This window comes from Hordeum vulgare, chromosome 7H (assembly GCF_904849725.1).
Source record: "Hordeum vulgare subsp. vulgare chromosome 7H, MorexV3_pseudomolecules_assembly, whole genome shotgun sequence".
Lineage (NCBI taxonomy): Eukaryota > Viridiplantae > Streptophyta > Magnoliopsida > Poales > Poaceae > Hordeum > Hordeum vulgare.
Genome location: NC_058524.1, coordinates 430,556,327 through 430,628,415, shown reverse-complemented (window position 1 = coordinate 430,628,415; position 72,089 = coordinate 430,556,327). Strand labels below are relative to the sequence as shown.

Genomic DNA, 72,089 nt, shown 5'->3' with positions numbered 1-72,089 from the left:
ACACATTGAAAGATTTATGTAAAAGTGGAAACCCCACTTGTGCTTAAACGATGAGTATGACCTATGATCAAGCACTCTTGCTTGGCTTCTAAGTCAATATACTCAATATAGATGACTTCGTCATCGTCAAAGTGCTTGGTAGATACTAGAGTGTTTGTGCATGTTCACCATGTTTTATTTGACATCTTGTCGTGTGACCATGTTGGTATGCATATTTTTCTCACTCAAGGATATCCAATTGTTATTATTTGGCTTTCCATTTTATTTGGCCAATTGGATGTACAAGAATGCCTAAGTACCTCTCTCTAGCTATCTATGCTTTCTTGTCTCAAATTCTATTCATGCTACATCACAAAAAACTGAGCAAGCACTTCAGGGACACTGTGTGAGGAGCATTCGGAGATCCATATCGACAAGGGATGACTTCCAAAACCTCCCAAAAGCATATCAGTGTGACCAACCTCAAAAACTCGGTCCCATCAAAGCCTAGGGTTGATCAGATTTTTCATTCTCGGCACCACCGATAGGATCGTTCTGGCCTCAGTGGGTTTCACCGTCAACTGACAGTTATGGAACTCGGTGGCACCGAAAAATCCAACTCGGTGTCACCAACAGCCAGGGAGTATATATTCTATCGACCCGACATTTGAAAATACTTCTTCAAACCTCGCTTCCAGCACCTCCTCGTTGTTGTGCCCTAGTCCTCAGGACATCACCTTGTTTCTCCGTGCACCCTCGCCACTGGAGTCCTCGCTGTTGACGAGAATCAACGCCGCCGCCGTCGCCGTAGCGGATCCTTCACCGCACTAGGGTATGGATCCAACCCCTATTTTCGCTCCAAATTCCGAATCTCGCGCAAATAGGTCTGCCTATATTCAGTCTGCGATTGAGATCTTTCTATCCAGAATATACTTAGACTAGATTAGAGATCGAAGGAATATTTAGGGCTAACCATCTGCAAAACCGAATCTCGGTGTCACCGAGTCATAAAAATTGGTCCTACTGATTTTGGTTTTGGGCTAGTGTGAAGAGTTTCAATGAAACTGAGTTTCCTTTTTGGTGAAACCAAAAAGGTTGCCAAATTTCTGTTAAAGAGAATGTCAGTGTGGGTGGCTCCGAATTTTTGTCTCGATGGAACCAAATTACCTTTCTGCTGGGAGTTAGACTTAATTTTTTCTGAGTTCAAACTTGCAGAAACTTCTGATTTCTTGTGATTCTCATCCACTCCAGCTCTTCTAATTCTTTTTACGGGGTGAGCTTGTTTGCTTGGTGATTGTGAGTATGCCAAGCTCAGAAGAGAGTCAGAATGATTTTAGAGAGCCAAGTGCCAAGATGGATTCAGGCACTAGTCCCGAGAGGACAATTTCTGACCCAGGCACACCTAGTTCTCATGATATGCCAAAGGCAACTACCAGGTCAAGGAAGAAGCTCAATTCTGACAAGGAGGATGCTAATTTTATCCCAGATGAAAGCATTCCCCACAATAAGAAGGAGAGAGCAACTTTCAAAAAGACTATGAGAAAAGAGTATGCCATACCAGATTAAGTGAAAGTTCTAGAGGCTACTCAGAGAGGATTGAAGCTCACCCTTCGAGACCCTTATTTCAGTCAAGCTAAGAAGCCAGGTCAGAAAAGAGTTAGGAAGAAAGTAGTGCATGTTGTTGAAAGGCCAACTTCTATGTATGAAGATCCAGCAGAAGCTGCCGATGAAGAGGAGGAAGAAATTCCAGCTGAGAACCCTCCTGTTAAGAAGAAGAAGCTCATGTCGGATGCTATGCCCAAAAAGGTTGCACCCAAACCTTCAACACCTAAGAAGCCAGTAGCTCCCAAGAGGGCTGCTAAGGACATACCTATAGCGGAGAAGCACAAAGGCTCTGCATTTAGAGAGGCTATTGCAGAGGGGGAAAAAGATATATCTGTGTTAAGAGAGTTGCGAGCTCATTTGCCATTGCACAACGATGCCCATCATGTTGCTGAAGACATGAAGAATAGAAGGGACAAAGTATTGAGGCAGTGGAGGACTAAAGATCCATATGCTACCAGGAGAAGAACTGTTGTTGATCCTCGTTTTCACACTAAGGAGCAACAAGATTTTTATGAGATAGTATTGCTAGACAAGAACCCTGTAGTCAGTGTCATGCGATATGTGGATTGGGACTACATCAAGGACAATGAGGACTGCTTTCCTCATGTGAGAGAGAATTTTAGGCTGCTTGATATTGAAGATTTTGTTGGTAGAGAGATGATAGCTTGGAAAAATGAGATGATCATGCAATTCTATTCAACTGCTCATTTTATCTAGATGGAAGGTCACCGGTATGAGTCTACCATAGATGAGTGGGCCACTATCATTGGTGCCCCTGTGGCACAAGAGGGATATTTGGATGTGTACTCAGAACCCAAGATGAAACACAACACAATGGCAAACAAGTACAATTCGATACCCCATCAGTATCGTGAGACACACAATTTTGGCTCTGCCTATTTTCTGCAAGCAGGAATACCTACATCAAACACCATTATGAGATATACCATGATGCCCAAGTCAGGAGATGATAAGATGATCAGGGGTTATTCCATTAACACGTTGCACCACTTAGACACCCACACCCAGATTAGAGTGACAGACTTGAAAGTTGAGACTGTCAGGAGGAATGTTGCACATCAGAAGAGATCTTGTGGGTATGCACCATACATTCAGATGCTCATCAATGCCAATATTGACAAGCATGCATATCAACTTGATCGTAGGCACCTACCACTACAGCCAGACTTTGAGGATAATGAAGTTGTGATGGACCCGAGCCATCCCAGCTCAGCTTCAATGCGTGAGGCAGCAGAGGCAGCACAGGCAGAGGCAACTAGAGATGCACCAGCTCACAGCTTAGAACTATAGCAGAGCATATGTCTTTTCTTGTCAGCACCATCCAAGGGATGGAGAAGAGTATTTCAGAGATCTTGTTGAACCTAAGAGCCTTGAGAGGACCATGGAGACAAAATTCCATGACCTGGATGTCATAGTGACACAGTTGACTACCACTGTTGAGCAGCTCCAGCATGAAGTTGATTCACTGCAGATTCCCTGCTTGAGCAGTGATGATGAAGAGTCGCCTCTTCCTACGACTACTTAGTTCAAGACCCAGTCTAGGTCAGTAGCTGTGCCAGTGACGGAAGAAATACCAACTTCATCAACTCAAGCATTAGCGCCTTCATCTTCAGCTCCCGTTCCTGCACCTCGAGTGTCTACACCTCCAGCTCCAGGGACATCCACAGAAGCCTTCGTCAACGCTCTTCTCTCCACTCTGTCGACTGCTACCGGAAGAGATCGAGCCGAGAGCAACGCTTAGTTCTAGACCTTTGAACTTTTTGGTAACTTGTTGCCAAAGGGGTAGAAGGGTATAGATCAATTAGAGCTTCAAGAGAGAGAGCTTTGCTTTTTTTTATTTGCTCTCGTTCGTTTTACAAAACTTTTGGTCTTTTGGATGACTTGAACTTCCTTGTGTTTGATCATATGATTTGATTGTTGATGCTATTATGTTATAGCTTTGAGCTATCCACATGATGATCATTCACTTATTTGTTTGGTGTTATGTGCATTACTATTCATTCATATCATTTATGTGCACCACCAAGATGTATGTTACATGGTAGAGTCACCCTTGATCCTAATTGATTGTGCATTTGCATTCAAACGCAAATTCAAATAATGCACAAATTTAGGGGGAGCTCTTGATTTTCACATAATTCTCAAAGTGATGATGCTAATCATTGATTATACTTTGTCGAAGCTTTGATCTATATGTTGCCATCAATTACCAAAAAGGGGGAGATTGAAAGCACAATTGCTCCCTAAGGTGGTTTTGGTAATTAATAACAACATATGTATCATTGAACTAATTATCTTATCCAAGTATATTTTAGAAAAGTTCAAAGATGCATTGACTAAAGGATTGCGAGGAGAAAGCCCATGATGCAAGGAAAGGAATAGGATTGGCTCAAAGTTGCAAGCAAGAGGACTCTACATTTTACATTTGTGAGAAACCACTTTTGAGTCCATAGGAAAACCAATACTATTAAAAGGGGGTGAGGTATTATGATGAATTGGTTGCTCAAGTGCTTAGAGATAGCCATAAAAAATAATCAGTCATTCTCCCACAAATATCTGTGTCCCAAGCCAAACCAGCAAAATCAGTGCCACCAAGTTTTCCCACTCGTCCCTACTGATTTTCCCACAGATAGATCCTTTGCCAAACATGATCTCTCGGTACGAGCAAGTTTCACATCGGTGCCACCGAAAGATAGTGACCAACTTTCTGTTGTCTCGATTTGAAGAATTGGAATTTCCAAGATTGAAAACGGTACCACCGAGATTTGGAAACTGGCCTAGGTCATCATATCGGTACAACCGAGATTCATATATCGGTCTCACCGGGAATTCAAAAGTTTCCACATTTAGTGCAAACTCGGTACCATCGAGATTCTTTTCAGCATCGCCAAGTCGAGCAATAATGTTGTAACGGTTGGATTTTGGGGGATGCCTATATATACCCCTCCACCTCCTCTTCTCTCTAGGAAGCACTCGGAACACACACACACTTGTGAGATCCATTTTTTTAGAGAGAGACACATACTCATGTGTTGAGATCAAGAGATTTCAATCCAACCATTTGAAAATTGATCTCTAGCCTCCCCAAGTTGCTTTCCACAAAATCAATCTCTCGTACCCATGCCAAATCTGTGAGAGAGTGATTGATTGTTGAGGAGACTATCTTTTGAAGCACAAGAGCAAGGATTTAATCATTCTACCGCATCTATTACCTTTTGGAGGGTGGTGCCTCCTAGATTGTTTAGGTGTCGCTTGGGAGCCTCCTACTTCGTGTTGTGGAGTTGAACCAAGAAGTTTGTAAGGGCAAGTAGATCGCCTACTTCATGAAAAATCTATCGTGAGTAAGGCTAGTCACGTGTGGACTTAAACCATGGTGGAATAGACAAGACCGCTTCTTCGTGGGCCACTTGCGCGTGGAGTCCTCCACGGACTCTGACAGTCGTAACCCTCCATGGGTTGAAGTCTCCACTAACATGGACGTACGATAGCACCACCTATCAGAAGCACGCCAAAAATCATCCCGTCAACCTTTGAGTTTGATCTTCCTTCCCTACCCTCTACATTACATTTGCATGTCTTTACTTTTCGCTGCTATACTCCTAGATATGGATGTGTAGGGTGAACTTGACTTGTCAAAATTGCTAAATTTGGCCCACAACTAAAAATGGGAAAAGGCTAAGTTTTTATTTGGTCAAGTAGTCTAATCACTCCCGTGTAGACATACTTCGAATCCTACAGACTCAAAAATGATTTCTCACAAATATAAAATGTAGATACCTCTTGCTTGAAGCTTGGACAATCCTGTTCCTTTCCTTCATTGGGTCTTCTCCACACAATCCTTAGCTAATGCATATTACGGACTATACCTGAAATATACTAGCTAAAAGTGTTAGTCCAAGAGACATGTATGTTGTCATGAATTATCAAAACCAGCAAGGGAGCATATGTGCTTTCAATCTCCCACTTTTTGGTAATTGATGACAACATATAATCAAAGCTTGAAATAAAGATAAGTAGTAGAATATGATAGCTTTGAGAGATACATGACTAATACAAGCTCCTCCTAAATGTGTGCAATCCCTATTAAGAGATGTTTGCTTTGGACTGCATGAGCACACACATAGTAGAAGGGACAAGAAAATTCATGCGAATCATGGCTATATGCATCGAACATTATGTGAATGAAAGGTTTCTATGTTCAAGACTCACTCTTGCAAACAATATGTGCAAGAGACAAGAGATCATCTTGAACAAGGATATGATGCATATACTTACCTTGAGGTTCTTGAGCATCTTAGTGGTAGGAGTACACTTGGGAAAACAAATGTGAGATAACACAAGAGTATACTATTGTAAATATGCAAAGAGCTTCAAAAGTACCAAGATATTGAAGACATATTGAAAATAGGATTTGATGATAGATATGTCGCGAAGAATATTTAGAACTTTCTCCCCTAAGAATGAATATGTAAGATTTCCTCTCCCCTTGAATCATAGCATGTAGATATTGGGATAGGTAGGGTGAGACATAGATATGCATTAAGAGCCGATGGACGCATGAATTGTGTGGAGAAGATAGGACTGTGTGGAGAAGCCCCAATGAAGATAGGACTCCGGCCGGGTCGGGTGCGCCGAGCCGGCTCGATGATGTCGGTGCAGATGTCTGGATCGGGTCCTGACGCACTGATCTTATCGATGAAAACATGGATATTGCCAAAGGGGACCCAGTACCCTGATACGTCCATTTTGCATCATGCTTTAATGTTGTTATTTATCGCTTTTTGGGCTGTTATTTCACTTCACGGTACAAACCTTATGCATTTTCTCTCTTATTTTGCAAGGTTTACATGAAGAGGGAGAACATTGGCAACTGGAATTCTGGCCTGAAAAAGGAGCAAGTTTGAGATACCTATGTTGCGCAACTCCAAAAGCCGTGAAAATCAATGGGGAATTATTTTGGATTTAATGAACAATATTGGGCGGAAGAAGTGCCAGAGGGGCGCCACCAGGAGGCCACAAGCCTGCCAGGCCCGACCTACCCCCCTGGCTGGGCCTGGGGGGCTTGTGGGCCCCCTGTTGCCTCTCCGGCGCTCATCTTTTGCTATTTGAAGGGTTTCGTTCCAAAAAAATTCAGAAGGAAGCTTTCAGGAGGAGCCGCCGCTGCCACGAGGCGGAACTTGAGCAGAACCAATCTAGAGCTCCAGCAGGACGATCCTGCCGGGGAAACTTCCCTCCCAGAGGGGGAAATTGTCGCCATCTTCATCACCAACACTCCTCTCATCAAAGGGTCTCATCACCATCAACATCTTCGTCAACACCATCTCATCTCCAAACCGTAGTTCATCACTTGTAACCAATCTCCGTCTCACGACTCCGATTGGTACTTGTAAGGTTGCTAGTAGTGTTAATTACTCCTTGTAGTTGATGCTAGTTGGATTATTTGGTGGAAGAGTTTATGTTCAGATCCTTGATGCTACTCATTACCTCTCTGGTCATGAATATGATTATGCTTTGTGAGTAGTTACTTTTGTTCCTGGGGACATGGGATAAGTCATGGTAATAGTAGTCATGTGAATTTGGTATTCGTTCGATATTTTGATGTGTTGTATGTTGTTTTTCCTCTAGTGGTGTTATGTGAACGTCGACTACATAACACTTCACCATTATTTGGGCCTAGAGGAAGGCATTGGGAAGTAGTAAGTAGATGATGGGTTGTTAGAGTGACAGAAGCTTAAACCCTAGTTTATGCGTTGCTTCACAAGGGGCTGATTTGGATACACTAGTTTAATGCTATGGTTAGACTTTGTCTTTATTCTTCTTTCATATTTACGGATGCTTGCGAGAGGGGTTAATCATAAGTGGGATGCTTGTCCAAGTAAGGGCAGTACCCAAGTGCCGGTCCACCCACATATCAAATTATCAAAGTAACGAACGCGAATCATATGAACATGATGAAAACTAGCATGACAGAAATTCCCGTGTGTCCTCGGGAGCGTTTTTCCTCCTATAAGACTTTGTCCAGGCTTGTCCCTTGCTACAAAAGGGATTGGGCCACTTTGCTGCACCGTTGCTACTTTTGTTACTTGTTGCTTGCTACGAATCACCCTCACCATACAACCACTTGTTACCGATATGTTCAACGCTTGCAGATATTACCTTGCTGAAAACCACTTGTCAGATCCATCTGCTCCTCGTTGGGTTCGACACTCTTACTTATCGAAAGGACTACAATAGATCCCCTATACTTGTGGGTCATTATACCCATACTCAATTGAGACAGCCTCGGGACCCCAGGCTGAATCGTTGATGTAGAGCTTGCCGCGACGACTCTTGATCATCCGAACGATTGTGTATCCCTCGATCCCTGGGAGAGCTCCTCCAAGAATCCAACACTACCGTGCACTTGCCTCATAGTTGGCGCCAACTATCATGGTTTTGTTATGACAGATGTTCTAGCGACAGGACTAAGTCTAGGAGCCATCGCAACTAGGTGGTTGCTTGGATGGGGTTGGTTGGGAAAAAAACACAAGGGTTTACCCATATTTGGCCCCTCGGATGGAGGTAAAAGCCTATGACACGTCTCAAACGTATCTATAATTTTTGAAGGTTTCACGCTGTTATCTTGTCATCTTTGGATGTTTTATGTACCTTTTATATCTCTTTTGGGACTAACTTATTAATTCAGTGCCAAGTGTCAGTTCCTGTCTTTTCTGTGTTTTTGGCTCTTTTCAGATATGATTTTGGAACGGAGTCCAAACGGAATAAAATCCCCGAAATGATTTTTTCCCGAACGAAAGAAGATCAGGGGGCCTGTGGGCCAAGCTAGGAGGGCTACAGGGAGCCCACAAGCCCCCACTCCGCCATCAGGGGAGGCGGCGGTGGGCAGGCTTGTGGCCTCCCTGGCGCCCCCTGACCTAGATCTTGCGCCTATATATTCCCTAAAAATCAGAAAAAAAACAAGGGAGCCTCGAAAATACTTTTCCGCCGCCGCAAGCTTCCGTTTCCGCGAGATCTCATCTGGAGACCCTTCCCGGTGCCCTGCCGGAGGGGACTTTGGAGTTGGAGGGCTTCTTCATCATCATCATCACCCCTCCAATGACTCGTGAGTAGTTCACTTCAGACCTATGGGTCCGTAGTTAGTAGCTAGATGGCTTCTTCTCTCTCTTGGATCTTCAATACAAAGTTCTCCATGATCTTCATGGAGATCTATCCGATGTAATCTTCTTTGGCGGTGTGTTTGTCGAGATCCGATGAATTGTGGATTTGTGATCAGATTATCTATGATATATATTTGAGTCTTTGCTGATTTCTTATATGCATGATTTGATATCCTTGTAAGTCTCTCCGAGTCTTGGGTTTTGTTTGGCCAACTAGATCTCTGATTCTTGCAATGGGAAAGTGCTTTGCTTTGGGTTCTTACCGTGTGTTGACCTTTCCCAGTGATAGTAGGGGCAGCAAGGCACACATCGTGTGGTTGCCATCAAGGGTAACAAGGTGGGCTCTGTCGTAGATATGAGATTGTCCATCTACATCATGTCATCTTGCTTAAGGCGTTACTCTGTTCTTTTGTACTCAATACACTAGATGCATGCTGGATAGTGGTCGACGTGTGGAGTAATAGTAGTAGATGCAGAAAGTATCGGTCTACTTGTTTTGGATGTGATGCCTATATATATAATCATTGCCATAGATATCGTCACGACTTTGCGCGATTCTATCAATTGATCGACAGTAATTTGTTCACCCATCGTCTACTTGCTTTCATGAGAGAAGCCACTAGTAAGCACTATGGCCCCCGGGTCTTTTCACATCTATCGTTTCCACTTTCGCTTTTACTTTGCTTTGTTACTTTGTTGCTTTCAGTTCTCACTTGGCAAACAATCTATAAGGGATTGACAACCCCTTCATAGGGTTGGGAGCAAGCCTTTTGTGTTTGTGCAGGCTCTTGTGATACTCCTTCACTGGATCGATACCTTGGTTCTCAAACTGAAGGAAATACTTACCACCGCTGTGCTACATCACCCTTTCCGCTTCGAGGGAACACCAACGCAAGGCTCCAAGGCCACGGGGGAAATCCTTTGCATATTTGCCTAGGAAGTCCCTTAAGGCGTAGCCGTAGCAGAAGGATTCCTGGTGCCGTCGACACATCTATTTCTGGCGCCGTTGGAAGGTCTTTTGTTGCAGTAGCAGCCTACATCCTGCTTTGTGTGTTATTGATGATGATCTTGATTACACGGATGTGGAATTGCTAACCTAGCTCCCGAGGATTTCTTACTTGATCTTTCTATCTCAAGGACTCTTCTTTATACAAAGGTTGAGGCCGTGAGACTACAATAGGGATGGCGTCATAATACAACGTGTGACCTAGTCTACTTCCTACTCATCTTGTTTCTTGGGTAAGGGAAACTCCTTATGACTTCCTTCATGAGCCGGCCTGCCAAGTGCGGGCCCATGAGCCGGCCTTCGATGAGCCGCCTCGTGGACCTTGTGCTTTTGGTTTTCCGTAGCCCAAGCAATGGCCCCAATTATGGGTTGTCATCAATAAGCCAGTTCATACTTTGGGCGGGTCATTCCATTGGGTATATCCCAAACATTATCCAACTTGGGGTTTGAGACCGGGGAGTTATACGTCCCCAACGTATCTATAATTTTTTGCTTGTTTCATGCTGTTATATTATCATTCTTGGATGTTTTACAATCATTTTACAACAACTTTATGTTGTTTTTTGGGACTAACCTATTAATGGTTGCAAAATTTCACAAGTCTTCACACTTTGATTTGTAAGAATTAATCACAAATTGTCGAAAAAACGCAAAAAGAACCCTTGTTGGAGGAGGACTCTCACTCTCGTGAAATCTGTCCAGAAATAGTTTTTAGAGATCGTAAGTTTGAACCCCGAAGACAGCATCAAATGGAAAAAGCTAAAAATCGCAAAGTGTGGGGAATTTCATGCAATGATTGCGGACTACAAACTCGTCCAAAAACGAGTCTGTATGCGATCTGGAGACCCATTTTACTGAAGGAAAATAACTGATTACGGGATCACGAGAATTGTTGACGTGATTGAGTCCAAATCTTAACATATCTGATATATTCGGCCAAGCCACGACTTTGGAGATTAATGAGGGATGTGAGGAGCCCCTAGGAAGGTTCTAGAGGTGCCTGGGAGCCATTTGATTAAGGGTTCATCCATCGGAGGGCCATAGAGCACCACAGAGGCACATATAAGGAGCGAAAAACCCTAATTTTGGTAGAGCCACCGAGAGCCACGAATTTGCCTCTCCCTTGGCAGCCGCCAGAAAGGGGAGAGGCTCCTCCATTGCAGCACCAAGACCAAGGAAGAAGGAGGGGCATGTGGCCGCCACCGCCTGTCGCCGGTGTCGTGGCCGCCATCGCCTCCATCTCTTCGGGGTTGCACCTCTCCATCAACAAATCTCTCTTTCTCACCATGATAATGTGTGAGTAATCCTCCTCGGGGCTGAGGATATGTACTAGTAGCTATGTGTTCAATCTTTCTCTCTCTCTCTCTCGTGTTCTTGAGATGGCACGATCTTAATGTATCGCGAGCTTTATTAATATAGATGAATCATATGGAGTTTTCCCCTCTCTGTCTTCTTGTGATGAATTGAGTTTTCCCTTTGAAATTTTCTTATCGAATTGAGTCTTTAAGGATTTGAGAACACTTGATGTATGTATTGCGATGGGATATCCGTGGTTACAATGGGATGTTCTATTGATCCACTTGATGTATGTTTTGGTGATCAACTTGCGGGTTCCGTGACGTTGGAAATCTATGCATAGGGGTTGGCACATGTTTTCATCTTGACTTTCTGGTAGTAACTTTGGGGCACTCTTTGAAGTTCTTTGTGTTGGATTGAAAATGTTGAATCTGAAATTATGTGATGCATATCGTATAATCATGCCCATGGGTACTTGTGGTGACATTGGAGTATCTAGGTGACATTAGGGTTTTGATTGATGTGTATCTTAAGGTGTTATTTTAGTACGAACTCTAGGATTGTTCGTGACACTTGTAGGGATAGCTCATAAGATTGATCAGAAAAGATAACTTTGAGGTGGTTTTGTACCCTACAATAATTTCTTCGTTTGTTCTCCGCTATTTGTGAATTTCGAGTGAATTATTTGTCGCACGTGAGGGATTTATATATGATTCAACTATGTTAGTATTGGTGAGAGAACTTGCACTAGTGAAAGTATGGACCCTAGGCCTTATTTCCAAGCATTTATACAACTTTTTCGCGTTGTTTACTATTTGTTACCTTGCTGTTTTTATATTTTCAGATTACAAAAACCTACATCTACCATCCATGTTACACTTGTATCACCATCTCTTCGCCGAACTAGTGCACCTATACAATTTACCATTGTATTGGGTGTGTTGGGGACACAAGAGACTCTTTGTTATTTGATTGCAGGGTTTCTTGAGAGAGACCATCGTCATTATATGCCTCCCACGGATTGATAAACCTTTGGTCATCCACTTGAGAGAATTTTTTTACTGTCCTATGCTACTGCAACAAAAGACCTTCCAACGACGCCAGAAATAGATGTGTCGACGGCACCAGGAATCCTTCTGCTACGGCTACGCCTTAAGGGAATTCCTAGGCAAATATGCAAAGGATTTCCCCCGTGGCCTTGGAGCCTTGCGTTGGTGTTCCCTCGAAGCGGAAAGAGTGATGTAGCACAGCGGTGGTAAGTATTACCCTTAGTTTGAGAACCAAGGTATCGATCCAGTGAAGGAGTATCACAAGATCCTGCACAAACACAAAAAGCTTGCTCCCAACGCTATGAAGTGGTTGTCAATCCCTTATAGATTGTTTGCCAAGTGAGAACTGAAAGCAACAAAGTAACAAAGCAAAGTAAAAGCAAAAGTGGAAACAATAGATGTGAATAGACCCGAGGGCCGTAGTGTTTACTAGTGGCTTCTCTCATGAAAGCAAGTAGACGGTGGGTGAACAAATTACTGTCGAGCAATTGATAGAACCGCGCAAAGTCGTGACGATATCTATGGCAATGATTATATCTATAGGCATCACGTCCAAAACAAGTAGACCGATACTTTCTGCATCTACTACTATTACTCCACACGTCGACCGCTATCCAGCATGCATCTAGTGTATTAAGTACAAAAGAACAAAGTAACGCCTTAAGCAAGATGACATGATGTAGATGGACAATCTCGTATCTACGACATAGCCCACCTTGATACCCTTGATGGCAACCACACGATGTGTGCCTTGCTGCCCCTACTGTCACTGGGAAAGGTCACCACATGGTAAGAACCCAAAACCAAGCACTTCTCCCATTGCAAGAATGATAGATCTAGTTGGCCAAACAAAACCCAAGACTCGGAGAGACTTACAAGGATATCAAATCATGCATATAAGAAATCAGCAAAGACTCAAATATATATCATAGATAATCTGATCAAAAATCCAGAATTCATCGGATCTCGACAAACACACCGCCAAAGAAGATTACATCGGATAGATCTCCATGAAGATCATGGAGAACTTTGTATTGAAGATCCAAGAGAGAGAAGAAGCCATCTAGCTACTAACTACGAACCCGTAGGTCTGAAGTGAACTACTCACGAGTCATTGGAGGGGCGATGATGATGAAGAAGAAGCCCTCCAACTCCAAAGTCCCCTCCGGTAGGGCGCCGGGAAGGGTCTCCAGATGAGATCTCGCAGAAACGGAAGCTTGCGGCGGCGGAAAAGTATTTTCGAGGCTCCCTTGATTTTTTTTCTGATTTTTAGGGAATATATAGGCTCAAGATCTAGGTCAGGGGGCGCCAGGGAGGCCACAAGCCTGCCCACCGCCGCCTCCCCCTGGTGGCAGAGTGGGGGCTTGTGGGCTCCCTATAGCCCTCCTGGCTTGGCCCACATGCCCCCTGATCTTCTTTCGTTCGGAAAAAATCATTTCGGGGATTTTATTCCGTTTGGACTCCGTTCCAAAATAAGATCTGAAAAGAGCCAAAAACACAGAAAAAACAGGAACTGGCACTAGGCACTGAATTAATAAGTTAGTCCCAAAAAAGATATAAAAGGTACATAAAACATCCAAAGATGACAAGATAACAGCGTGAAACCATCAAAAATTATAGATACGTTTGAGACGTATAAAGCATCCCCAAGCTTAACTCCCGCTCGTCCTCGAGTAGGGAAGTGATAAAGAATGAATTTTTGATGCTTTCATGCTACCTAGCATAGATGTCCTTTGTAACTCCTCTTATGTGACGTGAATGTTCAGATCCATTAGATTCAAAACAATAGTTTGCTATTGACATGGAAACAATAATAATTCAAGCAAATTAGCAAGGTAATCATGAACTTTCAAAATAACAAGGCCAAAAGAAAGTTATCCCTACAAAAGCATATAGTCTGTCTATGCTCTATCATCATTGCACAACGGATTTAAATCATGCACAACCCCGGTATTGGCCAAGTAATTGTTTCACACCTTTACTTTCTCAAACCTTTTCAACTCTCACGCAATACATGAGCGTGAGCCATGGTTATAACACTATAGATGGTGTGGAGTGTGGTGGAGGTTGTAAGACAAAACAAGGAGAAGATAGTCACATTAACTAGGCATATCAATGAGCTGTGGAGATGCTCATCAATAGATATCAATGTGATTGAGTAGGGATTGCCATACAAATGATGCACTAGAGCTAAGAGTATGTGAAAGCTCTGAAGGAAAACTAGTGGGTGTGCATCCAACTTGCTTGCTCATGAAGACCTAAGGAAATTTTGAGGAAGCCTATCATTGGAATATACAAGCCAAGTTATATAATGCAAATTTCCCACTAGCTATATGGTGGTGATAAAACGAGAGACTCTCAATCATGAAGATCATGGTGCTTAATATGCACAAGTGTGGAAAAGTGGTAGCATTGTCCCTTCTCTCTTTTTCTCACATTTTTTTGGTGGGCTCTTTGGCCTCTTTTTTTGGTGGGCATCTTTGGCCTCTTTTATTTCCTCACATGGTACAATGCTCCATTAATGATGGTCATCACGCTTTCAACTCAAAACTTAGTGCAACGATGACTCTATATGGAATGCCTTCGGTAGTGTACCGTGACAATGATCTAGCATTGCATAGACATTAATGGAAACATCATGCTAGCTATCTTATGATCATGCAATGGCAATGTAGACGTGATGGCACATGTCATGGTAGTAGTTGCATGGCAATATATCTCGGAATGACTTTGAAAAAGCCATAGTAGGTAGGTGTGGTGGCTGTTTTGAGGGAGGCTAATGGTGGGTTTTATGCACCGGCGAAAGTTGCACGGCACTAAGAAGATAGTAATGGTGGAAGGTGAAAGTGCATCTAAACCATGGACTCAACATTAGTCATGAAGAACTCATATACTTGTTGCAAAAGTTTTATTAGTAATCGAAACAAAGCATTCAACGCATACTCCTAGGGGAAGGGTTTGTAGGTATAAACCATCGCGCGATCCCGACCACCACGCAAAGGATGACAATCAATAGACTAATCATGCTCAGACTTCATCACATAGCGGTTCACCATACGTGCATGCTACGGGAATCACTAACTTCAACACAAGTATTTCTAGATCCACAACACCTTACTAGCATAACTTCAATATTACCATAACCACAACTCAAAACTAATTGAGAGGAATCAAACTTCTCTAACTATTCAATGCACATGAAGGTGGAAGTTTTCGTATCCCTTTGGATAACTACCCCTTTTGAGACTACTTTAAAAGCATAGATCAACTACCATGCCACGCACCACTGTGCTCTAAAAGCTATAAGTGAAGCACATAGAGCAAAAGTATCTAGCTCAAAAGATATAAGTGAAGCACATGTGAGCTGAATTGTCTACCAAAGGATATAAGTGAAGCTCGACAAAATCACAGTGAGTGCATGTCTCTCTCTCTAGGTGTGCAGCAAGGATGACTGTGACAAAAAAAGACTCCTACGATACAACACGCTCCAAGCAAAAACACATAACATATGGTGAATAGAAATATAGCCCCAAGTAACGTTACCGATGGATTGAAGACGAGAGAGGGGATGCCTTCCCGGGGCATCCCCAAGCTTAGGATTTTATGACATCCTTGAATCTCTTTGGGTGCCTTGGGCATCCCCAAGCTTGAGCTCTTGCCACTCTTTATCTCTTTGTCCATAAGAACTTCACCCAAAACTTGAAAACTTCACAACACGAAACTTAAACAGAAACTCGTGATAACATTAGTACAAGAAAGCAAACCACCACTTCCTTAGGTACTGTAGAAAACTTAAATTCTACTTGTGCTGATGTTGGGTTACTGTATTTTCAATCTTCCATGGCTAATACCCCCCGATAATATCCATAGTTTCATCAAAATAAGCAACCAACACAACAAAAACAGAATCTGTCTACAGAAGACCAGTCTGTAGCAATCTGTATATTTCGTATACTTATGGTACTCCAAAAATTCTGAACAATTATGACAGTCTGAAGAATTTGCTTTGCAATCAGCATAAAAAATAATCAACTCAAAAGCTCTTACATAAAAGAAATTAAAATTCTTTTCGTGAGCAGAAAGTTTCCGTCTTTTCCAGCATGACCAAACGATCATCCCCAAGACTAATCATAACGGTTTTACTTGGCACAAACGCAAAAAGAAACACAAAAAACACAATCATAAAAGAATTATGAAAGTGTGGAAAACACAAAACAGAAAGAAAAAGGATAGATTTGTTGGGTTGCCTCCCAACAAGCACTATTGTTTAACGCCCTTAGCTAGGCATCAATGATGCTCACACAAAAGACAAGAGTCGAAGCACAATGAGAGCATCATAAAGCATGTGAAAATCACATCTAAGTCTAACATACTTCCTATGAATAGGAATTTTATAGGAAAACAAATTGGCAAGACAACCAATAGTTACCAAATGCAAGGAAGAAGAAAGAGACAATATCAATCTCAACATAACGAGAGGTAATTTGGTAATATGAGAGTTTCTACCACAATATTTTCCTCTCTCATAGCAATTACATGTGGGATCATAATCAAATTCAACAATGTAACTATCACATAGGATATTCTTTTCATGATCCACATGCATGCAAAGTTGACGCTCTTCAAAAATAGTGGGATTATCATCAACTAAAGTCATGACTTCTCCAATCCCACTTTCAGAATTGTTACAAATATCATATTCATCATGAGGTTTGAACAAATTTTCAAGATCATAGGAAAGATCATCACCCCAATCTTGATTATTGCAACAAGTAGTGGACAAAGCAAAACTAGCATCCCCAAGCTTAGGGTTTTTCATATTCTTAGCATGATTGTCACTAATAGAATTTATAGTGAAACCATTGCAATCATGCTTTTCATCCAAGGAGCCCTCGTGAATCACTTCATGAATTTCTTCATCCCGATTTTCAGATTCACGCATCTGAAGCAAAACTCCATAAAGAAGTCAAGTGCCCTCAACTCACTAGCAATTCATTCCACATAAGTGGGTCTCTTAAAGAGATTAGCTAGTGGATGAGGATCCATATCACTAGATTTTCAGCAAGCGAAGATGCAAGCATATTGAAGGCACATGGCACACAAGCAAGCAAGAAAACCGGCGAAGGGAAACGGCAAAAGGCAAAATAAAACGACAAAGGAGAAAGGCAAATGAAAATGGAAAATTGGTGATGTGGGGGAGAGGAAAACGAGAGGCAACTGGCAAAAAAAGTTAAATGCAAGAGATGAGTTTGTGAGACCTACTTGGATAGATCTCTCCTTCCCCGACAATGGCGCCAGAAATACTTCTACTACTGCAACAAAAGACCTTCCAACGGCGCCAGAAATAGATGTCTCGACGGCACCAGGAATCCTTCTGCTACGGCTACGCCTTAAGGGACTTCCTAGGAAAATATGCAAAGGATTTCCCATGTGGCCTTGGAGCCTTGCGTTGGTATTCCCTCGAAGCAGAAAGGGTGATGTAACACAGCGGTGGTAAGTATTTCCCTCAATTTGAGAATCCAGGTATCGATCCAGTGAAGGAGTATCACAAGAGTCTGCACAAACACAAAATGCTTGCTCCCAACGCTATGAAGGGGTTGTCAATCCCTTATAGATTGTTTGCCAAGTGAGAACTAAAAGCATAACAAAGCAAAGTAAAAGCGAAAGTGGAAACGATAGATGCGAATAGACCCGGGGGCCGTATTGTTTACTAGTGGCTTCTCTCATGAAAGCAAGTAGACGGTGGGTGAACAAATTACTGTCGAGCAATTGATAGAACCACGCAAAGTCGTGACGATATCTATGACAATGATTATATCTATAGGCATCACGTCCAAAAAAAGTAGACCGATACTTTCTGCATCTACTACTATTACTCCACACGTCGACCGCTATCCAGCATGCATCTAGTGTATTAAGTCCAAAAGAACAGAGTAACGCCTTAAGCAAGATGACATGATGTAGATGGACAATATCCTATCTACGACAGAGCCCACCTTGTTACCCTTGATGGCAAACACACGATGTGTGCCTTGCTGCCCCTACTGTCACTGGGAAAGGTCACCACATGGTAAGAACCCAAAACAAAGCACTTCTCCCATTGCAAGAATCATAGATCTAGTTGGCCAAACAAAACCCAAGACTCGAAGAGACTTACAAGGATATCAAATCATGCATATAAGAAATCAGGAAATACTCAAATATATATCACAGATAATCTGATCACAAATTCACAATTCATCGGATCTCGACAAACACACCACCAAAGAAGATTACATTGGATAGATCTCCATGAAGATCATGGAGAACTTTGTATTGAAGATGCAAGAGAGAGAAGAAGCCATCTAGCTACTAACTACGGACCCGTAGGTCTGAAGTGAACTACTCACGAGTAATTGGAGGGGCGATGATGATGATGAAGAAGCCCTCGAACTCCAAAGTCCCCTCCGGCAGGGCGCCAAGAAGGGTCTCCAGATGAGATGTCGCGGAAACGGGAGCTTGTGGCGGCGGAAAAGTATTTTCGAGGCTCCCTTGATTTTTTTCTAATTTTTAGGGAATATATAGGCGCAAGATCTAGGTCAGGGGGCGCCAGGGAGGCCACAAGCCTGCCCACCGCCGCCTCCCCCTGGTGGCGGAGTGGGGGCTTGTGGGCTCCCTGTAGCCCTCCTGGCTTGGCCCATAGCCCCCTGATCTTCTTTTGTTCGGGAAAAAATCATTTCGGGGATTTTATTCCGTTTGGACTCCGTTCCAAAATCAGATCTGAAAAGAGCCAAAAACACAGAAAAAACAGGAACTGGCACTTGGCACTGAATTAATAAGTTAGTCCCAAAAAAGATATAAAAGGTACATAAAACATCCAAAGATGACAAGATAACAGCGTGAAACCATCAAAAATTATAGATACGTTTGAGACGTATCATCCTACAAAACTCTGCGCTTGGAGGCCCAACACGAGTCTACAAGAATAAGGTTGTGTAGTAGACATCAGTGAGTAGATCGTATGTCGTTTTACCAAGAATCTTGTGAATATAGACCCAATACGTGGCACGAAAATATGTTTCCACCGCTTCCTCCCAAAAGTGTGTGCGACTTTTATACTCATCGATCATTGTTCTCGCCATCTCTTTGAGAGTGTGGTTCTTCCTGTCAAACAACTCCATTTTGTTGAGGCCTGTACGTAGCCGAGAACTAACATGGGATCCCTTCTTTGTCAAGAAATCCACATTAGTGTTCTTTAACTCCGATCCATTGGCGCTCCGAACTTTCTTGATCTTCACTTCAAATTGGTTTTGAGACTTCTGGGCAAAGTTCTTGAACATCTATTGTACCCGTGGCTTGTCACTGAGAATGAATACCCATGCAATCTGGAAAAATCATAAACTATTCGAACAAAAGAGATCATGATACTTGTGAACTGCGTTGGGTTTTTCCCTGAAGAGGAGGGGATGATGCAACACAATATAGACAAGTATTTCCCTTAGTGAGAACCAATGTTATCAAACTAATAGAAGAACCACACAATTTTTGATCTACAGTGCCTACACACAAAAGAGCACACACAGTTGCACCCAACACGTGCAAGAGGGTTGTCAATCCCCTTGAACTTGTTACTTGCAAGAAATACATAGTGTAGTTGGATAGTTTGATAAATATAAAGTTAAAATAAATGAAAAGTAAATAATGGAAGCTATGTGTTCAATCTCTCTCTCTCGTGTTCTTGAGATGGCACGATCTTGATGTATCGCGAGCTTTATTAATATAGATGAATCATATGGAGTTTTCCCCTCTCTATCTTCTTGTGATGGATTGAGTTTTCCCTTTGAAGTTTTCTTATCAGATTGAGTCTTTCAGGATTTGAGAACACTTGATATATGTCTTGCGATGGGATATCTGTGGTGACAATGCTATTTTCTATTGATCCACTTGATGTATGTTGTGGTGATCAACTTGCGGGTTTCGTGACCTTGGAAATCTATGCTTAGGGGTTGGTACATGTTTTCATCTTGACTTTCGGTAGAAACTTTGGGGCACTCTTTGAAGTTCTTTGTGTTGGATTGAACATGATGAATCTCAAATTATGTGATGCATATCGTATAATCATGCCCATGGGTACTTGTGGTGACATTGGAGTATCTAGGTGACATTAGGGTTTTGGTTGATGTGTATCTTAAGGTGTTATTTTAGTACGAACTCTAGGACTGTTCGTGACACTTCTAGGAATAGCTCATAAGATTGATCAGAAAAGATAATTTTGAGGTGGTTTCGTACCCTACAATAATTTCTTCGTTTATTCCCCGCTATTTGTGACTTTGGAGTGAACTCTTTGTCGCACGTGAGGGATTTATATGGATTCAACTATGGTAGTATTGTTGAGAGAACTTGCACTAGTGAAAGTATGGACCCTAGGCCTTGTTTCCAAGCATTTATACAACGTTTTGCTCGTTGTTTACTATTTGTTACCTTGCTGTTTTTATATTTTCAGATTACAAAAACCTATATATACCATCCATATTACACTTGTATCACCATCTCTTCGCTGAACTAGTGCACCTATACAATTTACCATTGTATTGGGTGTGTTGGGGAGATAAGATACTCTTTGTTATCTGATTGCAGGGTTTCTTGAGAGAGACCATCTTCATCCTACGCCTCCTACGGATTGATAAACCTTAGGTCATCCACTTGAGGGAAATTTTCTATTGTCCTACACAACTCTGCGCTTGGAGGCCCAACACGAGCCTACAAGAGTAAGGCTGTGTAGTAGACATCAAGCTCTTTTCTGGCGCCGTTGCCGGGGAGGCTAGGTAAGCGGCACTCACATCCCGTCAACGAACTCTTTTCTGGCGCCGTTGTTGGGAGGTGAGTGCTTGAAGGTATATCTTTAGATCTTGCAATTAAATCTTCTATTTTCTTGTTTTTCACTAGTTTGGTTTTATAAAAGAAAACTACAGAAAAATGGAATTGAGGTTGCCTCATATGCTTCATCTTTTCAATGTCTTTCATGAAAACGATGGAAAGGAAAATTGTGCTCAAGTGTTAGAAGAAGAAGTTATTAAGATGTTTGTTACTAAATATTTGTATGATGGTCATGGTTGCAATGTTGTTAGTATGAATTCCTTGAATATTGATGATGCTAATGATATACAAAGCCTTAAGCTTGGGGATGCTATATTTGATGAAGATGATATGTTTAGTCCCCCAAGTTTCGATGAGAAAATTCATTATGATGAAAGCATGCCTCCTATTTATGATGATTATTGTGATGACATGTATGCTATGCAAAATAATGATAACCATGAAACTTGTCATCATAATTTTAATTTCCAGTTGGATTATGCTTCACATGATAGTTATTTTGTTGAGTTTGCTCCCACTACTATTGATGTGAATAAAGTTTCTTATGTGGTGAGTAGTAAAATTTCTATGCTTATAGATCATGAAAATAATGCTTTATGTGCTGGTTATATTGTGGAATTCCTTCATGATGCTAGTGAAAATTATTATGAGGGAGGAACATATGCTTGTAGGAATTGCAATAATATCAAGTTTCCTCTCTATGTGTTCAAAGTTTTGAAGTTATGCTTGTTTTGCCTTTCTATGTAGTTGATTCTTGATCCCATAAATTGTTTGATCACAAAATCCCTATGCATAGGAAGTGGTTTAGACTTAAGTGTGCTTGTCATGAGATTCATGATGCTCTTTTGCATGTTATAATTATTATTCCTATGTGAGCATCATTGAAACCATCATTCCTAGCTAAAAGGATTTGAAGTAAAACGCTTGTTGGGAGACAACCCATAAATTTACTTTCTATTTTTTTGGTGTTCACATGATTAAGCTATCATGTTTTATGTCTTTTATTTAAATAAACTGCCAAGTAAAGCCTTTGTGATAGTGTGGATGATAGTTGACTTGATTCTATGCAAAAACAGAAAAATTTGCCCTCAGTCCTGGAATTTTGTAAATTCACTGGAACGTGATTTTGATCTGAATTTTTTACATTATTGGTATACAAATTTCCTGGATTGTCCTAATTTTTCAGAATCTTTAGAGACAGGGAAGTATGGTTAAACTACAAATCTTCATAGACTGTTCTATTTTTGATCGATACTGTTTTGCATGCATAGTTTGCTTGTTTTAGTGTTCCCATAGCTTATATTCAGTGATATAAATTATGTGAATAGTATGATACAGTAGGTATCATATTTGAACAATATGAATCTTGTATTGACAGTACCTAAGTGAATGATCATTATTTATTATACTAACCCATCTCACGAAGTTCCGTTAAGTTTTGTGTGATTGAAGTTTTCAAGTTTTGGGCCAAACACCGATATAGGAGAATAAGGAGTGACAAGAACCCAAGCTTGGGGATGCCTAAGGGACCCCAAGGTAAAATCCAAGGAAGACTCAAGCGCCTAAGCTTGGGGATGCCCCGGAAGGCATCCCCTTTTCGTCTTCAACATTATCGGTATATACTACTTGGAGCTATATTTTTATTCATCATATAATATGGGTTTTTCTTGGAACATCATTTTATTTTGTTGTTCTATGTTAGGTGTTATTTATAATCTTGTTTTTCAATAAATAGTTCCAAGAATTGCATTAGGATGCTTGCATTGCATACTTTGATTGGTGATGTGTAAAAACAGAAACTGGTGTTGTACTGTTTGAATTTTCATATTTTACTGGAACATGGAAAGTTTCTGAAATTTTTAGACAGGGTTTTAATACAAATTTTGTAGCATGTTCTAAATTTTCAAAAACAATTGAGTTACATAAGCACATTGTTTTCATAAATTTCTACAGACTGTTCTGTTTGGACATATTGCTGTCATAGTTTTGTTATCTACTTATCCTATAGTTTCCATAGCCTATATTGATAGATATAAATTGTGGAAATGATAGTGAATAGTAGATGATGTTTGAAATTATTATGCAACTTGTCTTGGCAGTACATAAATAGTTTATTTATTATTATGTGCACTAACCTATCTTACGAGGTCTTTTCATGTTTTGTGTGGATGAAGTTTCTGAGAATAGGTGAAACCGGGATACGAGAGGATTGAAAAAGATATAAAAGCTCAAGCTTGGGGATGCTCAAGGCACTCCAAGTAAATATTTCAAGAACTCTCAAGCATCCAAGCTTGGGGATGCTACGCATCCCACCTCTCTTTGTCAACTATCGGTTAGCCTATGTTGAGCCTAAATTTTTATTCGTTCACATGATGCATCCTATTCTTGGAGTGCTAATTTTCTTTTGTTTTCTGTTTAAATTAAATACTCTGATCTAAAAATATTTTTTTGAGGGAGAGAGAGTCCTCACATAGCTCCTTAATTGTTTGACTACTCATTGATCTTCACTTATATCTTTTGTGAGTAGCTTGCCATTTCCTCTAATGCTTCACTTATACCTTTTTGAGGGATGAAATTTTTATGCTCTTGTGCTTACATTAAATTGGTTTGAGCATGTAGAAAGGGCAATAGAAATATATGAAACTAGTCCCAAAGTAATAGATATCCAAGAGGAATATAATAAAAACTTTCATGAAGATCATGGGACAAATTAAACTTGATTCTTTGTAATAGTTTTGAAACATGATGATAGTAATATGTGAGTCATGTTAGGGAATAATTATGCTTTAAGTAGGAATATTGGTGTTAAGATTTGTGATTCCATATGCATGCACGAAAGTCAATAGTTATGCAATGAAGTTACATCCTACTGTGGTGCATTATTCGGTGTTAGTTATGACTCAATGCTGACTTATGTGAATTTTCGTTTCTTGGTTTGATTGCTTCCCAATCTATTTGCTAGTCTTCATTTGTACTAAGTAGAAATACTACGTGTGCATCCAAAATCCTTAAATCAAGTTTTGCCTCATGAGTTCACCATACCTACCTATATGCGGTATTCCCATGTCGTTCCAAGCAAATTTGTGTGTGCCATATCTAAACTTTCAAAATAAATTTGCTCTTTTGTGTGCACGTACCACTCATGAAACGGTGGGGAGTATCCAATATTTTTCCATGCTAGGTGGGTTATTCTCATGATATGTGTTGATTCACTATCATTCATGAGAAAGTGGCTGGTATTCGAGATGCCCAGTTCCATGCTCAAAAATCAAATCAAATATAATGAAACAAAACTCCCCCAGGAATGTGTTGGTATGGATGGTACCCGTGGATTCGGGTCACCGTGAAGTGTGATTGATTGGTGGAGGGAAAGTAAAAACTTTACCATTCTGTTTGGGAACCGCCTATAATGTATCTAGCATGGAAAGTATTATGAGCTACTTTGTCATTTTCGTTGATAGGAAAAACATGCTACTCAAAATAATTTCTCTCTCTCAATTTAAACCTTTAGCTCTGGCACCTCTATAAATCCCTACTTCCCTCTGCTATGGGCCTATCTATTTACTTTATGCAATTTTTATTTTTGCTTTGAGTCTCCATCTTCTCTTATAAGCACCAACTAGGGAACATTATGATTCTACTTGAGCATTGTGCATAGCATATATATGAGTGTGTTTCATGAATGGATCGATGATTGAGCATGATGGGCTAGGGATAGCTTTCTTTACTGCTGGTATTTTGGAAGACATTGTTGCTTGTTGACATGCTTGAGTATTGAAGTCATTATGTTAAAACTAGACTATTGCTTTGAATCACTTACAAGTCCAAATGTCCATGCTAAAGAAAGAAGAAAAGAATTTGATGAACATGTTACGCAGCATTCCACATCAAAAATTCTGCCTTTATCATTTACCTACTCAAGGACGAGCAGGAATTAAGCTTAGGGATGTTGTTACGTCTCCAACGTATCTATAATTTTTGCTTGTTCCATGTTGTTATATTATCATTCTTGGGTGCTTTACAAACATTTTCCTATAACTTCATATTATTTTTTGGGACTTATCTATTAATGGTTGAAAAATTGCACAAGTTCTTGTTTCACACTTTGATTTGTACGAATCAATTTCAAATTGTCGAAAAAACGCAAAAAAGAACCCTTGTTGGAGGAGAACCCTCACTCTCCTGAAATCTATCCACAAACAGTTTTTAGAGATCGTCAGTTTGACCCGCAAGACAGCGTCAAATGGAAAAAAGCTAAAACTCTAAACGTGTGGGGAATTTTATGGCAATAATTATGAACCACAAATTCGTCCAAAACGAAATTCGTATGCGGTCTGGAGACCCGTTTTACTGAAGGAAAATATCAGATTACAGGATCACGAGAATTGTTGACGTGATTGAGTCCAACTCTTAACATATCTGATATATTCGACCAAGCAACGACATTGGAGACTCGTGAGGGTTGTGAGGAGCCTCTAGGAAGGTTCTAGAGGTGCCCGAGAGCCATTGGATCAAGGGTCTATCCATCGGAGGGCACGACAAAGGCACATATAAGGAGAGGAAACCCCTAATTTTGGTAGAGCCACCAAGAGCCACGAATTTGCCTCTCCCTTGGCAGCCGCCAAAAGGGGAGAGGTTCCTCCATTGCACCACCAAGACTAAGGAAGAAGGAGGGGCAAGGGGCCTCCTCTCGTCGCCACCGCCGCCGCCCGTCGCCGGTGTCGTGGCCGCCATCGCCTCCATCTCTTTGGGGTTGCACCTGTCCATCAACAAATCTCTCTTTCTCACCATGATAATGTGTGAGTAATCCTCCTCGGGGCTGAGGGTATGTACTAGTAGCTATGTGTTCAATCTATCTCTCTCTTGTTCTTGAGATGGCACGATCTTGATGTATCGCGAACTTTATTAATATAGATGAATCATATGGAGTTTTCCCCTCTCTGTCTTCTTGTGATGAATTGAGTTTTCCCTTTGAAATTTTCTTATCGGATTGAGTCTTTAGGGATTTGAGAACACTTGATATATGTCTTTTGATGGGATATCCGTGGTGACAATGGGATGTTCTATTGATCCACTTGATGTATGTTTTGGTGATCAACTTGCGGGTTCCGTGACCTTGGAAATCTATGCATAGGGGTTGGCACATGTTTTTGTCTTGACTTTCCAGTAGTAACTTTGGGGCACTTTTTGAAGTTCTTTGTGTTGGACTGAGCATGATGAATCTGAAATTAAGTGATGCATATCGTATAATCATGTCCATGGGTACTTGTGGTGACATTGGAGTATCTAGGTGACATTAGGGTTTTGATTGATGTGTATCTTAAGGTGTTATTTTAATACGAACTCTAGGGTTGTTCGTGACAATTGTAGGGATAGCTCATAAGATTGATCAGAAAAGATAACTTTGAGGTGGTTTCGTACCCTAGAATAATTTCTTCGTTTGTTCTCCGCTATTTGTGACTTTCGAGTGAACTCTTTGTCGCACGTGAGGGATTTATATATGATTCAACTATGTTAGTATTGCTGAGAGAACTTGCACGAGTGAAAGTATGGACCCTAGGCCTTATTTCCAAGCATTTATAGAACGTTTTTCTCGTTGTTTACTATTTGTTACCTTGCTGTTTTTATATTTTCAGATTACAAAAACCTATATCTACCATCCATATTACACTTGTATCACCATCTCTTCGCTGAACTAGTGCACCTATACAATTTATCATTGTACTGGGTGTGTTGGGGACACAAGAGACTCTTTGTTATTTGATTGCAGAGTTTCTTGAGAGAGACCATCTTCATCATATGCCTCCCACGGATTGATAAACCTTTGGCCATCCACTTGAGGGAAATTTGCTACTGTCCTACAATACTCTGCGCTTGGAGGTCCAACACGAGTCTACAAGAATAAGGTTGTGTGGTAGACATTAGTGAGTAGCTCGTATGTCATTTTACCAAGAAGCTTGTGAAGATAGACCCGGTTCGTGGCATGAAAATATTTTTCCACCGCTTCCTCCCAAAAGTGTCTTCGAGTTTTATACTCATCGAGCATCGTTCTCGCCATATTTATGAGAGTGTGGTTCTTCCTGTCAAACAACTCCATTTTGTTGAGGCCTGTACGTAGCCGAGAACTAACGTGGGATCCCTTCTCTATCAAGAAATCCACATAGTGTTCTTTAACTCCGATCCATTGGCGCTCCGAACTTTCTTGATCTTCACTTCAAATTGGTTTTGAGACTTGTGGGCAAAGTTCTTGAACATCTATTGTACCCGCGACTTGTCACTGAGAAAGAATACCCACGTAATCTGGAAAAATCATAAACTATTCGAACAAAAGAGATCATGATATTTGGGAACCGCGTTGGGTTTTTCTCCAAAGTGGAGGGGATGATGCAACACAATATAGACAAGTATTTCCCTCAGTGAGAACCAATGTTATCAAACTAATAGAAGAACCACACAATTTCTGATCTTCAGTGCCTACACACAAAAGAGCACACACAGTTGCACCCAACACGGGCAAGAGGGTTGTCAATCCCCTTGAACTTGTTACTTGCAAGCAATAAATAGTGTAGTTGGATAGTTTGATTAATATAAAATATAAAATAAATGAACATTAAATAATGGCATCAAGGTATTTTGAGTTTTTATTTATAATTGTGAATAGCCCTAGGGCCATAGTTTTCGCTAGAGGCTTCTCTCTTGTAGAGAGCATACGTTGGGTAAACAAATTATTGATGGCCAATTGATAGAAAATAACATAGTTATGAAATATTTATTCATGGAAATGATCATTACATATAGGCATCACATCTGTAATCAAGTAGACCAACTCCTGCGTACATTGATAACCCACAAGTATAGGGGATCGCAACAGTTTTCGAGGGTAGAGTATTCAACCCAAATTTATTGATTCGACACAAGGGGAAGCCAAAGAATATTCTCAAGTATTAGAAGTTGAGTTGTCAATTCAACAACACCTGAAAGATTTAGTATCTGTAGAAAAAAATCAGTAGCAAGGTAGTGTGATAGCAACAGTAGCAACAGTAACCAATAGTAGCAAAGTGACAGCTGTAGCAAAAGAGTAACAATAGCAGCAGTGACAGCAGTAGCGACAAAGTAACGTAGCAAGGACCAGTAGGAAAAACTCGTAGGCATTGGATCGATGATGGATGATTATGCCGGATGCTATTCATCATGCAACAGTTATAACACGAAGAGATATGTAACTAGATCCAGTTCGTCAATGTAATGTAGGCATGTATTCCGTATGTAGTCATACATGCTTAGGGAAAAGAACTTGCATGACATCTATTGTCCATCCCTCCCGTGGCAGCGGGGTCCTAATGGAAACTACGAGATATTAAGGTTCTCCTCTTAATAAAGAACCGGACCAACACATTAACACTTAGTGAATACATGAACTCCTCATAGTATGGTCATCTCCGGGAGTGGTTCCGGCTATTGTCACTCCGGGGTTGCCGGGTCATAACACGTAGTAGGTGACTACAACTCGCAAGATAGGATCAAGAACACACATATATTGACGATAACATAATAGGTTCAGATCTGAAATCATGGCACCCAGGCTCTAGTGACAAGCATTAAGCATGGCAAAGTAGTAGCAACATCAATCTCAGAACATAGTGGATACTAGGGATCAATCCCCGTCAAAACTAACTCGATTATATGATAGATCTCATCCAACCCATCACCATCCAGCAAGCCTACGATGAGATTACTCACGAATGGTGAAGAGCATCATGGAATTGGCGATGAAGGAAGGTTGGTGATGACAATGGCGACGATCTCCCCTCTCTGGAGCCCAGAACGGACTCCAGATCTGCCCTCCAGAGGAAGAACAGGAGGTGGCGGCGCCTCCGTATCGTAAAACGCGATGAACTCTTCTCCTTGATTTTTTTCCTGACGAAAGGGAAACTCATATCAATGGCATAATCAACTAGCGAGCAAATAATAATAAGTTTGAAACTTCAACACTTCAATCAAAACAATCATGAAGCAGTACGAACAGGTGGTATCTTGCTAGCTCTTTCTGAGACCGCAAAACATAAATGCAGAGCACCTTCAAAGACCAAGGGCTGACTAAACATTGTAATTCATGGCAAAGAAGATCCAGTCATAGTCATACTCAGTATCAGTTAAAAGCAAAGCATAAAAATGACAGAGGTTCTCTCTAATTGGTGCTTTTATAAGAAGAAGATGACTCAACAGGAAGATAAATAGATAGGCCTTTCGCAGAGGGAAGCATTGATTTGCAGAGGTGCCAGAGCTCAAGCTTTGAAAACAAAGATAATAATTTTGGGTGGCATGCTTTCATTGTCAACGCAATGACGAAGAGTTTTCACCATCTTCCACACTACACATGCTATAGGCGGTTCCCAAACAGAAAAGTAAAGTTTTGACTCCCCCACCACCGATCAATCACACTCCACGACTAGCCAAATACTCGGGTGCTGTCCATACCAACATCAATCCAGGGGGAGTTTTGATTGCAATTATCTTTTCGATTTGAGCATGGAACTGGGCATTCCAATTACCGACCCCTTTCTCGCGAGTGATAGTGAATAAACACATATCGAGGATAACACGCTTAGCATGGAAGATACTGATCGCCCCTTGTCACCACATGAGCGGTTCGGGCAAGCAAAACAGATTATTTCTTGAAGATTTAGAGAGTGGCACATGAAAATTTACTTGGAACGGCAGGTAGATACCACATATAGGTAGGTATGGTGGACTCATATGGAACAACTTTGGGTTTATGGAAGTGGATGCACAAGCAGTATTCCCGCTTAGTACAAGTGAAGGCTAGCAAAATACCGGGAAGCGACCAACTAGAGAGCGACAATAGTCATCAAAATGCATTGAGATTAACCAACATTGAGTGCAAGCATGAGTAGGACATAAATCACCATGAACATGAATATCATAGAGGCTATGTTTATTTTGTTTCAACTACATGCGTAAACATGCGCCAAGTCAAGCCACTTGAATCATTCAAAGGAGGATACCATCCTATCATACTACATCATAGTCATCTCAAAATTTATGTTGGCATCCAAGGCAAACCATTATAAGCTCCTAGCTAATTAAGCATGGCATCAGAAACTATGATCTCTAAGTTGTCATTGCAAACATGTTTCTCTCCCAACAAAGCTGAATCCGGAACGATGAGCTAGTCATATTTACAAAAAAAAAATAGATCGAGTTCATACCAGCTTTTCCAGGCTTAGTCACTTCATCATATATCATCATTGTTGCCTTTCACTTGCACGACTGAATGATGTGAACAATAATAAGAGTGCCCGTGCATTAGACTAAGCTGGAATCTGCAAGCAAACACAAAGGAGAAGACAAAGTAATATGGCTCTTTGACCGATAAACAGATATGCATGCGAGAGCCACTAAACATTGTAACCATGGTCTTCTACCTTGACCCAAAGAAAAAGAAAACTATTTACACGGGAAAGCTCCCAACAAGAAAAAGAAGAACAAGAAAATCTTTTTGGGTTTTTCTCAAACTAGAAAAACACACGAAAAGAAAACGAGAAAAAAGAAATAAACTAGCATGGATGATACAGTGGCAAAGTGTGAACACCGACTATCAAAGTGAAAGCGTAAGCAAGAATATAAAGTTGGTGAGAAACACGTACTCCCCCAAGCTTTGGCTTTTGGCCTAAGTTGGTCTACTCCCAATGATGGTCCGGGCGATACCCAAAATCATAATGGGGGTTATACAGGAGCGTTGCAGCCACTGCCTGAATAGCTGCCTCACGGAGACGAGCAGCCTTTGCCTCCCTCTCATACTCCTGTGCCTCTCCTCTGGTTATGTAATATCTCCATTTTACTTGAAAGTCAAAGAAGGCAGGAGCAGGAAGGGTAATATGGAAAACACGCTGCCGGTTAAATATTAACTTGTATAGGAGGGATTCATCATCCCTCTCAAGGAACTAATAGCGTGTCATAGCGGCGCGACCAAGGAAAGCTGTATGGAGCGGGGGATCTCCTTCGCGGATGGGTACTCCAAGAAAATTTGCTATGCGAGTGGCATAGATCCCACCAAAGAAATCCCCTTCATTAGCATTATTATTTAGCCTCCTTGCTATTATAGCTCCCATGTTGAAACTTCTATCACCTGTTACCGCGCTCTTAAGAATACTAAGGTCAGGTGTGCAGAGGTGACAATGCTCAATCTTGCCGTTGATGCATCTACCTATGAAGAGGGCAAAGTAATGCAAGGCAGGAAAATGAATGCTCCCCATGGTAGCCTGCATAATATCTCTAGTTTCTCCAACAGTTATACTAGAGAAAAAAATCTCTAACCGAAGATTTAGGAGGATCGTTGAGACTACCCCAATAAGGTATCTTGCAAATTCTATTGAAATCCTCTAAATCCATGGTATACGATTTGTCATAGAGATATGTGTCACGGCGAGCTGAAAATTTGAATCTACGAACAAAAGAGGCAGTGAGAGTAGTATACTGTTCACATTTATCGGATATGAATTCTTCAAGTCCAACATTGTGAACAAGTGTATCAAACTCGTCTTTGAAACCTGCCTCAATCATGAATTCATCAGAAGGCCATTCACATGGTTGTACCTGTGCGTTCCTTGGTTGGTAAGGATCGGGCTCCCGAATCGCGAGACGGGGACCCCTCTTGCTAGAGGAACCACCATGATAATTTCTCCTGAACATCTTCCTTTTATGAAATTTTCAGTGACTCAAAGGAAAAGTGAACAAGGCTCAACAAAACTCATATCAACTACTCCATCAAGTGCCTAGAAGCGATATCACGCATCAAAACTACTTGGGACCAGCTAAAATTAGCATGCAAAGGTCAAGAACAGGGTCACCAATGCAGCAAAAATACGCGACGTATAGGGCACTAGAGCAAAAACTAATTGGACCAATGGAGGAGTCACATACCAAGGAGCAATTTCCCCAAAACAGCTTGGTGAATGGTGCTTTGCACAAGGAGATCAAAAATCGCAGCAAGAAGGGCAAGAACACGGGTTTGAGCTGCGAAATGATTTTTTTCTGGAGGTAGGAGAAGCAGATGGGAGATAGAATAAGTGAAGGGGGTGCACATGGGCCCCACAAGCCTGGTAGGCATGGCCAGGGGGGTGCCCGCGCCTCCAGGGCTTTTGGCCCACTGGTGCAGCCCCCTGACTAGCTCTTCGTCTTAGTAATTTTCAAAAATTCCAGAAAAAATCATACTTGATTTTCCCGGCATTCGGAGAACTTTTATTTTCGAGGTACTTTTCTACGGGACGCTAAAAGCAGAAAACAGGGAAAACTAAACTAAATGTATCATTTTTCTTCTAAGCAACCGAAGGTGAAAGCTTGGAACAGAGGTTTGTGACTCCTCGATTCATCCATCTCATGGTCATCGAAAAAAAATCCGTCAATGAGGTTGATCAAGTCTCCTTGACAAACTTTTTCGAATCGCATAAAAAGGAACGGAGAATTTTCGAATAGTCACTAGGTTACTGATACGTCTCCAACGTATTTATAATTTTTGATGCTTTCTTGCTATTATCTTGTCAAACTTTGGACGTTTTGTATGCCTTTTATATCTTTTTTGGGACTAACTTATTAACTCAGTGCCAAGTGCCAGTTCCTGTTTTTTCCTTGTTTTTGACCCTTTTCAGAGGAGAATTTTAAAAGGAGTCCAAACGGAATAAAATCCGCGAAATGATTTTTTCCATAACAGAAGACACGCGGGAGACTTGAGAACCAAGGGAGGGGACCTCGGAGGAGGTCACAAGCCCACCAAGCCCGGCCAAGGGGGGGGGGGCCTAGCAGGCTTGTGAGCTCCCCGTGGCTGCCCTGCCCTAGGTTTTCCGCCTATATGTTCCCTAAAATCCCAGAAAAAATCAGGAGATCATCGGAAGTACTTTTCCGCCGCCACAATCTTCTGCGCAAGATCCCATCTCGGGCACGCTCTGGTGCCCTGCCGAAGGGGGGATTCAGATACGGAGGGCTTCTTCATCAACACCATGACCTCTCCGATGATGCGTGAGTAGTTCACCATAGACCTACGGGTCATTAGCTAGTAGCTAGATAGCTTATTCTTTCTCTTGGATCTTCAATACAAAGTTCTCCATGATCTTCATGGAGATCTATCCGATGTAATCTTCTTTTGCAGTGTGTTTGTCGAGATCCGATGAATTGTGGATTTATGATCAGATTATCTATGAATCTTATTTGAGTTTCTTCTGATCTATCTTATGCATGATTTCATATCCTTGTAATTCTCTTCGAGTTGTGGGTTTTGTTTGGCCAGCTTGATCTATGATCCTTGCAATGGGAGAAGTGCTTGGTTTTGGGTTCATACCGTGCGGTGACCTCACCCAGTGACCGAAGGGGTAGCGAGGCACGTATCGTGTTGTTGCCATCAAGGGTAAAAAGATGGGGTTTTCATCATTGGTTTGAGATTATCCCTCTACATCATGTCATCTTGCTTAAGGCGTTACTCTATTCGTCATGAACTCAATACACTAGATGCATGCTGGATAGCGGTCGATGTGTGGAGTAATAGTAGTAGATGCAGAAAGTATCGGTCTACTTGTCTCGGACGTGATGCCTATATGTATGATCATTGCCTTAGATATCGTCATGACTTTGCGCGGTTCTATCAATTGCTCGATAGTAATTTGTTCACCCACCATATTACTTGCTATTTTGAGAGAAGCCTCTAGTGAACACTATGGCCCCCGGGTCCACTCCACACTATATTTTCAGCCTTACTCTTTTTCTTCGTTGCACTTTCCGCCTTCAGATCTCACTTTGCAATCAATCTTGAAGGGATTGACAACCCCTTTATAGCGTTGGGTGCAAGCACTTTTGTGTTTGTGCAGGTACTCTGGACTTGACGAGATTCTCCTACTGGATTGATACCTTGGTTCTAAACTGAGGGAAATACTTACTACTCCTGTGCTGCATCACCCTTTCCTCTTCAAGGGAAAAACCAACGCAAGCAAGTCTCCGTCAACGTGTCAAATTCTGGCGCTGTTATTTGAGAAGTAGGAGAAGGATTTCTGGCACCGTTGCCGGGGAGGATCAAGTCAAGAACTCATCCAAGTAAGTGTTGCAAACTCATCTCTTGCATTTACTTTTTTGCCTCTCGTTTTCCTCTCCCCCACTTCTGAAAAACAAAAATTTACCAAATGATTTTCCTTTTTCGTTTGCCTTTTCGTTTGCCCTTTTCTCTCGCTCGCTCATTGTTCGCTTGTGTGCTTGCTTGCTTGCCGAAGTCACCATGACTGAAAACACCAAACTTTGTGACTTCTCGAATACTAATAATAATGATTTTATTAGTACTCCGATTGCTCCCGCCACTAGTGCGGAGTCGTACAAAATCAATGCCGCTTTGCTGAATCTTTTTATGAAAGAGCAATTTTCCGGCCTTCCTAGTGAAGATGCCGCATCCCATCTTAATACCTTCATTAAGCTTTGCGATATGCAAATGAAGAAAGATGTGGATAATGATGTGATTAAATTGAAACTTTTTCTTTCTCGTTGCGAGATCGAGCAAAAACTTGGTTTTCGTCTTTGCCCAAAAATAGTACCGATTCTTGGGATAAGTGCAAAGATGCTTATATATCCAAGTATTTTCTGCTGGCTAAGATTATCTCTCTCCGTAATGATATCATGAATTTTAAGCAACTTGATCATGAACATGTTGCACAATCTTGGGAGAGAATGAAATTGATGATTAGAAAGTGTCCCGCTCATGGCTTGAGTCTTTGGATGATTATACAAATCTTCTACGCTGGCTTGAATTTCGCTTCTAGAAATATCTTGGACTCCACCTCAGGTGGAATGTTCATGGAAATCACGTTAGGAGAAGCCACAAAACTCCTAGACAATATCATGACGAACTACTCTCAGTGGCACACTGAAAGGTCACGTACTAGTAAGAAGGTACACACTATAGAAGAAATTAACTCGTTAAGTGCTAAGATGGATGAGTTAATGAATTTGGTTGCTAGTAGAAGTGCTCCTTTAGATCCTAATGATATGCCCTTGTCTTCCTTGATTGAGAGTAGCAACGCTAGCTTGGACGTTAATTTTGTTAGTAGGAATAACTTTGGCAACAACAATGCTTTTAGAGGAAACTATGTTCCTAGGCCTTTTCCTAGTAACTCCTCTAATAACTTTGGCAACTCCTACAACAACACTCATGGAAATTACAATAGATTACCCTCTGATCTAGAGAGTAATATCAAAGAGTTTATCAACTTGCAAAAAAAATTCAATGCGTCCATAGAGGAAAAATTACTCAAAATTGACAATTTGGCTAAGAGCGTTGATAGAATGTCTATTGATATTGATGCCTTGAAAGTTAGATGTGCTCCTCCCAAGATCAATATGGATGAAACTGTGAAAGCTATGCGTGTTTCCATGATTGAGAGCAAAGAAAGAACCGCCCAAATTCGTGCTACACATGAATGGCTTAAAAAGGCATGTTCTCGTGATAAGAATCACGAAGATCTTAAAGTGCTTGGTGTGACTCCCATTGAATCTTTTGTTTTCTTGTGTCAAACCTGATGTTTATGTGGCTGGATATGAATCCACTTTGGTTGAAAAACGCCCCAATGATTCGGAGTCCATCTATATTGATCCTAAAAACGTTGAAAGTGGAGGAGAAGATATTAAAACTTTGAGTAGTAATGAAATTACTACTTTGGATTTCAAGGAATTCAATTATGATAGTTTCTCCTTGATTGAATGCATTTCCTTGATGCAATCCATGTTAAACTCTCCAGATGCTTATAGCCAAAACAAGGCCTTTACCGATCATATCGTTGAAGCTATGATAAAATATCTGGAAGAGAAACTTGAAATGGAAGTCTTTATACCTAGAAAGCTTCATGATGAGTGGGAACCTACTATCAAAATCAAAATAAAAAACTATGAATGCAATGCTTTGTGTGATTTGGGTGCTAGTGTTCCCGCGATTCCAAAGTCTTTATGTGATGTTCTGGGTTTTAATGAGATTGAAGTGTGTTCTCTTAATTTGCATCTTGCGGATTCTACTGTCAAGAAACCCATGGAAAGGATCAATGATGTTCTTATTATTGAAAATAGTAACTATGTACCCGTGGATTTCATTGTGCTTGACATTGATTGCAATCCTATATGCCCTATTATTCTTGGTAGACCTTTCCTAAGAACTATCGGTGCTATCATCGATATGAAGGAAGGCAATATTAGATTTAAATTTCCTTTAAAAAAGGGCATGGAGCACTTTCCTAGAAAGAAAATAAGATTGCCTTATGAATCCATGATGAGGGCTACTTATGGTTTGAGCACCAAAGACGACGATACGTGATTCTATCGCTTTTTGCCTAGCTAAGGGCGTTAAACAATAGCGCTTGTTAGGAGGCAACCCAATGAATTTATCTTTTTCTTTTTGTTTTGTTGCTTCCACACCATCATAATTCTGTTATGATTGTGTCTTTTGTGTTTATTTTCGTGTTTGAGCCAAGCAAAACCTTTATGACTAGTCTCGGTGATGGTTGTTTGATCCCGCTGGAAAAAGACAGAAACTTTTCGCTCACGAGATGATTTTTCATTTTTATTCAGAAAGATATTTTGATTTGATTATTTTTGCTGCTAGTTTATATGTCTTTTTTCCAGGCAGTCGTAAGTTTTCATAATTTTTGAGGTAACAGAAGTATACGAAGTATATAGATTTCTACAGACTGGTCTGTTTTTGACACATTCTGTTTTTTTTGAGTTGGTTGCTTGTTTTGATGAAACTATGGATAGTATCGGGGGGTACTGGCCATGAAAAAGTGAGAATACAGTAGCCTAACACCAATATAAATAGAATTCAAGATTGCTACAGTACCTAAAGAGGTGGTAGTTTGTTTTCTTGTGCTAATGTTATCACGAGTTTCTGTTTAAGTTTTGTGTTGGAAGTTTTCAAGTTTTGGGTGATGTTCTCATGGAAAAAGAGATAAGGAGTGGAGAGAGCTAAATCTTGGGGATTCCCAAGGCATCCCAAGCCAAATTGAAGGACACCAAAAAGCCTAAGCTTGGGGATGCCCCGGGAAGGCATCCCCTCTTTCGTCTTCAATCCATGTGTAACATTACTTGGAGCTATATTTTTATTCACCACATGATATGTGTTTTGCTTGGAGCGTCTTGTATCTTAGGAGCCTTTTCTTTTTGTTGTGTCACAATCATCCTTTCTGCACACCTTTTGAGAGAGACATGCACTCATCATAATTTTGCTAGAATGCTCATCGTGCTTCACTTATATCTTTTGAGCTAGATAATTTTGCTCTTTGTGCTTCACTTAGATCTTTTAGAGCACGACGGTGCGTGACTTGGTAGTTGGCTTATGCTATGAAAGTAGTCCCAAAGGTGATAGGTACCCAAATAGGATACAAAAATCTCCATCTTCATGTGCATTGAGTAGAAAGAGAAGTCTTGATTCCTCTCAATTAGTTTTGAGACATGGATTTGGTAATATTAAGAGTTATGTTAGTAGGGTGTTGTGAATCTAGAAATACTTGTGTTGAAGTTAGTGATTCCCGTAGCATGCACGTATGGTGAACCGCTATGTTAGGAAGTCGGAGCATAATTGATCTATTGATTGTCATCCTTTGTGTTGCGGTCGGGATCGCGCGATGGTTAACACCTACCAACCCTTCCCCTAGGAGTATGCGTTTAGCACTTTGTTTCGATTACTAATAAAAACTTACGCAACAAGTATGTGAGTTCTTCGTGACTAATGTGAGTCCATGATATAGATGCACTTTCACCTTCCACCATTGCTATCCTCTCTAGTACCACGCAATTCTCGACGGTGCACAAACCCACCATATGCCTTCCTCAAAACAGCCACCATACCTACCCACTATGGCATTTTCATAGCCATTCCGAGATATATTGCCATGCAACTCCCACCGTTCCGTCTCATGACTTGTGCCGTCACTCTCATATTGCCATTGCATGATCGTAAGATAGTTGGCGAGATGTTTCAACGTCATACGCCAAGCTAGATCTTTGCACATCCCGGTACACTGCCGGAGGCATTTCCTATAGAGTCATCATCGGTCTAAGCTTTGAGCTGTGAGTAAATAAAAGTGTGATGATCATCATTATTGGAGCATTGTCCCATGTGAGGAAATAAAAAAAAGAGGCCAATGAGCCCAAAAAAAAAGTAGAGGCCAAGAGCCCAAAAAAAAGAGAAGAGAGAAAAAGAGAGAAGGGACAATGCTACTATCTTTTTCCACACTTGTACTTCATAATAGCACCATCTTCTTCATGATTGAGAGCCTCTCGTTTCGTCACCACCATATGCTAGTGGGAATCTTTATTATATAACTTGGCTTGTATAGTCCAACGATGGGCTTCCTCAAAACTGCCCTAGGTCTTCGTGAGCAAGCAAGTTGGATGCACACCCACTAGTCATCCTTTTGAGCTTTCGCATACTTATAGCTCTAGTGCATCATTTTTATGGCAATCCCTACTCATTCACATTGATATCTATTAATGGGCATCTCCATAGCCCTTTGATACGCCAAGTCAATGTGACCATCTCCTCCTTTTTGTCTCACAACCACCATCACACTCTATTCCACCTATAGTGTTATATCCATGGCTCACGCTCATGTATTGCATGATAGTTATAAAAAGTTTGAGAAAGTAAGAGTGCGAAAACAATTACTTCGCTAATACCGAGGTTGTGCATGATTTAAATTAGTTGTGTGAGGATGATGGAGCATGGCGAGACTATATGATTTTGTAGGGATAACTTTCTTTGTCCTTGTTATTTTGAACGTTCATGATTACCTTGCTAGATTGCTTGAAGTATTATTGTTTTCATGTCAATAGAAAACTATTGTTTTGAATCTCACGGATCTGAACATTCATGTCACATGAAAGAAGTTACAAAGGACAACTATGCTATGTAGCATTCCACATCAAAAAATCAGTCTTTATCGCTTCCCTACTCGAGGATGAGCAGGAGTTAAGCTTGGGGATGCTTGATACGTCTCCAACATATCTATAATTTTTGATGGTTTCATGCTATTATCTTGTCAAACTTTGGACGTTTTGTATGCCTTTTATATCCTTTTTGGGACAAACATATTAACTCAGTGCCAAGTGTCAGTTCCTGTTTTTTCCGTGTTTTTGACCCTTTTCACAGGAGAATTTTAAACGGAGTCCAAACGACATAAAATCTGCGGAATGATTTTCTCCATAACAGAAGACACGCGGGAGACTTGAGAACCAAGGCAGGGGACCTCGGAGGAGGTCATAAGCCCACCAGGCCCGGCCTAGGGGGGGGGGCTAGTAGGCTTGTGAGCTCCCCGTGGCTCCCCTGCCCTAGGTTTTCCGCCTATATATTCCCTAAAATCTCAGAAAAATCACGAGATCGTCGTGCAATCTTCTGTCTCCGCAAGATCCCATCTGGGGCACGTTCTAGTGCCTTGCCGGAGGGGGATTCGGATACGGAGGGCTTCTTCATCAACACCATGACCTCTCTGATGATGCGTGAGTAGTTCACCATAGACCTACGGGTCCATCGCTAGTAGCTAGATGGCTTCTTCTCTCTCTTGGATCTTCAATACAAAGTTCTCCATGATCTTCATGGAGATCTATCCGATGTAATCTTCTTTTGCGGGTCGAGATTCGATGAATTGTGGATTTATGATCATATTATCTATGAATCTTATTTGAGTTTCTTCTGATATCTCTTATGCATGATTTCATATCCTTGTAATTCTCTTTGAGTTGTGGGCTTTGTTTGGCCAGCTTGATTCTTGCAATGGGAGAAGTGCTTGGTTTTGGGTTCATACCATGCGGTGACCTCACCCAGTGATAGAAGGAGTAGCGAGGGACATATCGTGTTGTTTCCATCAAGGGTAAAAAGATGGGGTTTTCATCATTGGTTTGAGATTATCCCTCTACATCATGTCATCTTTCTTAAGGCGTTACTCTGTTCGTCATGATCTCAATACACTAGATGCATGCTGGATAGCGGTCGATGTGGGGAGTAATAGTAGTAGATGCAGAAAGTATCGGTCTACTTGTCTCGGACGTGATGCCTATATGTATGATCATTGCCTTAGATATCGTCATGACTTTGCGCGGTTCTATCAATTGCTCGACAGTAATTTGTTCACCCACCGTATTACTTGCTATTTTGAGAGAAGCCTCTAGTGAACACTATGGCCCCTGGATATACTCCACACTATATTTTTAGCCTTACTCTTTTTGTTCGTTGCACTTTCCGCCTTCATATCTCACTTTGCAGTCAATCTTGAAGGGATTGACAACCCCTTTACAGCATTGGGTGCAAGCTCTTTTGTGTTTGTGCAGGTACTCTGGACTTGACGAGAATCTCCTACTGGATTGATACCTTGGTTCTCAACTGAGGGAAATACTTACTGCTCCTGTGCTGCATCACCCTTTCCTCTTCAAGGGAAAAACCAACGCAAGCAAGTCTCCCTCAACGTGTCAAATTCTGGCGCTGTTGTTTGAGAAGTAGCAGTTACCTCAATGGGGATGTGCATATCCCCAACAATCAAGTCATACTTAATATTAATAGTAGGTATAGGGCATTCAAAGCTCCCAATAAGAATCGATGAAGTTTTTTCGATAGCATTGATGCAATGTATACACTACAAGAAATATGCTCATATGTGATGTTTTTAAAAATGTCATTGATGAATTCATCATAAATCTATGACGATTTCATCCGAGATCGTCGTAAACCGTTTGAGGGGATCAAATCTACATATAAATTACGACGATGTGAGTCAAAACGTCGTAACCGCATAAGATGAGATTGTCATAACTTTTATGATGATTATAAAAATGTCGTAACATGTTCTAACTATGTTGACATGTCACTCGTGGGTCCATTTTATCCCACCTCATCCTAGTTTGTGAAGCAACCTGCTATTCTGTCATTCCAAAAAATCTCTAAAAAATCTCATAAATACTTTGGATCATATATTCCTCAAATATGTGAAAACCTTCCTTCCATAGTTCAAAAATAATTCAACAATATTCATTTTCCTATTCTATTCAGAATAGCACTTTGTCAAGAAAGTGCTATTTCTATTTCTTTGATTACCCTCATATTTTTTGGACACTTTTTTCTATCCAAATCATTATCTCATGAATTTTTATAGTGCCTTAATGTGCCCAAAACTCATTTTGGGCATTCGGAAAATGAAAAACGAAATTTTCGTGCAAAGAAAATGAAAGCTCCCTTTAAAAACATGGTTTGTCATTCTAATATGCACCCGTGTATATAATAAGACATCATTTCTTTGTAATTTTCACGTGAAATTATAAAATAAAAACAAAATAAAAAATACAATTCATACGTTTTATTCTCATTGGTGGAATTAGTTGTCACACGGATCGATGACATGGCCATCCACCCATCCATCCATCCATCCATCTCACATCCATCTATATATAGAAAAAAAGGAAAAAAGAAAAGGGAAACCCCCACCCGCAGCCAAACTAACCAAACCCTAAGTCAGATCTCATCGAACCCTCCTCCTCCCCATCCCCCTCCTCTCGCCGCCACCACCTCCTCCCCATCCCCCTCCGCCGCCCGCATCTTCCACCGCGTCCGCGTGGCTGCCTCTGCCCTCCGCGCGCTCCGCACCCTCCAGGGTCCAGGCGCCACCACCCACCGCCGAGACCGACCACCGCGTCCTGCCCTACTACACCTCCCTCGACGTCATCTGGGGCACCTACGAGGACTGCCGCGCCGCGCGCGCCATCCCGCGTGGGCTCCGCGCCTCCGTCGACAAGCGCGACCTTGCCATGGATGCCTGCTACCTCGAGGAGCTCACGACGCTCCTCCCGCGCGCCCGCCGGATCACGTTCCCGTAGGTATTCGTCGGGGGCCGCCACCTCAGCAGCGCCGAGGAGCTCTGCCACTTGCATGAGTCGGGCGAGCTCCGACGCGTCACGGCCGGCGCCACGTCCCTCACTGCCTACGGCCGGTGCGGCGGCGAGCGGTGCGTCCTGTGCGGCAGCTGCGATAGGCGCCACAAGCGATACAACCTCAAGGGCGGCGGTGTGTTCTGCACCTGCACAGGCTGCAACGAGAACGGCCTCGTCCGGTCCACATCAACGGGTAGTACCAGTACCACTTACTTACTCTTTGCAAGCTATGCTCACGACATTTAGATCTGAATCTGAGTTCGTAAATGGTTCATACTAGGCTTTTTTTGTCTCTTTATCATCTTGTAAATAAGTGAAAGATTATTGTAGGCATCTGAATGTTCCACCTGAAAAAAAATGGAAGAGAAATTTCAGTTGATATAAATAAATTAGCATATGCATTGCACCATGAATGTGATGAGAGACCCAAAGCTGTAGGTGCATGAAGGATGCATTTTCCACGCTCTCCTAAAAATGTCCTGTGCTTCCTTGAAGTTTCCTCCAGATGCAAAATAAATAGTAGTACAATGATATGGATGCAGATATCATCTGCACGTAGAGTGTACACACGGTGTGTCCTGCTCGTGCATCAGCCGTAGATCGGTAGATGAGAGTACATATTGTTACTGGTCATTATGTCATGTGTGCAAGTGCAACCGATCTGGAACTCTATGGATGGAGACACACCCTAGCTTTATCATCTTGTAAATAAATAAATTGACTGAAACTGTCATTTTCTGTAACAGTCTGTTATCAAGAAGAAGTATGGGCAGGATGCCACCAATGTCGGAGATGAAGGTGGTTTTGCTCCTAACATTCAGGTATTCCCCTGTTCTTATAGGTTTGGGATGAGATTCTTATGTCTTGGTGTTTTGATGTACTCCCTCCGTCCCAAAATAATTACAATTTTATATTAGAGCTAGTATAAATTTGAGAGTGAACATGCCACAGATATGTGAAATAGTTTTATGCTGTGTCTTTGTCTATTTTGACATATTGAGTGTTTCTCTTTATCTATGGCAGAACCAAAAATAAGGAGCCGCCTTCAGTGGACCTTTCACGGAGTAAATCACGGCATCAAGAGGCTTCGCAAGGCACATATTCTGATGATGAGACCATAGGATCTCTTCTTAGTTAAGCTCATTCAGCTTCATATACATAAAAAACTGATCACTGAATGTTCATGATGTCAGTTGTTAAAACTCATTGATTTATATGCTATGATTTTCTTCCCTCAACACATTTTACTAGGACAAACTACTTTTGTTTTCTCTTATATTGTTTCTATACTAGCACATGTGCCCGTGCGTTGCAACGGGAAAAATAAATCCTCGCACGTTCCAGACGATCCATTTGTGCTACCACTCTCTTTGCCATCGTGGTCATGTTGTCCATCTATTCACAACGAACACAATCAATCTCAGATGATGAGCTTCATTATCACAGTTAGGGTATGCTGCTTTCACAATCCCCTCATGTGCCTCACAATGAATGTTTTTATCCCCACACCCTTCTAACAGAACAAAACACATCTAAAATATCTACCTACAAAATTATTTATACTAAGCAAGCCAAATTTGAGTAATCATAGTAGAGTCGACCTCTGAGTATTTAATTTTCTGTTATTTGTTTAATCCTATTGTAACGCATGGCCGCGATTTGAGTAATCAGGCAAACACAAAACCATGCATTGTGAGCTGATAAAATAGGGAGTTAAGTACATGTTTGCTACAGCAGGGCAGAGTAGATGTATCACCATTGGTTTCATTATGGATTTACTGATACACTACCATCCAATCGTCCGACAACATGTTTGTGTTGTTGTGGTGTTTGTTTGACTCACTGTCATCTTACATTCTGTTCTTTTTGTATACAGCTCGCCAAAAGAAGGATGTGAAGATCTTCCCCCACCCTACCTCTCGACCTCTTCGCCCCATCGTGCAATGCCAGACCCGCAAGTACAACATGAAGGCGAGGGCTGGCAGAGGCTTCACCCTTGAGGAGCTCAAGGTGATTATCGTTATTTTGCTATGTTTCCTTCCATCTCTGAATAGCCTATGAATGATGCAACATCATCAGTTCACACAATTGGTCTATACCTGAACATGGAATTTTAAATGTTTGCTCTGTAAGAAGATTAAAATTCCATTGTGTTGTACATTGCATCAATTGTGACTTACTTTTGTTCTCTACTTCCGGAGAAGTTTTTATCCATTATGTTTACTTGTGTTCTGTCTGTGTGGCTTTGAATTGCTCGCCCCCTCTTACAATTGATGCATGCTGCTTGAGTTTAGATTCAGAAACTATCTTCAGCACCGAGGGCTGGTTGTAACAATATTGAAACAAAACCGATGATTCATTGAGCAGCACTGCACCAAAAGAAGAAATATTTGAAAATATACGGTTTTGCTCACCGTTCACATAGTTTGTTGTCTCCTACTAATGCCATGTCCTTCATGGATTACATCATATAGATTGATAGCCAAGATTCATTTATCAGAGTCCATCAGGTGGATCGATGCCAAGGGGAAAATAAATTATCAAGGAGACAAATTAATGGAAAGCATTCTCAATAGAGAAGTGTTAGTAAATAAAATTGAATTTATGTGTGGGCCTGTTTCTGTAAATAGCATTGAACAACAACAAAACTAAACTATGTATGTTGTGTCTTCCTAAGCATTCACATGCATGGGCTGAAAATGCAATGATACATATTTGATTCAGAAATAGGACAGAAAGTACATACACTTCCTTTATATATTCCAAGCAGATCAGACATGAAAGTTATATGGATAGCTTATCTTGTAGCGTAATTCAGCGTTGTACGTTGCCTAGAGATACTTTGGGTTAAGATACTAGCAGGAACCATTCTTTGAGATGGTTTTTGCATTCAACTTGTCCATACATATCTTAGCACTGAACTGAATATTGTTCCGATAGTGGTATTTGGGATGCCATGAGGTATCTGATGCTTGGTCTGCTTTCATGGCCTTGTTTCTCATTAGATTGGCAGACATCGAGAAGGAAACGGGTTTTTGCGACACTGGCTGCTCTCATACAAGGAGCTTCCTGTTACTATACCCCCGTTTACACATATCAACTATATTGTTCTTTCTGCAGCTGGTTTCTGTGGTTGATTCATCAATGATGATCAACACTTGTTAGGTGTCTTATGATACAGTATATTATTAAGCTGTGCATATTTGGCATCTGAAGTCATGTTTTTGTATCTCTACCCACTCTTAATTTTTTTAGTTGGTTCTCTCTGTGATGATGAAAACAGATGATGAGTCTGATGTAATCCATTCTATTAAACCATGTTGACAATCGAGGCATTTGTCCGAGAGAGCATTAATTCATTTATTTGTTATTTTTCTGTTTTCAAATATAACTGTTTTTGACATTAAGACACACAGTTTGTGATCTATTTGATGATAATTTCCTCCTGCTTATTCTGAATGTCTAATAAGCAACACATTGTGTCATGGATGCTGTATAGTTGTCTTGTCTTAAATAAATAGAAACTCCTACACCATTTTTTGTTTGCTGTGAGAAGTGATGATATCATATCCATACCACATTTCTGCACTTACTGTGATGATCAATTGCTCTTTTCTTTGGATTATATGGACCTGAGGATACTTTCCCCAAATTATCGACTATGACTATACAATGCGCAAATGTAATCCCATCAGGATTCCAAGCCAGAAATCTGGTCCATCTTTTATGTTTTACTATTGTCTTCTGGTTAATATTTTGAGTGCTAGTCAGGTTTCCTTTCTCCAATCAGGCTAAAGAATTCCCCTAGTTGACACCAGAAATCAACTCAGCATCAAGCTCTATCTAAATCAATAATGCTCTTTGGTAGTCCCTTTTTCATGTTTTCATTTGATTCGATCTAAAAATTCTGAAGGTAATAAATTAGAGTCTTTGGTGCACTTATTGATAGCGTAATTTAGTGATGTATGTTGCCGAAAGGATTTTTTGGGCTAATATTCTTACACCCTGGTTTGCACTTGGTTATCACAGTAATGTGGAGTAGCTTGTTTTGTATTATCTTACATGTCTCCTAATTATTGTGTCATTGATCCTGCTTGTGTCAGTGCTTAAATTCCTCCAGTAAAGCAAAAATACCATAAACATATTGAGTTTGCTTGTCTGCATTTCCTTTGTCCAGAATTTTCTGGAACAATCTTAGATAGTTTGAAGTTTAATTTTCAGTTTCTGTGACCTGTTTAGGTTGGACTAATTATACTCCAGAATTTATATCTCAGGATTTTTAACATCATCTTCAGGATGAACACAAAATCTTTTTATTTCTAATATTTTTTATATTTGTTTCCTTTTGATTGATTCATGTGCCGTGTAATGTTCTTGTAGGTTGACAAGTTGTGGCATTTCGAGCATGCCTCATAGGAGAGCAAAATGAAGTCCACTGTACTGTTGGGAACAGTAGCAGACGTGCCATTATTCTATTGTGCAATTTTGTTCGTTTTTGCTATATTCCTGTGTGAGAAAATGTATTCATGAGATGATTTACTGTGTTATGTAAACCTGGGATATGTATTTTGTGATGTTATATGATGGATGATTTCAATTCGACTTGGAGTATTTTTGATTTGAATATGAAATAGTGTTGGATTTAATACTGGATAAATAATTTGGTTGAAAATGCCCAACAAATAGAAATGAATCCAAATTCTGGAACAAAAAGTTGCTGAATTCCAAAATGAAAAGGTCAAAAACTGAATCTGGACCAAATGTATTTGGGCACTAAAAGGCCAGGGCCCAAATTATAATAATATAAAAAATTCGAAAAAAATACTAGAAGTGGCTGTAAATAGGCTAAGGCCCAAAAAGAAGCCCAATAAGAAAAAGCCCAAAAAACTAAAACCAGCCCATGTGATCAATTGAAATGGGTTGGGCTAATTTCAGCCATGACGTTTTGATTTCGTCGTAATTTTGCCACGTAGGACTGCCACATAGGACTGGGTTTGATTGTCAACGATGATTTAGGATCGTCGTAAAGGTTACGACTATCCAAGAATCGTCGTAAAGTTACGACGATTTTGATCAAAACGTCGTTGCTGTTCATTTCTGACGCTCCGTTTCCGACGCTTGGTTTTTCGTCGTACGATCGTCGTAAATTAAAAACTGTGACGATGTAGCGACGAAAAAATAGCGTCGTGTACTAGCATATTCCTTGTAGTACTCGATATTGTTTCTTCGGAAAGTGCACCATATGCTCATTACCGTTGACATGGAAAGTGACATTGCCTTTGTGGCAATATATAACAGCCCCTGCAGTGTTTAAAAAGGATCTTCCAAGGATGACCGCCATGGCATCATCCTCGGGAATATCCAGGATAACAAAGTCCGTTAAGATAGTAAATTAGCAACCACAACAAGCACATCCTCGCAAATGCCGATATGGAAAGCAGTTGATTTGTCGGCCATTTGCAGAGAGATTTCAGTGGGTGTCAACTTATCCAGTTCAAGCCTACGATAAAGAGAGAGAGAGAGAGAGGCATAACACTAACACCGGCTCCAAGGTCGCATAAAGCAGTTCCAACGTAGTTGCCTTTAATGGAGCAAGGTATAGTGGGCACTCCGGGATCACCTAGTTTCTTAGGAGTTCCACCCTTTAAGGTATAATTAGCGAGGATGGTGGAAATCTCAACCTCAGGTATCCTCCTCTTATTAGTCACAATATCTTTCATGTACTTAGCATACGGAGACATTTTGAGCATATCTGTCAAACGCATTTGCAGAAAGATAGGTCTAATCATTTCAACAAAGCGCTCAAAATCCTAATCATCCTTTTTCTTGGATGATTTGGGAGGAAAGGGCATGGGTTTCTGAACCCATGGTTCCCTTTCTTTACCATGCTTCTTAGCAGTGAAGTCGTTCTTATCGTATCTTCTATTCTTAGGCTGTGGGTTATCAAGATCAACTGGTTCAATCTCCACATCCTTATCGTTGCTAGGTTGAGCATCAACATGAACATCACTATCTATATTATCATTATGCTCATGTTCATCACCAGATTGTGTTTCGGCATCAGGGACAGAGACATCGTTTGTACTCTCAGGTGTAGCAGCAACAGGGTTGCTGGCGTGCAAGTTCCTATCATCTTTCTTCTTCCTAGGATGACTAGGTTCATCAGTGCTAACTCCTTGAGAATCTTGTCCAATTCTGTTAGGATGACCCTCAGGATACAAAGGTTCCTGGGTCATTCTACCGCCTCTAGTGACGACTTTGACAGAATTGTCATTCATCTCATTGAGCAAGTCATTCCGAGCTTTAAGTACTTGTTCTACCTGGGTAGTAACCATAGAGGCATGTTTACTCAAAAGCTTAAGATCATTGACATTTCTGTCTACACAAGCACTCAAATGACTAAGCATACGAGCATTCTGTTCCAAATGTCTGCTAACATAATCATTGAAACTTTGTTGTTTGGCAACAAAGTTATCAAATTCATCCAGGCATAAGCTAGCAGGTTTATCAAAAGGAATATCACTCTCATTGAATCTACACAGAGAATTTACTTCTACTACCTGTATCGGGTTATCAAGACCATGGATCTCTTCGATAGGTGGTAGATTTTTGACATCTTTAGATTTAATGCCTTTCTCTTTCATAGATTTCTTAGCTTCTTGCATATATTCAGGACTGAGGAATAGGATACCTCTTTTCTTTGGAGTTGGCTTCGGAGGTGGTTCGGGAATAGTCCAAGCATTCTCATTGCACAAGATGTTATTCAATAGGATCTCAGCTTGTTCTACGGTGGTCTTTAGAAGCATCGGTTAGTCCATTATAGAAGATATCAAGTATTTCATTCTTCTCAAGAGGGTGATCAGGCAAAGCATTCAGTAACTCGACGAGCCTTCCCCAAGCTTGTGGGAGACTCTCTTCTTCAACTTGCGCAAAGTTGTATATTTCCTGGAAGGCACCTTGCTTCTTATGGGCAGGGAAATATTTCTCAGAGAAGTAGTAGATCATATCCTTGGGTCTACGCACACAACCAGGAGCAAGAGAAGTGAACCAAGTCTTAACATCATCCTTTAGCGAGAAAGGAAACAACTTAAGGATATAGTAGTGGCAGATCTTTTCCTCACTCGTGAATAGGGTGGCTATATCGTGCAATTTTGTAAGATGGGCTACAACCGTTTCAGACTCATAACCGTGAAAAGGATCAGATTCGACCAAAGTGATTAACTCAAGGTCGAGAGAGAATTCATAATCCTTATCGGTCACAAAGATAGGCGAAGTAGCAAACTTCGGGTCGTATTTCATCCTAGCGTTCAAAGATTTTTCTTTCCACTTGAGCAGTAATTTCTTAACATCATAGCTATCCTTACAAGCAAGAAAGTCCTCAGCTATCTCTCCCTCCATAACATAACCCTTAGGCATATCAGGCAATTCATATCTAGGAAAGCTAGTTCTAACAGGCAAAATAGCAGGTTCTACTTCAATAATCTCAGCAGTTTCAGAAGTATCATCACATCTAGCAGCAACTCTAGCAATTTGTGCATCAAGGAATGCACCTAGTGGCAAAGCAGTATCAAGCATAGCATCATCATAAGCATCATGGACAGCAGAAGTAGTATCATCAAGCACATGCGACACATCAAAATTTCTAGCAGGAGGTGGTGTCGCAAACTTACTCATAAGTGAAGGTGAATCAAGTGCAGAGCTAGATGGCAGTTCCTTACCTGTCCTCGTAGTTGAGGGCAAGAATTTAGTTCTTGGATCTTTCGGATTCCTCATAGTGATCAGCAGACGTAAATTCCAAGTGACTCAGAGAATATTGCTAAGCTTCCCCGGCAACGGCGCCAGAAAATAGTCTTGATAACCCACAAGTATAGGGGATCGCAACAGTTTTCGAGGGTAGAGTATGCAACCCAAATTTATTGATTCGACACACGGGGAAGCCAAAGAATATTCTCAAGTGTCAGCGTTTGAGTTTTCAATTCAACCACACCTGAACGATTTAGTATCTGCAGAAAAGTATTAGTAGCAAGGTAGTGTGATAGTAACAGTAGCAACAGTAACCAGTAGTAGCAAAGTGACAGCAGTAGCAACAGAGTAACAGTAGCAACAGTGACAGCAGTAGTGACAAAGTAACGTAGCAAGGACCAGTAGGAAAAACTCGTAGGCATTGGATCTTTGATGGGTGATTATGCCGGATGCTATTCATCATGCAACAGTTATAACACGGAGAGATATGTAACTAGCTCCAGTTCGTCAATGTAATGTAGGCATGTATTCCGTATGTAGTCATACGTGCTTAGGGAAAAGAACTTGCATGACATATATTGTCCATCCCTCCCATGGCAGCGGGGTCCTAATGGAAACTACGGGATATTAAGGTTCTCCTTTTAATAAAGAACTGGACCAACGCATTAACACTTAGTGAATACATGAACTCCTCATACTATGGTCATCTCCGGGAGTGGTTCCGGCTATTGTCACTCTGGGGTTGCCGGGTCATAACACATAGTAGGTGACTACAACTTGCAAGATAGGATCAAGAACACACATATATTGATGAGAACATAATAGGTTCAGATTTGAAATCACGGCACTCGGGCCCTAGTGACAAGCATTAAGCACGGCAAAGTAGCAGCAACATCAATATCACAACATAGTGGATACTAGGGATCAATCCCCGTCAAAACTAACTCGATTACATGATAGATCTCATCCAACCCATCATGGTCCAGCAAGCCTACGATGATATTACTCATGAACGGTGAAGAGCATCATGGAATTGGCGATGAAGGTAGTTGGTGATGACGATGGCGACGATCTCCCCTCTCAGGAGCCCAGAACGGACTCCCGATCTGCCCTCGAGAGGAAGAACAGGAGGTGGCGGCGCCTCCGTATCGTAAAACACGATGAACTCTTCTCCTTGATTTTTTTCTGGACGAAAGGGACTAAATAGAGCTGAGATTGGAGGCGGTGGAGCAACGTGGGCCCCACAAGCGTGCCAGGCACGGCCAGGGGGGGCGTGCCTGGTGGGCTTGTGGGCTCTCAGCTCCACCCCTCCGGTTGATTCTTGCGCCAGTATTTTTCATATATTCCACAAAAAATCCCTGTAAATTTCCAGGTCATTCCGAGAACTTTTATTTCTGCGCAAAAACAACACCATGGCAATTCTGATGAAAACATCGTTAGTCCGGGTTAGTTTCATTCAAATCATGCAAATTAGAGTCCAAAACAAGGGCAAAAGAGTTTGGAGAAGTAGATACGACGAAGACGTATCATACATCTACTACTATGACTCCACCCATCGAATGTTATCCAACATGCATCTAGATAATTAAGTGAAAATGGAGTAATGCTTGGAGAACAATGACATGATGTAGACAAAGCAACTCGAATTAATATGAATCAACCCCATAGTTTTACCCTTAGTGGAAGCAATACAATACATGTCATGTCCCTCCCAGTCCCTCGGATTGAGCACCACAAGATGGAACCGACTACAACGCACCTCTCCCGCTGACGATAAATCAATACAGTTAGCCAAACCAAATCAATAGATTGAAAAGAATTACAAAGCTATCATAATCATGCATATATATGAAAAGACCAGCAAGGAACTCAATATAATCTCATGAATAATATGAACATAAACCCACAATTCATCGGATCCCAACAAACACACTGCACAAGAGTGATTACATAAGATAGATCACCACGGGAATCGCGGTGGTCATGGCAACGAAGAATATATAGAGAGATGGCAATCTAGGTACTAACTACAAACATGTAGGTTTGTGGTGAACTACTCACACATCACCATGGGAGAATCAAGGTTGATATAGAGGCCCTCCATGATCGATCCCCCTTCTGGCAGGGCACCGAAACACGGCTAGATATGGGCACTCGGTGGAACTGAAGATGCGATGGTGGAAAAAGTGTTTCAGGAGGCTCCTTTGGGTTTTTGGGTAATATGTGAATTTATAGGACAAAGAGGAGGGCTAAAGGCCGAGGGAGGTGTCCCCAAGCCATCAAGGCACAACCATCCCCGTAGGTGTGCCATGTTGGCTTGGCGCCACCCCTTGGGGCCTCCGGTCTCCCTCTGAAGCTTCCAAGTTTTTATTTTGTCCAGAAAAAATCATCAAAATGTTTCGGGATATTTGGACTTCGTTTGGTACAGTATTCCTGAAAAGCCAAAAACATGCAAAAAAAACGACTTGCACTTGGCACTGCGTTAATAGGTTAGTGCTCAAAAATAATATAAATCAGCAAGTAAATGCCTAAAAAGCATCCTAGAATGGTAATATAATAGCATGGAACAATAAAAAATTATAGATACATTGGAGACATATCATCATCCCCAAGCTTAATTCTTGCTAATCCTCGAGTCGGTAGATGATAAAAACAAAATTATTGATGTTCCATGCTACCCAACCTGCAATCCCTTGTAGGTATGTTCATTGACAAATGATGAATTAACAAGAATCAACATAGTGGTATCCATGAACATAAGTAACATAATCATCAATCTTCAAAATATACGATCCTTAAAGAATGTTTACCCCCCCATTCATTTTATCATATTAGCACGACATGGCTCATTCTTCACCACATAAATACAATGTCAAGCACCAGGGTGTTAAGCCTGAAAATTGGATCGTACTTTTTAATGCGCTTCAACTTTTTTATTACTCAGTCAATACATGAGCGTGAACCATGGACATAACATATAGGTGGAATAGAATATGGTGGTGAGTTTCAAAGGGGTAAAAGTGGAGAAGAAAGTCTCGCTAACTAGGTGGATCAATGGGCTATGGATATGTCCATCAATCGATATCAACGCGAGGAGTAGCGATTTCCATGCAACAGGTGCGCTAGAGCTATAAGTGTATGAAAGCTCAACTCAAGCTAAGTGGGCGTGTGATACGCCCATTTTGCATCATGATTTCCTATTGATATTTGTGTTATTATTTTTCGTTATTCCACATTATGATACAATTCGTATATCTTTCCTCTCTGAATTAACAAGGTACATCACAAAGAGGGAAATTGCCAAAAACTGGAATTCTCGACCTGAAAACCAAGAAAAAGGCTGAAAATTCACTAGACTCCAAATGAAATGAAACTTCCCAAACAAGTTTTGTGGAATATATGAGAATTTATGGAGGAAAAATATACCGAAGGGGGACCACCTGTGATACAATTTATCATGAATAATCTGAACATAGATCCACAATTCAATGTATCCCAACAAACGGGCCGCCTAAAAGAATTACATCACATAGATCAAAGCAAAGATGTGATGATCATTGTATTGAAGATCAAGATAGACATATAGACATCTAGGTACTAACTACGGAATCGTAGGTCTATGGTGAACTACTCACACATCACCATGGGAGCGACAAGGATGATGTAGAGGCCCTTCGTGATCAATCCACCCTCCGCCAGGGCACCGGAACTGGGCTCCAGATGGGCACACGGCAAAACAGAGACTTGCAACGATGGAAAACGTGTTTCTGGTGTCTCCCTAGGGTTTTGGGATTTTAAAATATTTATAGAGCAAAGAAGGGCACCGGGGGACGCCCGAGGAGGGCACAAGCCAACAGGGCGCGACCCACCCCTAGGGTGCGCCCTATTGTGTGGTGCCTCCCTCATGGATCCCCGGGCTCCTCCCGAAGCTTCCAGGTCTTCTTTTGGTCCAGAAAAATCATATTAAAGTTTTGGGACAATTGGACTTCATTTGGTACTATAAACCTGAAAAAACCAAAAACATGCAGAAAACAACAAGTGGCATTGGGCACTGGGTTAATAGGTTAGTGTTCAAAAATGATGTTAATTGGTAAATAAACACCAAAACTATCCAAGAATGATAATATAATAGCATGGAACAATAAAAAATTATAGATCCATTTGAGACGTATCACACCCACATATCAAATTATCAAAGTAACGAACGTGAACCAATTCAACATGATGAACATAACTAGATGGAAATTCACATGTGTCCTCGGGAGCTCTCTGGTTCATATAAGAGTACTTTTAGGCTTGTCCTTTGCTACAAAAAGGATTGGGCTATCTTGCTGCACACTTTTTACTATTTTTACTTGTCACTTGTTACGAATTATCTTGCTACAAAACTACATGCCAGTGTCACTTATAACATTTGCAGAAAATACCTTGCTGAAAAATGCTTATCATTTCATTCTGCTCCTCGTTGAGTTCAACACTCTTACTTATCGAAAGGACTATGATTGATCCCCTATACTTCTGGGTCATCAAAACTCTATTCAGGCGCCGTTGCCGGGGAATGAAGCACCTTTGGTAAGTGGAATTTGGTAAGGAAACATTGTTGCTACATGCTAAAATTTACTGTTACTTGTTACTATGGATAGTAATTCTTTGAAGGGCCTGTTTGGGGGATCTTCACCCCGACCAAAAGTGGAAAACGTTGCCCCTTGACCTACTGAAATTTCTGAAAATATTTATTATGATATTCCTTCGGTATGTTAGAGAAACTGCGAGCTAATCCTTATGGAGGAGACGGTACATTTGATCATGATTACCACTTGATATATGTAGATGAGATTTATGGATTATTTAAACTTGCGGGTTTATCCAAGGATAAAGTCAGGAAGAAGGTTTTCCCTTTATATTTGGAGGGAAAATCAATGATGTGATATAGGCTATTGGATGATATTGGATCATGGGACTCGAATCGCTTAAAGCTGGAATTTCATAAGAAGTTTTATCATATGCATCTAGTTCATCTAGATCGAAACTATATATCAAATTCCTGGCCTCGTGAAGGAGAAAGCATCGTTCAATCTTCAAGGAGGCTTACATATATGATGCACACTTTCCCCAACAATGAGATCTCAAGAAAAATGATTATACAAAAATTTTATGCTCCACCTTCGCATGATGATCAATTAGTACTTGATTCTTCTTCCACTGACTCATACTATTGAATTCAAATGAGATCTTCTCTAAAGAATTAATCACAACTTTGAAGATTGGGAACTCGATGACGTTAAAGAGTCGAGGTATAAATCTTGAGTTTGATTGTGTTAAATCTTTTATAGAAACTGATACTTTTCATAAGTTTAGCAATAAATATGGACTTGACTCTGAGATAGTAGCTTGTTTTTGTGAATCATTTGCTACTCATGTTGATGTCCCTAAAGCCTTGTTCGGTTTCTTTAGATTCGAAGGGGTTTGGAGGGGATTGGGAGGGATTAAATCCCCTACAAGTCAAATTCAACCTCAATCCCCTCCAATCCTCTCTGATCCCCTCGTGGAAGGGATTAACCGAATAAGCCCTAAGGAGAAATGGTTATAATTTCATCCACCTATTGAAAATTTATTAGTGGAACCCATTAAAGTTGAAGAGGAAACTATTGTTTACCATGTTGATTGAGTTGTGCCTACTGGTTATATTGAGAAACCACCTTTTCCTGTTAGGATTAAGGAACATGCTAAAGCTACAACTGTGGTCAACAAAAGGCATGTTAGGACACCTAAACCTTCTAAACAAATAAAAGTGGAACCAAATATTGCTTTGGTTAAAGATCTCCTAGCTGATAGTATTGATGGACAGGTTATTACTTTTGTAATGAAGCTGCTAGAATTGCAAAACCTGTTAGAAATAAGTAGGATGAGTTAGATAAAAATAAACTAGTTATTGGCATGCATATTGTTTCTGTTAAGATTGTAGATCATTTTTATCATGGCTTATGTGACGTGGGTGCTAGTGTTAGTCCTATATCTTTTACCTTATATTAAGAAATTATGATGACATAACTGTGACGGCCCGATGCCGACGTTCCAGAAGATTCCCCGTTCTTTCCGTTTTCGTCGTGTGTCTATTTTCTTTTGTCGCATCATCATGGCATCACGCGCATCATATGCATTGCATCGACATCTCTGTGCCGCCAGCTTTCAAAACTTGCATCCATTGTTAGTTGCCGGTTCTCGTCGTTGTCCGTTCTGAGCCCGACCGCACATGCACGCGCTCGCGGCATCGTCGAAACCCTGTTTTAAAAGTGTGTGTAAAACTTTCTCTGATCGGGTTGAGATTTGACGTGCGGTCTTATTTTAATATAGCCAGGCCGCCTGTCGAATTTCGTCGCGATCGGAGTTCGTCTGGTACCCGAACGGTCGACCGTAGCGGCACCGTCTCCGGTTATTCGTCGGACGTTTGTCGGTGTTTTTAAAATTCGTGCCGCGCCGCCCGTTCTTCCTCTCGTCTCTGGACATCCCCTCTACACGGCCTTGTAACCGTTCCAGCATTCGGAATTAGTCGAATCCGACCGCGCGGTTGGATCCGGAACGAAATTCCGGCTAACCTAGCCCCCTCATTTGTTATAAATAGACCTCCCCAAGCATTTAGACAGCAAACCCTAGCCATCTACCTCGTAAGCAGCGCCCACCTACCCAGCCTACCACCTCTCTCTCTCCTCCCACCAGCCTCCAGCCGCCTTGGGCCCGCCCGAGCCAATCCAAGGCCCGCCGGGCCCGGATCTGCCGCCACCTGCCCGAGCCGTGTGTCCGGCCAGCCCCTCGCCGCGCCGCCCTGCCTCCCGTGCCCTAGCACGCCGCCTCTCCTCGCGCGCACTGCCGGCAGCTAGCCGAGCTCGCTCGCTGGAGCTCCTTCCTCGCGGCCGCTGCAGGTGACCGGAGCCGCGGCAACCAGCACCCAGCACGCCGGCCAACTCCCGGCCTCGCCTCCCCGCGCTGCTCCCTCGCCGCGTTGCCTCCCGCGCCGCTAGGGCTCGTCGGCCACCGGGCCGTCCTACCTTGGCCAGGGACCACCTCGCCGTCGCGCCTAGCTCCCGGGTCGGAGCTGTGCTTCCCATGGCAGAGGCTCCTCGGCCTCGCCTCCAACAGAGGCCGGACCTCGCCGGTGCCCTCGCCGCCGCCTCAAGGCCCCATCGACCAGATCTGGTCTGGGCCCTCCTCCCCACGCTTCCGCCGTGCGCCCTAGGCCGGCCGTCGCCCCTGCTCCGCCGCCGAGGCCCCGCCAGTAGCACCGCCGCCGGTTCCTCTACAGCCTCGCGACGTGAGGAGGAAGAGGCATCGGTGGGCTACCCCAACCGTCGCGCGGCCCACTAGCTCCTCGCCTCGGGCCGGCCCAGCTCGGCAGCGCGCACCGCCTCCACATTCGGCCCATGGCCGCGGGTGAGCCTTCCCCGAGCCTAACCCTCACCGCGTGCATTTTTTAATTATGTAGCGCCTGTGTGTGCGGCCCATTAGATAATTAGGATTTTTTTTTCGAATTAGGAATATTGCAGAAATAGACATATATTAGATCGACCGTATATTTTAAACTGTAAGTCGGATCGCGACATGTAGCATAGGGTTTTCATGTAGTTTTGTGCGTAGATTCCATTTATAAAACTTGCATTGTTGTTTGAGGTCGTTTAGCATGCCGTATGCCTAGAAACACTTGCTGTCCTATTATGTTTCCGACCCGTATAATTTCTCGTGCGTGTCCGGACTGCCCGTATACCTTAGATTAAATGTCCACGTTTTAGGAATCATTTTTGCATGTATTTTAGTGCGGTTAATTGTATTTTTACGTGTAGGGATTTGCCGGTAATTTATTTTCCCGCGTATAGGCTATTTTTCTCGCATTTATGTGCGGCATTATTTTGTGTTGCAAACCCCACATATTTTATATGTTTCCGGGGTAGAAAAATCCCAAGGATGTTTCTGTGCAATTAGTTTTAGCTTTTGAGGAAGTTAGTTCGCGAGATATTTTGCTATGTTGCCCTTTTGTTTAATTCGTAGGATTTATTCCGTGCGTCGATTGACGGGGTTGTCAACTAGAGAGTTAATCTTGGATGTTTTGTTTAGCCCCTGGTATTTCTGGTTGCAATAGAAATGCATGTTTAGGAGTTGTTTGCTTGCTCCCAAGTTGCTAGAAATAGTGTTGATTTGGAGGAGCTGAAATATTTCTAAGTCTGGAATCTGTTATATTTTGTTGCTGTCTTGTCTTGCTTGCATCTTGTGATCTGTAGCTCTTTTGAGGTGGGTCCAATGGAGTTAGTTGTACCCCTTGTGTTTCTCTAGCATGCTGTAAATTGTCATTCCATTTGGAGGCTTGTAACTATAGGTTTTTCTGCTGTCAATATTGCTTCAGATCGAAAACTGCACTTTCATGAGGTGTAATTTTCACTAAGTCTGAAATAGTGTGTGGGATGCCATTTTGTGACTTCTTTGTCTAGTGATCCTTGCTGCCATGCTAGTTGTTGATAGTTGTTTGTAGTAGTGATTCTTGCCCTCTTCCGTGCCATGCCTTGCTTGGGCATATCGGATTTGTGTAGGCATAGTTGTGGGGCGTAGAAAATGCTATGTGGCTGATTTTGGCAGATTGTAGTGATTTCTTGTTTTGCTCGTAGTTTTTGATCCGTAGCTCCGATTTGGTCGTGTCCTATATGGAACTTGCTTAGAATCTCGTGTAGTTTCATTTTCTCTTGCTGGTTGTATGTTTTGAAGTGCTCGTAGGCATCGTTGCACACATATTGCATTCATGCCATCATATCTTGTGGTGCTTGTATCTTTTGATCCGTAGCTCCGTTGGAGATGTTCTTTATGTGTAAATTGCTTGCCTTGATGCGTTGAATCACTTGAACCTATAAGTTTTGCTGTTTAACAACTAATTAGATGTGTTAGTTCAGATCTGGACAGAATTGTAAATTAACATGTGAGGTCGTTTCGGAGATGCTATATGTCATCTCCGACCTCATTTAAAATGCCTAGATAGGTAGATTAATTACGCTTCACCTCTTGCCATGTTTAACCACATTTAATATTGTCATGTAACTAATCGGGATAGAACTGAATAATTAACGTGGAGTTTTGTCAATATGCAACTCGTTGCATATTGAACTTCACTTAATGTGTAGTGTCTGTTTGTGTGAATTGTCATGCCGTGACTTGCATGTATTCAGCTGCTCATGCATCATTTGTGTTGTGCATCGTGTGGTGAATTCCGTGTGTTGATTTGTGTTTCCGGTTTGCTTCGTCTCGATAGAGTTCCGCAGCGTGACGGATTGTGAGGACCCGTTCGACTATGTCGGTTCGTCTGCTTCACGGAGGCATTCTTCTTCCAAGCGGGATCTCATGCAAGATGACCATTTCCCCAGATACCATTACTATCATTGCCATGCTAGTTTTACTGTTGCTACCGTTTATGTCTCGTTGCCTACCACATGTTAAATATTAGCCTCTCAACAATGCCATGAAACCTTCAACCTGTTCAACCTAGCAAACCACTGATTGGCTATGTTACTGCTTGCTTAACCCTGTTGATAGCGTTGCTAGTTGCAGGTGCAGCTGCTTCCATGTGAAAGCATGGGTTCCTTGTTATATCACCATATTAAATGCTATTTAATTTAATGCACCTATATACTTGGTAAAAGGTGGAAGGCTCGGCCTTTCTAGCCAAGTGTTTTGTTCCACCTTTGCCCCCTTAGTTTCCGGCTACCGGTGTTATGTTCCATAAATGAGCGCTCCTAACACGATCGGGGTTGTTATGGGGACCCCCTTGATAATTCGTTTTAGATTAAGACTGGTCTGGCAAGGCCCAACTTTGGTACTACATTTGCCTAAACACCTAATAAAATTGCATAGGGACTTCCCGGGCCCCGAGTTTAATTTAATCAACCCCCGGGCCAGTGCTCCTCATGAGTGTTGGTCCCAACTGGCAGACTACGGGGCCACCGCGGGGCAACCCGAGGTTTGGTATCTCCTAGTGTGACCCATCCGTCGTGTCCTGAGAACGAGGTACGGGACTCCTATCGGGATCGTCGACACGTCGGGCGGCCTTGTTGGATTAGTTTTACCTTTGACGGAATATCATGTGCATCTGGATTCCGGTGATGCTTTGGGTAATCTCAGAGTTGAGGTTTTCCACTAGGGAATCCGACGAGATCGCGAGCTTCGTGATGGAGGATTTCTATGCGGCTTGTGGTAATTTGTGATGGACTAGTTGGAGCACCCCTGCAGGGTTAAATCTTTCGGAAAGCCGTGCCCGCGGTTATGTGGCAACGTGGAAGCTTTGTTTAACACTGGTTCTAGATAACTTGAAGTTAACTTAATTAAAACTTGCCAACTATGTGCGTAATCGTGACTGTCTCCTTCGTGAGTTCTTACTCCGATCGAGGACACGGTGGGGTTATGCCTGACGTAGGTAGGTGTTCAGGATCATTCTTCATCAGTAGTTCACGCCCGTTATGCGTAGATCTTCCCTGTCTTACTTCTTGTACTCGTAAGTTAGCCATCATAAATATATGCCTAGCCGCTGCTGCAACCTCACCACTTAACCATGCCTCACCCATTAAGCTTTGCTAGTCTTGATACCTTTCGAAATGAGATTGCTGAGTCCCCTGTGGCTCACAGATTACTACAACACCAGTTGCAGGTACATGTAAAGGTTACTTGACGCGAGCGCGTTGATTGTTCATTTGGAGTTCTTCTTCTTCTTCTTCATCTATCCAGGATGGGTTCCAGGCCGGCAGCCTGGGATAGCAAGGATGGACGTCGTTCCTATTTTCTCGTTTATTTTCGTCCGTAGTCGGACCCTGCTCTTACTCTTGATGATTATGTAACGTACTGATGTGACTCTGATGTAGCTTGTGGCGAGTGTAAGCCAACTCTGTATTTATCTCTTCTTTTCAGTACATGTACTTGTAACGATATCCATTCTTGCGACACGATGAGATGCGCTTCTATCCCTGAAGAGGCCTTCGTGCCAAATTGAGGATAGGGTCGCATCTTGGGCGTGACAATAACACCCTCTGGGATTGAAGATATTGATGTTACTATTAAACATGCAAACAGAGACACTATTTCACCACTTGGGATTGTTAGAGACGTTGAAGTCTTGTGTGGAAAAATTAAGTACCCCACTGATTTCTTAGTACTTGGTTCACAACAAGATAATTTTTGTCCCATTAGATTTGGTAGGCTTTTCTTGAATACTGTTAATGCTAAAATTAATTGTGTTACTGAGAAGGTTAAAGTATGCTTTCGTGATGTGTCTCGTGAATTTAATTTCTCTAAGTTTGGTAGACAACCACATGAGAAATAATTATCTAGTAAAGATGAAATTATTGGTCTTGCTTCTATTGTTGTGCTCCCTACTAATCCATTATAACAATATCTGCTAGACCATGAGAATGATATGCATATGAATGAGAGAAATGAAATAGATGAAATATTCCTTACACATAAGGGAGATATTTTAGGGGATCCTGCTCCACCTAAGGGAGATCTCATGTTTGAGCTAGAGAAATTACTCGATACTTTGAAATATGCTTATCTTGATGAAAAAAGATATATCTTGTCATTATTAGTGCTAACCTTTCAGAGCATGAAGAAAAGAGATTACTTAAAACTCTGAGGAAGCACCGAGATGCTATTGGATATACTCTTGATGATCTTAAGGGAATCAGTTCCACACTATGTCAGCACAAGATTAATATGGAACCAGATGTTAAACCTGTCGTTGATCATCAACATCGCTTAAATCCTAAGATGAAGGAAGTAGTAAGAACTGGAATACTAAAGCTTCTCGAGGAAGATATAATTTGTCATATTTCTGACAGTAGATGGGTAAGTCGTGTTCATTGTGTTCCTAAGAAAGGAGGTATAATTGTTCCTAATGATAAAAATGAACTTATCCCATGAAGAATTATGACTGGTTATAGGATGGTATTTGATTTCAGGAAATTAAACAAAGCTACAAAAATATCATTACCAATTATCGTTATTGTTCAAATGTTAGAAAGATTATCCAAGCACGCACACTTTTGCTTTCTTGATGGATATCCTGGTTTTTTCTCAAATACATGTGTCAAAGGAATACCAAGAGAAAAATATTTTCACATGCCCCTTTGGAACTTATGCTTATAGACGTATGCATTTTGGTTTATGCAATGCACCTGCTACCTTTCAAAGATGTATGACTCCTATATTCTTTGACTTCCGTGAAAAGATTGTTCACGTATTGATGGATGATTTTTTTTGTTTACGAGACATCTTTTGATGATTTCCTGAGCAACCTTCATCAAGTTTTGCAGAGATGTGAAGAAACTAATCTTATCTTGAACTGAGAGAAGTGCCACTTTATGGTGAATGAAGGTATAGTAGTTAGGCATAAAATTTCTGAACGAGGTATTGACGTAGACAAAGCTAAAGTTGATGCACTAGAGAAAATGACATGTCCTAAAGATGTGAAAGGTATAAGAAGTTTTCTTGTTCATGATGGTTTATATAGGCGTTTCCATAAAGATTTCTAGGCCATTAACTAATCTTCTTCAAAAGATATTCCATTTGTTTTTTATGATGATTGTGTAGAAGCCTTTGAAATACTTAAGAAATCTTAAAATTCTACACCTATTATTCAACCGCTTGATTGGAATTTACCATTTGAAATTATGTGTGATGCTAGTGATTATGTTGTTGGTGTTGTTCTAGGGCAAAGAGTAGACAAGAAATTGAATGTTATCAATTATGCTAGTAAAACTCTAGACAGTGCCGAAAGAAATTATGCTACCACTAAGAAGGAAGTTTTAGTAGTTGTGTTTGCATGTGATAAGTTTAGACATTATATTGTTGATTCCAAAGTTACTATTCACACAGATCATGCCGCTATTGAATACCTTATGGAAAAGAAAGATGCTAAGCCTAGACATATTAGATGGGTGCTTTTACTTCAAGAGTTTGATTTGCATATTTTTGATAGAAAGGGAGCTGAAAACCCGGTAGAAGATAATTTTTCTAGGATGGAAAATGTTCTTGATGACCCACTACCAATTGATGATAATTTTCCTGATGAGCAACTAGATGTTCTAAATGCTTCCCGTAGTACTACTGGGTATGCCGATTATGCTAATTATATTGTTGCCAAATGCATAACACCCAGCTTTACATACCATCAAAGAAAATTTTCTTTTATGATTTGAGACATTACTTTTGGGATGACCCACATCTTTATAAAGAAGGAGTATATGGTGTTATCAGACATTGTGTGCCTGAGCATGAATAGAAATAGATCATTTGGAAGTGTCATTCCAAAGCCTACGGAGGGCGCCACCCTGGTGACAGAACCGCACACAAGGTATTACAATATGGATTTGATTGGTCTACTATTTTCAAAGATGCTCGTAAGTGTTGGGGAACGTCGCATGGGAAACAAAAATTTTCCTACGCGCACGAAGACCTATCATGGTGATGTCCATCTACGAGAGGGGATGAGTGATCTACGTACCCTTGTAGATCGTACAGCAGAAGCGTTTAGAGAACGCGGTTGATGTAGTGGAACGTCCTCACGCCCCTCGATCCGCCCCGCGAACAATCCCGCGATCAGTCCCACGATCTAGTACCGAACGGACGACACCTCCGCGTTCAGCACACGTACAACTCGACAATGATCTCGGCCTTCTTGATCCAGCAAGATAGACGGAGAGGTAGAATAGTTCTCCGGCAGCATGACGGCGCTCCGGAGGTTGGTGATGATCTCGTCTCAGCATGGCTTCGCCCGAGCTCCGCAGAAACGCGATCTAGAGGAAAAACTATGGAGGTATGTGGTCGGGCAGCCGTGAGAAAGTCGTCTCAAATCTGCCCTAAAAGGCCCATATATATAGGAGGAGGGAGGAGGACCTTGCCTTGGGGTCCAAGGGACTCCCAAGGAGTCGGCCGAGCCAAGGGGGGGGGAGGACTCCCCCCCCAAACCGAGTTGGACTTGGTTTGGTGGGAGGAGTCCCCCTCCCTTCCCACTTCTTCCCTCCTTTTTTTTTCTTTTCCTTTGATTTCTTTCTCTTGGCGCATAGGCCCCCTTGGGGCTGTCCCACCAGCCCACTAAGGGCTGGTGTGTCTCCCCAAAGCCTATGGGCTTCCCCGGGGTGGGTTGCCCCCCCGGTGAACTCCCGGAACCCATTCGTCATTCCCGGTACATTCCCGGTAACTCCGAAAACCTTCCGGTTATCAAATGAGGTCATCCTATATATCAATCTTCGTTTCCGGACCATTCCGGAAACCCTCGTGACATCCGTGATCTTATCCGGGACTCAGCACAACATTCGGTAACCAACCATATAACTCAAATACGCATAAAACAACGTCGAACCTTAAGTGTGCAGACCCTGCGGGTTCGAGAACTATGTAGACATGACCCGAGAGACTCCTCGGTCAATATCCAATAGCGGGACCTGGATGCCCATAATGGATCCTGCATATTCTACGAAGATCTTATCGTTTGAACCTCAGTGCCAAGGATTCGTATAATCCCGTATGTCATTCCCTTTGTCCTTCGGTATGTTACTTGCCCGAGATTCGATCGTCAGTATCCGCATACCTATTTCAATCTCGTTTACCGGCAAGTCTCTTTACTCGTTCCGTAACACAAGATCCCGCAACTTACACTAAGTTACATTCCTTGCAAGGCTTGTGTGTGATGTTGTATTACCGAGTGGGCCCCGAGATACCTCTCCGTCACACGGAGTGACAAATCCCAGTCTTGATCCATACTAACTCAATTAACACCTTCGGAGATACCTGTAGAGCATCTTTATAGTCACCCAGTTACGTTGCGACGTTTGATACACACAAAGTATTCCTCCGGTGTCAGTGAGTTATATGATCTCATGGTCATAGGATTAATACTTGACACGCAGAAAATAGTAGCAACAAAATGACACGATCAACATGCTACGTCTATTAGTTTGGGTCTAGTCCATCACGTGATTCTCCCAATGACGTGATCCAGTTTTCAAGCAACAACACCTTGTTCATAATCAGAAGACACTGACTATCATCGATCAACTGGCTAGCCAACTAGAGGCATGCTAGGGACGGTGTTTTGTCTATGTATCCACACATGTAAATGAGTCTTCATTCAATACAATTATAGCATGGATAATAAACTATTATCTTGATACAGGAATTATAATAATAACTATACATTTATTATTGCCTCTAGGGCATAATTCCAACAGTCTCCCACTTGCCCTAGAGTCAATAATCTAGCCCTCACATCACCATGTGAATTACATTGTAATAAATCTAACACCCATACAGTTCTGGTTTTGATCATGTTTTGGCCGTGGAAGAGGTTTAGTCAGCGGGTCTGCTACATTCAGATCCGTGTGCACTTTGCATATATTTACGTCCTCCTCCTCGACGTAGTCGCGGATGAGGTTGAAGCGTCGTTTGATGTGTCTGGTCTTCTTGTGAAACCTTGGTTCCTTTGCTAAGGCAATGGCACCAGTGTTGTCACAGAACAAGGTTATTGGATCCAGTGCACTTGGCACCACTCCAAGATCCGTCATGAACTGCTTCATCCAGACACCCTCCTTAGCCGCCTCCGAGGCAGCCATGTACTCCGCTTCACATGTAGAATCTGCTACGACGCTTTGCTTGGAATTGCACCAGCTTACTGCACCCCCATTAAGAATAAATACGTATCCGGTTTGCGACTTAGAGTCGTCCGGATCTGTGTCAAAGCTTGCATCGACGTAACCTTTTACGGCGAGCTGTTCGTCACCTCCATACACGAGAAACATCTCCTTAGTCCTTTTCAGGTACTTCAGGATATTCTTGACCGCCGTCCAGTGATCCACTCCTGGATTACTCTGGAACCTACCTGCCATACTTATTGCCAGGCTAACATCCGGTCTAGTGCACAGCATTGCATACATGATAGAGCCTATGGCTGAAGCATAGGGGACGGAGCGCATATGCTCTCTATCTTCATCAGTTGCTGGGCACTGAGTCTTACTCAATCTCGTACCTTGTAACACTGGCAAGAACCCTTTCTTGGACTGTTCCATTTTGAACCTCTTCAAAACTTTATCAAGGTATGTGCTTTGTGAAAGTCCTATCAGGCGTTTTGATCTATCCCTATAGATCTTAATGCCTAGAATGTAAGCAGCTTCTCCTAGGTCCTTCATAGAGAAACTTTTATTCAAGTAACCTTTTATGCTCTCCAAAAGCTCTACGTTGTTTCCAATCAGTAATATGTCATCCACATATAATATTAGAAACGCCACAGAGCTCCCACTCACTTTCTTGTAAATACAAGATTCTCCAACCACTTGTATAAACCCAAATGCTTTGATCACCTCATCAAAGCGTTTGTTCCAACTCTGAGATGCTTGCACCAGTCCATAAATGGATCGCTGGAGCTTGCACACCTTGTCAGCATTTTTAGGATCGACAAAACCTTCGGGTTGCATCATATACAACTCTTCCTTAAGGAAACCGTTAAGGAACGCCGTTTTGACATCCATCTGCCAGATTTCATAATCGAAAAATGCAGCTATTGCTAACATGATTCTGACGGACTTAAGCATCGCTACGGGTGAGAAGGTCTCATCGTAGTCAACTCCTGGAACTTGTGAAAAACCCTTTGCCACAAGTCGAGCTTTATAAACGGTCACATTACCGTCAGCGTCCGTCTTCTTCTTAAAGATCCATTTGTTCTGAATAGCCTTGCGGCCCTCAGGTAGTATCTCCAAAGTCCACACTTTGTTCTCATACATGGATCCTATCTCGGATTTCATGGCTTCTAGCCATTTGTGGGAATCCGGGCCCACCATTGCTTCTTCATAATTTGCAGGTTCATTGTTGTCTAACAACATGATTGACAAGACGGGATTACCGTACCACTCTGGAGCAGCGCGTGATCTCGTCGACCTGCGTGGTTCAACAGAAACTTGAACTGGAGTTTCATGATCATCATCATTAACTTCCTCCTCAACCGGCGTCGCAACGACAGAGGTTTCCCCTTGCCCTGCGCCACCATTCAGAGGGATGAGAGGTTCGACAACCTCGTCAAGTTCTATCTTCCTCCCACTCAATTCTCTCGAGAGAAACTCCTTCTCGAGAAAAGTTCCGTTCTTAGCAACAAACACTTTGCCCTCGGATTTGAGATAGAAGGTGTACCCAACTGTCTCTTTTGGGTAACCTATGAAGACGCACTTTTCCGCTTTGGGTTCCAGCTTTTCAGGCTGAAGCTTTTTGACATAAGCATCGCATCCCCTAACTTTAAGAAACGACAACTTTGGCCTTTTGCCATACCACAGTTCGTATGGTGTCGTCTCAACGGATTTCGATGGTGCCCTATTTAAAGTGAATGCAGCTGTTTCTAATGCATAACCCCAGAATGATAACGGCAAATCAGTAAGAGACATCATAGATCGCACCATCTCTAACAAAGTACGATTACGACGTTCGGACACACCATTACGCTGTGGTGTTCCAGGCGGTGTTAACTGCGAAACAATTCCACATTGTCTTAAGTGAGTACCAAACTCGAAACTCAGATATTCACCCCCACGATCAGACCGTAGGAACTTGATCTTTTTGTTACGATGATTTTCCACTTCACTCTGAAATTGCTTGAACTTTTCAAATGTTTCAGACTTGTGCTTCATCAAGTAGACATAACCATATCTACTTAAATCGTCAGTGAAGGTGAGAAAATAACGATATCCGCCGCGTGCCTCCACGCTCATTGGACCACACACATCGGTATGTATGATTTCCAACAAGTCACTTGCACGCTCCATTGTTCCGGAGAACGGAGTCTTAGTCATCTTGCCCATGAGGCATGGTTCGCACGTGTCAAGTGAATCAAAGTCAAGTGACTCCAAAAGTCCATCAGCATGGAGTTTCTTCATGCGCTTTACACCAATATGACCCAAGCGGCAGTGCCACAAAAATATGGCGCTATCATTGTTTACTCTAACTCTTTTGGTCTCAATGTTATGTATATGCGTATCGCTATCAAGATTCAATATGAACAATCCTCTCACATTCGGTGCATGACCATAAAAGATGTTACTCATAGAAATAGAACAACCATTATTCTCAGACTTAAAAGAGTAACCGTCTCGCAATAAACAAGATCCAGATATAATGTTCATGCTCAACGCAGGCACTAAATAACAATGATTTAAGTTCATCACTAATCCCGATGGTAGTTGAAGTGACACTGTGCCGACGGCGATTGTATCAACCTTGGAACCGTTTCCTACGCGCATCGTCACTTCGTCTTTCGCCAGCCTTCGTCTATTCCGTAGTTCCTGCTTCGAGTTGCAAATGTGAGCAACAGAACCGGTATCGAATACCCAGGCACTACTACGAGAGCCGGTTAAGTACACATCAATAACATGTATATCAAATATACCTGATTTTTCTTTGCCCGCCTTCTTATCTGCCAGATACTTGGGGCAATTGCGCTTCCAGTGACCCATACCCTTGCAATAGAAGCACTCTGTTTCAGGCTTAGGTCCAGCCTTGGGTTTCTTCGGCGGATTGGCAACAGGCTTGCTGCTCTTCTTCGAATTGCCCTTCTTGCCTTTGCCGTTTCTCTTGAAACTAGTGGTCTTGCTCACCATCAACACTTGATGCTCTTTACGGAGTTCAGACTCTGCGACTTTCAGCATCGCAAACAACTCGCCCGGAGACTTGTTCATCCCTTGCATGTTGTAGTTCAACACAAAGCCTTTATAGCTTGGCGGCAGTGATTGAAGGATTCTGTCAGTGATAGATTCTTGCGGGAGTTCAATCCCCAGTTCAGCTAGACGGTTTGAGTACCCAGACATTTTGAGCACATGTTCACTGACAGACGAGTTTTCCTCCATCTTGCAAGCATAGAATTTATCAGAGGTCTCATACCTCTCGATCCGGGCGTTCTTCTGAAAGATAAACTTCAACTCCTGGAACATCTCAAATGCTCCATGACGCTCAAAGCGACGTTGAAGTCCCGGTTCTAAGCCATACAAGACTGCACATTGAACTATTGAGTAGTCCTCCTTACATGCTAACCAAGCGTTCTTAACATCCTGATCAGCCGTAGCGGGTGGTTCATCTCCTAGCGCAGCATTAAGGACATAATCCTTCTTTCCAGCTTGTAAGATTAGCTTAAGATTACGAGCCCAGTCTACAAAGTTGCTTCCATCATCTTTCAACTTAGCTTTCTCTAGGAACGTATTAAAATTCAGGATGACACTTGCGTGAGCCATGATCTACAACACAAATATATTCAAAGTGGACTTAGACTATGTTCAAGATAATTAGAGTTCAACTTAATCAAATTATATGCTAAACTGTCACTCAAAAAGTACATCTCTCTAGTCATTTGAGTGGTTCATGATCCACTTACACTATCCCAAGTCCGATCATCACGTGAGTTGAGTATAGTTTCAGTGGTAAGCATCCCTATGCTAATCATATCAACTATATGATTCATGATCGACCTTTCGGTCTCATGTGTTCCGAGGCCATGTCTGCACATGCTAGGCTCGTCAAGCTTAACCCGAGTGTTCCGCGTGCGCAACTTTTTTGCACCCGTTGTATGTGAACGTTGAGTCTATCACACCCGATCATCACGTGGTGTCTCGAAACGACGAACTGTAGCAACGGTGCACAGTCAGGGAGAACACAATTTCGTCTTGAAATTTTAGTGAGAGATCACCTCATAATGCTACCGTCGTTCTAAGCAAAATAAGGTGCATAAAAGGATTAACATCACATGCAATTCATAAGTGACATGATATGGCCATCATCACGTGCTTCTTGATCTCCATCACCAAAGCACCGGCACGATCTTCTTGTCACCGGCGCCACACCATGATCATCCATCAACGTGTTGCCATCGTGGTTGTCGTGCTACTTATGCTATTACTACTATAGCTACATCCTAGCAAAATAGTATACGCATCTGCAAGCACATATGTTAGTATAAAGACAACCCTATGGCTCCTGCCGGTTGCCGTACCATCGACGTGCAAGTCGATATTTCTATTACAACATGATCATCTCATACATCCAATATATCACATCACATCGTTGGCCATATCATATCACAATCATACCCTGCAAAAACAAGTTAGACGTCCTCTAATTTTGTTGTTGCAAGTTTTACGTGGTGACCAAGGGTATCTAGTAGGATTGCATCTTACTTACGCAAACACCACAACGGAGAGATATGAGTTGCTATTTAACCTCATCCAAGGACCTCCTCGGTCAAATCCGATTCAACTAAAGTTGGAGAAACCGACACTTGCCAGTCATCTTTGAGCAAAGGGGGTTACTCGTAACGATGAAACCAGTCTCTCGTAAGCGTACGAGTAATGTCGGTCCATGCCGCTTCAATCCAACAATACCGCGGAATCAAGAAAAGACTAAGGAGGGCAGCAAAACGCACATCACCGCCCACAAAACCTTTTGTGTTCTACTCGAGAAGACATCTACGCATGAACCTAGCTCATGATGCCACTGTCGGGGAACGTCGCATGGGAAACAAAAATTTTCCTACGCGCACGAAGACCTATCATGGTGATGTCCATCTACGAGAGGGGATGAGTGATCTACTTACCCTTGTAGATCGTACAGCAGAAGCGTTTAGAGAACGCGGTTGATGTAGTGGAACGTCCTCACGTCCCTCAATCCGCCCCGCGAACAATCCCGCGATCAGTCCCACGATCTAGTACCGAACGGACGGCACCTCCGCGTTCAGCACACGTACAGCTCGACAATGATCTCAGCCTTCTTGATCCAGCAAGAGAGACGGAGAGGTAGAATAGTTCTCCGGCAGCGTGACGGCGCTCCGGAGGTTGGTGATGATCTCGTCTCAGCAGGGCTCCGCCCGAGCTCCGCAGAAACGCGATCTAGAGGAAAAACTATGGAGGTATGTGGTCGGGCAGCCGTGAGAAAGTCGTCTCAAATCTGCCCTAAAAGCCCCATATATATAGGAGGAGGGAGGGGGACCTTGCCTTGGGGTCCAAGGGACTCCCAAGGAGTCGGCCGAGCCAAGGGGGGGAGGACTCCCCCCCCAAACCGAGTTGGACTTGGTTTGGTGGGAGGAGTCCCCCTCCCTTCCCACTTCTTCCCTCCTTTTTTTTCTTTTCCTTTGATTTCTTTCTCTTGGCGCATAGGCCCCCTTGGGGCTGTCCCACCAGCCCACTAAGGGCTGGTGTGTCTCCCCAAAGCCTATGGGCTTCCCCGGGGTGGGTTGCCCCCCCCGGTGAACTCCCGGAACCCATTTGTCATTCCCGGTACATTCCCGGTAACTCCGAAAACCTTCCGGTAATCAAATGAGGTCATCCTATATATCAATCTTCGTTTCCGGACCATTCCGGAAACCCTCGTGACGTCCGTGATCTTATCCGGGACTCCGAACAACATTCGGTAACCAACCATATAACTCAAATACGCATAAAACAACGTCGAACCTTAAGTGTGCAGACCCTGCGGGTTCGAGAACTATGTAGACATGACCCGAGAGACTCCTCGGTCAATATCCAATAGCGGGACCTGGATGCCCATAATGGATCCTACATATTCTACGAAGATCTTATCGTTTGAACCTCAGTGCCAAGGATTCGTATAATCCCGTATGTCATTCCCTTTGTCCTTCGGTATGTTACTTGCCCGAGATTCGATCGTCAGTATCCGCATACCTATTTCAATCTCGTTTACCGGCAAGTCTCTTTACTCGTTCCTTAACACAAGATCCCGCAACTTACACTAAGTTACATTGCTTGCAAGGCTTGTGTGTGATGTTGTATTACCGAGTGGGCCCCGAGATACCTCTCCGTCACACGGAGTGACAAATCCCAGTCTTGATCCACACTAACTCAACTAACACCTTCGGAGATACCTGTAGAGCATCTTTATAGTCACCCAGTTACGTTGCGACGTTTGATACACACAAAGTATTCCTCCGGTGTCAGTGAGTTATATGATCTCATGGTTATAGGAATAAATACTTGACACGCAGAAAACAGTAGCAACAAAATGACACGATCAACATGCTACGTCTATTAGTTTGGGTCTAGTCCATCACGTGATTCTCCCAATGACGTGATCCAGTTTTCAAGCAATAACACCTTGTTCATAATCAGAAGACACTGACTATCATCGATCAACTGGCTAGCCAACTAGAGGCATGCTAGGGACGGTGTTTTGTCTATGTATCCACACATATAAATGAGTCTTCATTCAATACAATTATAGCATGGATAATAAACTATTATCTTGATACAGGAATTATAATAATAACTATACATTTATTATTGCCTCTAGGGCATAATTCCAACAGTAAGTATGTCCTCTCATGTGACAAATGTCAAAAAATTGGTAACATTGTAGACGTTAGGAAAT

General features: G+C 41.9%; 3 non-coding genes and 1 pseudogene across 3 annotated transcripts; all 4 read left to right on the top strand.

Annotated features, from left to right (window-relative positions):
- Nucleotides 1-41,545: 41,545 nt before the first annotated feature.
- Nucleotides 41,546-56,898, top strand: LOC123409030 (annotated as a pseudogene).
- Nucleotides 44,871-45,016, top strand: LOC123414516. The gene has a single exon (XR_006614453.1). It is a non-coding gene; the product is annotated as a small nucleolar RNA F1/F2/snoR5a (small nucleolar RNA).
- Nucleotides 45,184-45,270, top strand: LOC123414576. The gene has a single exon (XR_006614509.1). It is a non-coding gene; the product is annotated as a small nucleolar RNA SNOR75 (small nucleolar RNA).
- On the top strand, nt 45,548-45,642 carry LOC123414393. The gene has a single exon (XR_006614367.1). It is a non-coding gene; the product is annotated as a small nucleolar RNA Z103 (small nucleolar RNA).
- Nucleotides 56,899-72,089: the final 15,191 nt, after the last annotated feature.